This window comes from Podarcis cretensis (genome assembly GCF_951804945.1).
Source record: "Podarcis cretensis genome assembly, chromosome: 1".
Taxonomy (NCBI): Eukaryota; Metazoa; Chordata; class Lepidosauria; order Squamata; family Lacertidae; genus Podarcis; species Podarcis cretensis.
In genome coordinates, this window is record NC_137170.1 from 76603393 (window position 1) to 76675481 (window position 72089).

The following is a 72089-nucleotide window of genomic DNA, read 5'->3' on the forward strand; positions in this document are numbered from 1 at the left end:
TTCCCTGCCCCCTACAGGCCTTGGAAGCCACTTGCCAATGTCACTAAAGCCTAGCTAAACAATGTCCGTTCCAATATTTGAAAGAGTTTTCACCCCTTTAAGAACCATATCTTTCAAATCTGGAATATTCTTGGCCACCAAGGTGTTCGGTAGTAAAATAATACAATAAAGTGAGTCTTTTTAGTCCAACTCTCGATCATCTCCTTTTCCCCACCTCCCCCATTTTTGTTTTAACCCCCTCCAAAAAAAACCCCTCAAAGGCTATCATAGTCTATTGGACTTTGTATTTGTCTGTGTATTTTGGGCCGCAGAGTTGTGTTGTCATTGTGGCTTAAAATCAAAAAGAGCATGACAGAAAAATAGATCACAAACACAGTTGAGACTGAAGGAAAACAGCGTAGCTACCCTCAGGTATTGTTGTGGTGTGTGGCTCTCTGGTGGGAAGCATTACTGGACACTCTTGGGCTCAGGTCACACAAGCAGAAAACTGAAAATGGGTGTCATTGTGAGACTGGGATAGACTTATATCAGACCCTGCAAGCGTCCCTATTTTCCAGGTATGTCCCTGATTTAGAGAAGCCATCCCAGTTTCTGATTTGATCCCACAATGTCCCACTTTTCCTTAGCATGTCTTTATTTTCACTGGGCAAATGTTAGAGGGTATGGAGTTATCCAACCCCTGAGCCGTCTGAAGTCAATCCTGTATAGGGAAGGTTTTTTAACTGTTTAATGTTTTATTATGTTTTTATATACGTTGGTAGCTGCTTGGAGTGGCTGGGGTAACCCAGTAAAATGTGTGGGGTATAAATAGTAAAATTGTCATTATGGAATGGGACATCCCTATTTTCATCAGAGAAATGTTGGAGGGTATGTTATATCATCTTTGAATCTCCCTTATTTCCTTTATGTTGACGGTTGGTCATGTTTCATGTGGAAGAGGAAGCTACACTAGAGCTTTCTCAAGTTCTCCACATCTCCAGGAGAGGTTTGTGTAATGAGCATTCTGGGCAATGTGGTATTGTAATGTGAATGTAAGCCCTTATTCTTTTTATCATTATCATTATTATTACCTGCCCTTTGCCAGACGTTGCCAGGACAGGACATAGCAATGTAAAATACAGCATTAAAAGCAGTTTAAAATAAATTGCAATCACAAGCCCAAGCTTCTGAGGGCAGTGGAACTACCAAGAGGACCCCCTCTGCTGCTCATAATATGCAAGAGGGTCTGTATGGAAAGAGGAGGTTCTCTAGATATTTGGAGCCCAAATCATTTAGGACTTTAAGCACCAGTGTGTGCATCTTGAATTGGGCCTGGAAAGTGTACAAAAGTGTCTCCCTAGACCCACTTCCCTTGTGGTAAGAAACACATTTTTGGAAGTACTGTGCAACAGTGTCAGGTGGACCAACACACAAATGTACCAATGAGCCCTTCTCTAGTGTTTTCACTGCATTCATTCATTCGTTCTTGTTCTATGTTTGTTGAACTCATGGATTTTGCATTAAACATTTTCTTCATCATTGTAATGCAATGGGATGAGGCAGCTCGTCCCATTTTGCCACCTGAACCGAAATGGGATTGTGCCATCTCTTGCCCACCGCCACTGTGCCCCAACTGCCCCACCACTTCTCTTGCCAGTGGAATACCCTGCTCTCACCAAAACTCGGTGAGAGGTGGCATTCTGCAAGGACTTCTTCACCCCAGGGGCAGGGAAGATGAGTGGCAACATGGCGCACCAGAACACATTTCTCTCAACAAAACAGTGGCACTGGCAAAAGCAGTGGGGTGGGCAGAGTACCACCTCTTGCACTTCCACTGCCTGAGGCAGCTGTTTCACCCCACCTAATGGGTGGGCCAGCTGTGCTCATTTATCTTCACTTGGAACCTGTTTTTAAAATACTTCTCACTGGGCACAAAAGTATGCAATACATTGAATATGGAACATAATTAGCTGTCTGAGGAGGGCTGGTTCTCCTCTTTCATGGCTTTATTTCACAATGTTCCAGTAATATAGGAATACAGAAATCAAATTAGGGAAGGTGGGGGGGGGGGAGAAACTGAATCATATTGGAAGAACCACAACCATCTCAGAGACTAGGTCAGATGGTAGAGAGGGCACTGGTTCTGCATTCCTAAATTAGCAAGAAGAACATCAGATGGAGAAACAACAAGCAGCAACCACACCACATAAGAACAGGCCCTGATATATTGCTCATTTAACAGAACTTTCTGAAAGCACAATGAGTTTAAGAGCATTATATTAACTTGCTCATCAGGCAGCACCCAGAAGACAATTAACTTGGGCATCATGCAAATGATGGAACTCAGTAGCTAGGTAAGGAAGACAGTCTCCCCTTGCCCAAACTTGTTCCCTTAACCCACTGTGGGATATTATTCAGCCTCAAGATTGTGCCAGTGATGCCATTTCCAGGGCTGGGAAGAGAAGGTGGAGCATGACATCCTGGCTGTGGGCTCCTAAACTCCACTGGGTATATACAAGCTGACTGAGGCATGCTCTTTAGGACTGGGAGGAGCCAACCACAGGTAGATCACTCTGATCCCTCAGTAGCCTCAGTCAGTACCTGTGGGAGGAGAGTGGGAGAAAGACTCACCCTTGTGGTTGAAGGTGCTCCAGGGAAAAGTGCTGCCTTGGCTGCTGAACGACTCCAACATTCAACCGCAAAGGAGTCACAGCTAATGTTTACAACCTCATGTGAATCTCAGCCAAAGTTTAACCACCAGAAAATCACAAGAAGAGCTGGGTAAAGAGAAAAAGAAGGGGTCCTGCCAGGAAATAAATGAGATGTTTCCTGTTGTAAGCCCCATCTAATATATGTCCACTATCAAAGCCAATCTATTCTCCATTGGTAGAGTCACAACTATACACAAACTCTCCTGAGTAAAAGGTTCTTCAGTCTTAGGTCTTCTGCTTTGACTCTAGTGAAAAGGACCATGAACTTTCCAGTGGTGACAACTGCATACCTGTGGGAAGATGATTTTTTGCAGGTAACAGTGTTGCTTTGGTGTGACAACACAGGGCTGCATCCAGACTGTCAACAGCCAAGTATTCTAGTTTCACACTCTGATGTACTTTTGACATACAGTGGTACCTTGGGTTACAGACACTTCAGGTTACATACTCCGCTAACCCAGAAATAGTACCTTGGGTTAAGAACTTTGCTTCAGGACAGAAATGGTGTGGCGGCGGTGCGGCAGCAGTGGGAGGCCCCATTAGCTAACGTGGTATCTCAGGTTAGGAACAGACCTCCAGAATGAATTAAATTCTTAACCCGAGGTACCACTGTATTGCATAGTAATCAGGGCCTATTGTTAATTGCTGGCATACAATTCCCATCAACCCTGACCACTGGCATTGAGGCTAGGGTTGATGGGAGTTAGGAGTCCAATAGCATCTGGAGGTCCACCCCATTCTCACTGATGTAAGCTGACATTCTTACCTTGGAGTAAGTCGCATTGAGCTCAATGGGGATAGTTTTATGTATTTATATACTCAATTTGTATCTCTCACCAGTATGATTCCAGGGAAGCTAACAGAGTAGCTAAGTAGGGAGAGTGGTATGAAACAACAATCAAAAAGCACAATTTGAAAATTTGTGTTCTCTTGTTTTTAGGTGAAACATTTAGGGAGCATGGAAGCCTCTTTTATGCCTTCCCTCTGTGAATATACTGACTGTGTAGAGCGGGGTGCAGGATAGTGGCAGCTGGCTCAGCACCCCGTCCCCTGTCTTCATTGGAAGATGTGGAAAGGGGCCTCTATATGCAAACCATTGTATGTGCTCTTCTATGCGATTGGTACTTGAAGGAATCAGTGTTGTCTCCAGACTATTCCATATACCTGAGGGTTCCTAATCATATGGAAGATCCTAAGTGCAGGAGAACAATATGAAAAAGCTTCATTCACACAAATATATTAGGTGGCTAAACAGTTTTTGGAACCTGCCATGTCAGATTGGAAGAGGGGACTGCATAGCTAAATGCTTTCCCATGGGAAAAATATCCCTGCACATACTTGGGATGGGGAGCAGGGTGAAATCCACCCTACTTGGATTCCAAAGCAGACATACTTGATCTGATCCAGGGGGATCATGACGCTGATTCGATCAATGGTCCACTTCAGAATCCACAATCCAATGGATTCCATTACAAGGCTTGTGTGTTGCCTCTCTTGCCTTCAACTGCATGCTTAGAGCACATATTGAAAACAACATACAAGGTGGCCTGAGGGCTGTGCCCTGTCTCTTTTGCTCCCTCTAGTTCTTATTGTATTTTGGGCTTGTTGCCGCTGCATGCCTTGAACAAACAGTGAATGAGTCCCCCTAAGAACAGGACTTTCCTTTGCTCCCAGTGGGAATTGTATAGAAGAACACAAGGGCCCCACATGTAAACACAGGAGCAACCCTTGGACCACCTCATATGTTGATTTCAATGGTGTTTTTAAGGAGTAGAGGATTCCAGGTGGATTTTTAAGGATTTCCCCCTAAAAATCTGGTGGGAAACAGGATGAGATAGATTTATTCCCATTCATTCAGGCAACTGGGACAGACTGGACTTCAGTGGATCCATCCGTCCCTATATATACACAAAAAAAAAGCATGGACAAAGGCAAGCCAGGATGCTTCACTCTGAGTTCTACTTTTCTATTGTAAACCACCCTGTGATCTTTGGGTGAAGGGCAGTATTAGAAAACAAACAAAGAACAGTTTTGCAAGGTGTCTTAAATATTGGAAGCCGCCCAGAGTGGCTGGGGAGGCCTGGCCAGATGGGTGATGTATAAGTAATAAATTTTTATTTATTTATTTATTTATTTATTTATTTATTTATTTATTTATTTATTTATTTATTATAAAAGCTTTCAGACATATGCATTTCCTCAATTGCAGGCCCAGAGTGAAACAGTCCAGGAACCATTTTACCACTTCATCTACTGTTGTGTGAACTAGGCTTCAATGAGAGAGAGGAAACAAAAGTTTGGAAGGAACCCCAGAGTGTTCAGAGCAGTGGGAGTAGCGTAGTCTTCTGTAGCTAGTCTTCAGCTAGAGATGCTTAAGACCTGTATTATGGACACCTGTATCTTTGCAGGGAGAAAAGCAGCTGGGTGGGGAGAGAATTTTTGAATTGAGAAGCAGTTATTGGGGGTGGGTATAGTCAAGTAATCTCCCATCATTTCATTCTTCACAGACTCACATTGGTGCAAGGACACTGATGATAATGACGACTACTATTATTATTTGCTTTTGTTACCATTGTATTATTTGTTTAAAATTGCCCTGAAAGCATTTGCTGGGATTGTGGGGTATCTAAAAACACAAAGAGAAAAAGAGAAAAAGTTAAGTGGAAAATACACACAAGACCCTAGGCCCACCCACATTCCCATTGGTCCTGTGATATAAAGTGCTTTTAAGTCACGGGTCTGAGAGGTGTTTTTTTTTGTCCCACCGTTTTCCCTAGGAAAACCTGCTCTTTACTGCTGAATCAGAACCAAAGTCAATCCACAGAAAACCCAACTGAGGTTTGTTCCAATTCAGCAGCAAACAGTGGGTTTTCCAGGGGAAAGCAGCAGGGCCAAAACAGAAAACAAAAATCCATCTCTCAGACCCATGACTTAACATCACAGGGCAAACAGAAGTGTGGATGGGGACCCTGTGTGTTGGGCCTCAGACTACTTTTTACAGGGACAGGCTGATGCTCAGTGCAAACTGAAACCGTTTCCCCGAATATTTTACAATGTTACAGGTGTATCTGGACCATATCTCAGTTCATGGAAAGGCACCCGTCCTGCATCAGTCAGCAAAGTACCTCAGACCCTCCTGACCCTGATTAAACTCCTCTGAGCCCAAAGCAGTTAAGATGTCTGGCACAACACAGCTGAAGAAGAAACAGCTGCACCATATTCTGGTTTCCCCTGAGCTTACTTTCAAATAACTTTCATAACAAATTTCCAAACTGTTTTGCAAATGCCAGTAAGTGCTAAGAAGCAGTTTGAGATTAAGATAGCCGATGTGAAAAAATGTCTCTCAGGAAAAAACGGGCTGTGTGCACAGGGATGTTTCGTAAACGTCCTCCAGAGCAAAAGCCTGTCTTGCCAAAACAGTTATAGGTAAGTTGTAGCATAGTGAACTTTAACCTTTAAGACATGGGTTGGCAAACTAAGGCCCGGGGGCCAAATCTGGCCCAATTGTCTTCTGGATCCGGCCTGCGGATGGTCTGGGAATTGTAACCTTTAAGAGGTTCCCTTCAAGGCTTTCAAGAGTTCCAGTGAGTGTGATGACTTTAAATCTAAACTGATGAACTAAATAAATGTTGTTGTAAAGTAATAAGATTTTGTAAGCAACAACCTTTGATTAAGTGGTGCAGCAATAAAACTTCTAGCAGTTTTTGCAAAAGCTAAAGAAGGGCCAGTATGGTTTCAAATTGGATGGGGGACTGCATATTGAGATCAGGAGATTCGACAAATGTCCCTCAGGGTACCTTACAACTTTCTATGAGTCTGCTATTCTAAGTGCGTTTTCTGTTTGGAATGCTCCTTTTTATTACAAATCAGGCATCTTTCACTTGAAATCATTGCTGCCTTCTTATTAATAATGAAATATCCTTTTGGTGACACTTATGCTAACTTCATTTATTTAGAAAACACTATAGGAAAATTATAGAGTGTTCTATCAGATTACAAGTTGTGAAATACCAATGAATACAAACAGCACATTGTTTAACCATCTCGATCAAGCACTTGATACAAGGAATGTACATCCACTTTGGACGAGGCCTAAATATTGAACGGCAGCAGACCACTCTGGATGTATCAGGACTTCTTCCCAAGAGAACCTGCTCTTCTCAGCACTGGACTGAAGTGAAGCAGACTAGTCCCAAACCTTCAGACCCCCTTTAGAGCTTCACAGAGTATGAGGACAACTGAATGTGTGCTTTCAGCTTGCAAACGAAAAGTAAAAAATTCATTCAAAAATGTTTAGGAGAAATTTGCAACAAATGCCGAAAAAATTCTATGAGAGATTTAAAAAAGAAAACCCCCAAATTGCTGCAGAAATGTAGAGAACCAAAATTATGAGTGGGGAAAAAAAAAGAAAACCCAAGAGAACCAAAATTAGTGGATTTTTCTACCCCCAGTATGGGGACAGCTGTCCAAGGAGGAAAATAAAAGCTGTACCCCTCCCCCAAAATGAAAGGGAAGGGTGAAAGGTGAGCCCCATTGAGGCCCTTATAGTCCCAAATGCTAGGCTTCCTCCAGTTGTGATTGGGATTGCAGCCTCCCCAAACACCCTGCAAGTCAATGGGGAATCTCTATAGATTTGCATGGAGGAAAAGACAGGTGCATGCATCCTCCAGAATGGCTGGTAAGGGAGAAAAGTCCATCCTCTCTCCAAGGACTCTTGGGGCAACAGATTATTTGGGGGGCGGGTAGCCTGGAGCTTGCTCCCTCCTGTTTTCAGCTTGAAACCTTTATTTTCCCTGTTTAACAGCTGTCTCAGTGAATGCCTTCCTGGCTTGCACTGACGGAAGTGCAGAATAGCTTTGTACACAAGAGGTTTGGAGTTAGTGAAACAGTTCTTAGTGGCAGCAAAACTAGTGATAGTTCATTATAAAAAGAAGCCTTTTCCACTCCTATTTCTGTTTTGATTGTTTTGAGTTAGGAATACAACAGACATTGAAAATACCATACAGTGTTACCTCGGGTTACAGACACTTCAGGTTACAGACTCCGCTAACCCAGAAATGGTACCTCGGGTTAAGAACTTTGCTTCAGGATGAGAACAGAAATCGTGCGGCAGTGGCACGGCGGCAGCAGAAGGCCCCATTAGCTAAAGTGGTACCTCAGGTTAAGAACAGTTTCAGGTTAAGAACGGACCTCCAGAACGAATTAAGTTCTTAACCCAAGGTACCACTGTATTTCAACATAAGAAAATTTGAGGGGCATGAACAAGGCATGGCAAATTTATGCAGAGATGGGCAATATTTGCAATATGTTGGAATGAGAAAAATAACAATGGAATTAGATACTTCATACACATCTCATTATTTTTATCATTTTATGAACAATTTGTTCAGTACTTATGTATTATTAATATTGTTGATCAATCTGATTGCCAGACACATTTATCTACTTATCAGATGCCATGAGATTGAACACCTGATTTTATTTATAGCTTGGTGGCCATTTCAAGGGATACCTTTGGAACTGTAACTGGAAGTGGAGAATTTCCTCCATAAGACTTCTTCTTCATATATAAAACATTTATATGAGCATGATTTTTAAAATCAGAAAAAGCCTGAAGTCTCATCAAACTCAAGAGTATCTATGCCACCATAGAGTTCAAATATGTTCGCCAGTCAGAATGATTATGCTTTACCACTGTATGAGTAGAACACTGGACTCAATGGGCCAGCATGTTTCCTCCTAGGTTCTTATGAGTTGAACTGTCATTCTCTGTCTACATCCAAAGGCATTATTTCATCAAGTAACTTGTTGAATGCATCTGTTGGTATTTTAAACATTTTTGTTTCGTTTTTGTCTTTAAATATTTTGTCACAAGTGTCAAGCATTAGTAAAGTATTTATACAATTTCCTCTGCAATCTCCATGTTGTATTTAACAGCAGCCATTGCTCTGGAATCATTTATATTTTCAATCTATTCAGCAATGGCAGAGGTACCAGAAATGTTTAGTAAAGGTAGCGGGGTTCTCTTTGGGATGTGCTTATTATGACCTCATCTATATGACCTCATTATGGCACTGTGCCATCCTGACAAATGTATGCTGTCATCAATAAACCTGGTACCACCAGTATATTGTGGGTTAATCTCAGGAAAATTTGAAGGGAGTTAACTCGGACAAAAATGGATTGGGACCCCATCAGCTGGTAAGTGGGCAGTCCAACCAAGATTGCTTTGGAATTTTTTATGGGTGTCTGTTCTCTGTATTGGCATGAATGCTCAAGAACTGTGGAAGTTTGTGTTGCCCAGGATTTTGCAGCAGAACATGGAGAAGACATTAGTCAATGCTTTCACCCAGATTAGTGCCTCAAACACACAATCTTAAAACAGTTAGTTGCCAAACAGTTTGATGTATCTAGGTACAGGACTCAAACTACATAGTACATATAGGTTTTTCATGTATTTTCATGTGGGTGTGTATAAATCCAAAATCAACCTGGGTGGACTGTGAGTTTCGGTAGAGGAAGGCTGGATGGAGAGAGGCTACTCAAACTTCCCTCCTCTATTTCCATGCTCTAATCCACCTTCCCAAAGTCCCCCCACTCACCACCCATGTTGAGAAAGATATAGGGGTGCATGTGGCTTCTAAAGAAAAGTCACATACAGACACATGAAAAGGAAGAGGGAGAAGATGTGGAGGCTACGATTTGTAGGGAAAGGACCTTGAGAAGATATGATAGCGTGAAAGATACCTTTCCCAAACATTAAACAGAGTGGGTCACCAAAGTTGCTCCTTTCTCAAGGCACTCTGTCGTCTAGGCCCGGACCCCGCTTGACCATGCCTATCAGACAGCTACAACCTATCTGCTTGCCACTGGATTCTTGTGCCTCTAGAGTCTAGCCTAGCATGACTACTGTCCAGCATCTTGACAATGACCAAGATCTGTCCTCATTTTTTCTTGTTTACCAGGAACAACATTTGCCATGTAAATATCTATATCAGGTGTTGTGGCACAAACATTTCTGACATCTGTTGATAAAAGTCAAGACCAACTGAAGGCCCAACAATGATTAACCCATCTTCATTTCCATCTTTTATCAATAAAATACAGGATCTAGCATGTTTCAGAGATGAATATTAAACATAAGTCTCATGACTCAAATATTTACCACATTCTCTGCTGGCTCACCAAGTGCCTTCAATATATGACTCATTTTCACCCTTGTTTTCATCATTTACTGGTAAGTGTTGGTTTCTATCATGACAGATTGGCAACCCCATGCCAAAGAAAATGGTGCAACATGGAGGGTCATACAGTCCCCAGGGCACATGTGTCAGAGTGATTCCTGCAAAGCATTATTTATATAGCACAATATCCCATGCTTGATGCCTGCAGGGTGCAATTGGCTCAAGTTTGAATACTGATGCCTTCTTCAAAAATCAGAGATGAAGAGACGTTTCACAAATTGACACAAAAAATGGAAGATTGGGAGAATGAGAAGCTGTGAGGAAGTGAAATTTGCAGATTCATTCATTCCTAATCATGTTCCCCACCCCACTAGCTCACCTGCTTTCTAAACTAAAAAGCCCAAAACATAGACTTTCCTCATAAAGGAGTTGCTCCATTCCCTTGATTATTTTGGTTGCCCTTTTCTGAATCTTTCCCAGCTTCACAATAACTTTTTGAGATATGGCATGACCAGAACTCTGCACTGTAATCCAAGGGCATTGCATTGTAGAAAGGCATAGACAAGGCGTGAGAAGAATGTAAATTGGCATCTATTGGTGGTCCATGTTGAGTAGATTGAGAAGGATTTCTGACTCTCAATTGTGAAACAGTAACAGCAGTGGGTCTTAGCCTGGAATGACTGTGAGCTCAGCTTGTGCTCAAAACAAACCCATTTGTTCAACAGCTGCTGAGAGGCAGTATACTCTTCCATGCTAAGTATGTGTCTTTTGCATCTGGCTCCAGCTGGAGGATCTTGGGATTTGAGTAAAACACCAAGTAGATTCCATAAGCCCGAAGTCTACCTTCCTCTGGGCTAGAGATCAGGAAGAATTGATGGACTTTCCCCTTTTGCTGTCAGCCACATGAGCAGTGAAATCTCAGCTTGGATCTCAGTCTGTTGACACAAGTCAGGTGTACTTGCATGCAATGCTAGAAACAATGTACATGTTCTGTTCATAGTGGTTTCTTTGCAAGCAATGCAACTTCTTGGCCGGGCAACTGAATGTACAACATCCACAGTTCCCTTATCTGCTATGTAACCATCCTGGTCTGAAGACATCATGTACTTGTCTATCCCTGCTCTGATAAAAATAAAGCATATAAAATACAAATACATACACATACTATCCCAGGCCAAAAATGCTCTCAGGAGAACACACTGTGACTAGATAAGAAGGGGCAGGCTGGCACGTAGCTAGCTACCTTTTTGTATGCTGATGTCAATAGGACTATCAGCAAGAGGGAGGGACCAATTCAGTTTACAGGAGCACCAAAATGTGGATCCGGACTGAGGAATAGAAAAGGGAAAGATTGCTTATAGACAAAACAATGAGGTGACCTCATTGGAAGGTTATAGATTTAATTAGTAGATTAATCAACCCCACCTTTAGTTGGTTAACTGTCTAGAACAGGCATGGCCAAACTTGGCCCTCCAGCTGTTTTGGGACTACAATCAGTTGTGGAGCTTCATGCTCTGGCACCGGGGGGCAGGGGCAGGGCTGATGAGCGTCCTGGGGGCGTGGCACGCCACCTGTGGGGGCGTGGCGCCCAGCGTGGGCGGGGGGCAGCCGTGATGGCCCCCCACTGGGATTGCACTGCCGGGGGTGGTGCGCTTTCCCCGCACTCCTCTTCCTCCACCAGTGACTGCAATTCCCATCATCCTTGACCACTGGTCCTGTTAGCTAGGGATGATGGGAGTTGTAGTCCCCAAACAGCTGGAGGGCCAAGTTTGGCCATGCCTGGTCTAGGAAGTAGCAGCACCTCTGTTTATTGAATGCCATTTCTTTGAGTTGGATCCACACTGATAGTACAACTTTGTGGTACCTGTCTACCTCAAAATAAGTCTCATTGAGTTAAGTGGGCACAGAATGCGAGCCTAAGTTATTTGTAATTGAAATGAAATGAATGTGATAAGGTAAACATGATTTTGATCCCATTGATTTCAACGGGAATCAAGTAGAACTAAGGCTATTGGCTCTGCCTCCATGTAGCGTTGCCCTCCCTGCCTTCCACCCCACTAGCTGCCAACACCAACAACATTAAGGTTGCCATATTCCCAAGACTGAAAATCTGGGTGGAGTTTTTGAGCTTTTTTTCCTTAGATCTTTAAAAATAAAAATAGCCCAACTGGCCATAGGTTTTTCTACAATGTTTGACCATAGGCAGACACGTTTCACTTTCTCTTGCAGTGCTGTGATGCCCCAGAGGGCTGGATATACAGTGGAACCTTAGTTCTCAAACATAATCCATTCCGGAAGTCCATTCCAAAACCAAAGCGTTCCAAAAACAAGACGCTCTTTCCCATAGAAAGTAATGCAAAACGGATTAATCCATTCCAGACTTTAAAAAACAACTCCTAAAACAGCAATTTAACATGAATTTTACTATCTAATGAGACCATTGATCCATAAAATGAAAGCAATAAACAATGTACTCCTCTGGGAGTTCATTAGCTTTGAAAAGGAAAACATAGGAGAAGCAATTCATTTGTAATTATCTGTTGATGACTGATATTTCAATGACTATTGTGTGCTGTTAGATCTGTAAAAAAAGAAGAAGGTATATTTCCACATCAGCAGACAGCAAAACAGAATAAAGGCTTCTGCAAAATAAACCAGTTACAACAGAATAGAAAATACCATATGAAAGTATAAATGAATTTCAGAACAGATTGGTACATATTTGCACATCTCTAATTACACCACTTGAATTTGCTGGAATGTGATTGAATTCCACCTGAAAATAGTGATAGCCTGGAAGCACCAATGGCCTTATCTAACATCCAAGTGGAAATTCTGTTGTGGACAAGAGAATATTTCAGGCAGTAATGTGCCACGGTGTTCATACATATCAAATTCCACTCCTCTGAATAGCTTTCAGGAAGCATTGGGAAAGGGCTGGGGCTGGAGGCAATTATTAACAAAGCTTTATTGCAAACACCAGTCTTTGGGCCACTCTCAGGCACTGTAGCAAACTTCCCATGAGAACGCAGTGTGCCTCTTAGCACACTGCAGGATCCAATTAGAAGAGACAGTGACCGTAATTAGCATGCTGAAGAAAACACATCTAAAGGCAGCTGTGACATATTCCGTTGGGTCAGGCAGGAGCAAGATAGAATTCTCATAATCGCCCTCCCATCCAGTCAGCTTAAAAATGAAAAAAAGTTTTGACCTTAACTGACACAGTGATGAAGCTTGTTCTAACCCTCAATCATCCATCCCATCTTCCTAGGCCATATGGCCTAACACCTCACTCACCAGCTTTTCAACATGGCTCTCTGACTTCAGGGCTCCAATCCTAAGAAGTCATTATAGAGCCATTTCAAAGGATTGCTGGGTTTTAATCTGTACATTGTTTCAGAACGTGAATTGGGTAGATTCACCTTTAAATGCTAACTGAATCAAATTTCTCCTTCATCCCTAATCATGAGTGATAGTTGGGTGGATGGGATGAAATAATCTGGTTTCAGGAGACATCTTGACTGGCAGAGAACAGAAGTCCAGGAATGTAATGTAAATAAATAAATAAAGGTTTCACTTCAATATGTGAACCAAACTTACATGCTGTTTATTTAACCTTTGTTTATCTAATAAGTCCAAGAGTTGAACCATTGAATTAGAGTCAGAAGGGACCCTGGCAATCATCTAGTCCAACCCCCTGCAATATGCAGCTGTCCCATACAGGGATTGAACCTGCAATCTTAGCATTATCAGGACTATGCTCTAACCAACCGAGCTATCCAGGCCTTCAACTTCCCTAATGCCTAAAAACTACCCAAGAGATAACCCAGGTTGTTTTAACAGACTCTAATCCACACAACCATATCAGCACACTATACATCTCAGTGGAGCGGATTTGTGCGGAGTCCGGCACACGCTGAAGCAGTTCATATGTCCAGCTACAACTCCACTCTATCCCTGTTCTCACACAGTCATGGCAATGTAGAGGCAATTCCAGGGAAAAGCAAAACGGCGCTTCTGAGAAAAGTACATATTGGAGAATGTTCATCAATAGGTGGAGATTGTGCCTACTGTCCTGACCCGATACTTTCAAATGAAACAGACATTCCAAAGATATGCTGGGAAGCCTGGGTCAGTCCTCAGCAAAACACTTCTGTGAAACAGCTGCTGAACAGCAGTACCCTGGGCTCGGCTGCATTGGTTCCAGCACATCTGCTGGGAAGTGGGGAAGGCAACTATGTGGGTTCAGCTGCAAAAGGGAGAACAAATTTCTCAGGGAAGTGTTGAAATTGATCTCTGCTCATCTGGGCCCTTTGCTTTAGAGTTACACCAATGCTTGGTACCTGATTGTCATCCAACAATCCAAGATTTGCAGGGCTCTGTGTTACAGCTGCCCATCACCCATTTTTCCAAAGTGCTATTGGTTTATAATTTTGATGAATGGTTTAGCTGCATGGTACAGAAAAAAATGACCACCCATCAGGTGGAAATATAATACACACAAATACAATAAGTCCATTGTAAGTCGAACTTCAAGAGCAAGAAAGAGGATAGTAGTACTAGATATAGTAAAAGGGTACGGTGTGTAATTTCAAGATTTAAAGGCCTGTCCCATACCTTTTGGGTTAATAGCTTATTCTTTATACATAAACCTTCTTCCACCAGTGTGAGAATGCTAACAATTTCATGCCTCATGGTAGTAGCATAAAGAGAAATACAGAGAGATCCAAACACTTGTCCTGTATGGGCTGCAATTTGAAGACTTTCTTGCCAAATTATATATGTAATTTTAAATCACGTAATCTACAAAAAGATTAAAAATTCAAATAAAAGCAATATAATAAAATAGCAAAACAAGCAAATATGGAGCAACAAACTCCACAAATGGCTTTGCTTCCAGAACATGTTGAAAATTATCTGTTGGACAACCAGCTCACAAAACATGTACATTGCTGGACACACTCTCAAGCTTTTCACGTACATTTAATTAAAATGAAAATGGAGGGTACTAAGGCCCAGGTCCAGATCTGTCAGGCTGCCAGTTCTATCTTTATGCCTCCAAATGAAGAGGACACCAGGAAAGGCAATTCTCAGAACTGGATTAGGACAATATTTGCTTTGAATACTTTAAAACTCTTCTTTCCAGTTATTTCCAGGAGCTCACTAAACATATCCCTCAGAAGGAACATTTCCAAACTTTATCTGATCATCTCTTGCTCCTCATGATCGTGCGGCTTGGCCCTGGCTAATGAGCATAAAGCAATGCAGTAGCGAAAAAAACCAATCCATCTCCAAGTCTGAATAACTGAAACCAGCTACTTTTCTCAGAAGAAAAATGAACCAATCTGAAACGGCAAGGAATATCCATGAATTCATTAGTGTGCTCCCATAAATAGTTTGAGCATTCTCTTGCAAAGATGTCCATGCCTGGTGCTTACATACACCTTCTCCAGCCATTTCCATTAATATTGCTCTCCCTATTACAGGGAGAGAGTTGGGTAAAAGGATGCTTCCTTTCTTAGCTGCTTTCACATTCATGACAAATCTTAATCTGAACACCTCAAGAACTGCTATGAAAGTTTAGCCACACTTTTGCTTTTTCCTCATCCTGCTCTAGTGAAAAATACATAATCCCAGGTGCACAAAACCTCCTGGCTGCTTCAGTACTTCATCAATGTTTCTGTCAGGTACACAGACTTAGGATGTGCAGGCAAAAATGGAATCCCTTTGCAAAGTTTCAGCTGACACTTAAACCCCTGTGAAATTTTAAGGTATTTAAGTAAACATTTTGCAAATGAACTTCTTCTTTTTTAGCAAAGCTTTCTGAGCAATTCTTTGACTGGCACATTCTAATTCAGGAGAATTCTCCCAATCAGGCTCAGAATTAGACTAGGAAAGCCAAACTGTTGTCAACCCCTCCTTGAAAAACCTTAGGAAATAACTTGGCTTGATCCAAGCCTGTTTCCCAACCAAACAGGAAGGGTTCTAAATCCTCTTCCCAACCCCTCGTTCCCTCAGCAGCTGTGTGGTCCTTGTTAGTATGTAATTCCTCCCTGTTTTAGGTAAGGACCTTGCTTCTTAAGGGAAGTTTTTTGACAGAATGGATCAAGTTGAAGTTCAGGCCTCCTCCTGCATATGTAGGCGTGTTTATATCTGCAGCTAAGATGTCAGACTGTGTTTTCACTCATTGTAGAGCTGAGAGGAGGTTCTCTGTGTTGGAGTCAAACATATGGCTACTGAGTGAAGTCTAGCTCTGGCCTCTGAGGTTTCAGGTGTTTTGGCAAGCTACTATTACATATGCATTTATACAACTGATTTCATGATAGAATGTTGAAGAAGCTTGCAAACAGTGAACTCATAATGCAAGTTTTATATGCTCACAATACTTCATCTTATTGTGAAGCAAGCAATCTCCCCCTGCCAAAGCAATCCCCCTCTCTTGTCCTGTTTGTAATTCATATTGAAGCGCTATGAGTTGATGTCCCATTTCTGCATCTGTACAGTTGGCATTCATCATACCATGTAAAGAGCTACTGTTAGGGCATGCTCAGCATTTGATTGCTACTAACTCCATACTACGTTTCAGAAAGTGATATTACTTCCTGGCTCAGTTGTTTTGTACCATAATTTACAAAAGAATAGCCTGGCTCCATCATGATCATGGAAGATTGGAAAGGGTGGGTATGTTCCAAGAGCATGTTCTCTTCCATGATCTGTTCTAACCAATGCTAGGCAACATTTTACATGCTTGTCTTCTACTCTGACTTCTCTAACAACCCATAATAGTTGTAGCAAAGTTTTACTGGGCTGGTCAAAGAAAAGGGGAAAGCTCAAGGATCCACCACTACAGGAGGTTTGGATTATCTTTTCAGCTACTGTACTTTTAGTGTTTTTTTTAATGGCCCTATAAATTAATGAATTTTGGGAATCAAAGCTCTTTTTCTAGCCTTGCTACAAACTGGCCTAAGTGTCTTGTTTCAGGAAAAAAGAATGATAGTTTACTTTACAAGGGCTAAAATGGTTAAAACAAACAGCGAAAAGGGCCACCCACCCCTACACTTAATTGTCCTTTGGTAGTCCGCAGGGGGGCAGCCAAATCAAAGCAGTTCTAGGAAATTAATAAAACAACAAAAAAAACCTATTTTCACAAGAATCTGTCCTTGATTAAAGCTGAAAACATGGCAGGCAGGCAGAAAGGGAACCGATTGTTCAGTGTGGTGTGCATAAAGATAAATAAAAAGAGAGAGTTTTATTTGTTCAGGGCACGATTTAGAAATCTGTGAAGTCCAGGGAAACAATGGTAAAACTCTATTACAGTCACCCAGTGGTTTTTAAAGCAGACCTTAGCTTGGCGCTAAAGGTAACCCTCAGTGCCTGGACCTCAGTGTCCGGGTAGAACGATGGGGGTAGAGACGCTCCTTCAGGTATACTGGGCCAAGGCTGTTTAGGGCTTTAAAGGTCAGCACCAACACTTTGAATTGTGCTTGGAAACGTACTGGGAGCCAGTGTAGTTCTTTCAAGACCAGTGTTATGTGGTTTCGGCGGCCGCACCCAGTCACCAGTCTAGCTGCCGCATTCTGGATTAATTGTAGTTTCCGGGTCACCTTCAAAAGTAGCCCTACATAAAGCGCATTGCAGTAGTCCAAGCGAGAGATAACCAGAGCATGCACCACTCTGGTGAGACAGTCTGTGGGCAGATAGGGTCTCAGCCTGCGTACCAGATGGAGCTGGTAAACAGCTGCCCATGACACAAAATTGACCTGCACCTCCATAGACAGCTGTGAGTCCAAAATGACTCCCAGGCTGCGCACCTGGTCCTTCGGGGGCACAGTTACCCCATTCAGGACCAGGGAGTCCTCCACACCCACTTGCCTCCTGTCCTCCCAAAACAGTACTTCTGTCTTGTCAGGATTCAACCTCAATCTATTAGCCGCCATCCATCCTCCAACCGCCTCCAGACAATAACCCAATAACACCCCCCCCCCAAAAAAGAGCTGCATTATAAAAGGGTATAGGATGTCAACCAGGTCAAACAAAGGTCTGGTTTAAAAGGAACATTGATTTGGAGCAAGTGGAAGAAAGATATAGCTGCACCAATTCCTGTGATTGGAGCTGCCAACTGGAACTCTTTGCAGCAGTTGTAAGAATGTGCACGGCCAAGGATTTAGGCTGTTGGCCTGTAGAGAAAAATTACTGTTTTTTACAACATTTCTTCAGTATGTTTAGGCTTAAGGCCTGGATAAGTCCTCAACAGAGATGCATGAAAGCCTGGCCACTGCTACCATGGCTGATATTTCTGTCTCACTGCAATGTGATAACACATGGTTGGAACACTTATCCATGACTACAGATTCATAATTCCCAAAAGGACATTTTCCAAACAGTTACTCTGCAAATTTAAAGTGTGTGTCTTCTTATTCAGCGTACTGATTTTGTTGCTATTGCATGGGGTGTCAGCTGCAGTTTGCAATTGTTCCCCATTTAAATTCTGACCAGTTTATTACATTATATACTGAGCTTTTCTCAAAAGGCTGGACTCTTCTATTATCTTCCCCATTGAGTGCAGTTGGCAGCAACATACAACATCCTACATAACGAGTTCATATTTTTACCCTGAACACTATATGCATGCTTTCCTGGGAGTAGGCTCTGTCAAACTCAATAGGCTTTCTTCTGAAGACATTCACAGGTACATACTGGGGTCTGTGTGTGTGCATGTGTGTATGTGTTTGCAGATTTGACATTGTTTTTGGAATTGTGAATATGTGAATATGTGGTTCTCACTCTGGGAATAAAAAAAATACATGGATTTATTGCATCCTTAATTCTCGGGGCTCTATAGTGGTCCTGGAGAGGCAAGCTACCAGCTAAACTTCTGTAAGTGCTCCAATTGCTTTGATTTGGTGAACAGATGGTATTGTCAAGAGGATGCTCTTAGTCAATTTTAGAGAAAAGGATGGCCATAAAGGGAAAGGGCATCTCTCCTGTGTATTGCACTCAATATCTCTATAGCCTTGTGAATAAGAGATGTGATAGCAACATCAAGGTGTTTTCCCATCCTTCTAATTTCATTGGTAGCTCTGGTGAAAGTGCTAATAAGTAATACACACAATAAAATGAATAATAATCACAATGGTAAAAATACATTTAAGCCAGGATTTAAAAGAGATATTAACCAACAGATCCAACCTAATCTGAAATAAGCAGCTTTTGGAAAGTCAAGAATCAATCTAGCATTGTGAACTTTGTTTGGAAACCAAACCAAGTTTCAGCCCACGAATTTTGCATAGAACAGGAAGCTAGAAAGGAAGATGGAGAACAGGATACCATGAATTACAGACCTATGTGCTGCAGGCAAGTTTACAGGTGCAGAACCTGGCATATATGGAAGAATAGGAGATCTGGTGAATTAAGGCTTATTCAGTTCAAACTGGCATGTTGCAGGTTTTTCTGTGGTATGAAGGTAAAGCAAATGATATGGCCGGGAAAGTGTAAGCGGCCTCCATTATAGATTCCATGTGTGCCCTTTTTCTGAGCATGTGAAGGAGAAACACACTCTCTCTGTGAACAATGCCTGAGATTTCTAAGGTTGCAGAAGAAGACCTGGCATACTGATCAAGAAGAATAACAGATTGGAGGGGGTTGAGGGTCACAATATCAGTTCAGAGGCAGAAAAAGTAACTGGGAAGACTTCTAGGTGTCTGCGACATCTCTCCAGAAGCAGTCAACTTAAGGAAGTTCTTGGACACTGAAAGATTATCTGGCAAGCTTCAGTGGCCTATCCTCAAACTATCCCCTTTCCTTTTTCCTTCTCTCCTTCCTTCCTCCCTTGCTCCATCTTTGAACCCCTAGTTTGCAGCAGAATGTTCTGGATCTAGTTACTTAACATTTGTTTTTTGTTTTTTTGCAATACTTTTTTAAAACACACACAAACACACATCCATTTCTGCATAATTGAATCAATATGACATTTGCTGGTGTGTTCAGGTTTGTGGTATCACCATGCAGAGGATGATGGGGGGTGTTGCTCTATCAGTACATGTTAAATATTCATTGCACTGGTCTGCTAGTGGCAGTTTTAAAGAAAATTTGGAAGCAATTGATGGGCAGTGGGTTTTTAAAAGCTGATTTTGGAGGCATCAAAGTGTTTTCGTTGTTCAACCATAGATTTGCACAAAACCACACAGCGAATGCTATGGAATCATATATTATTGGTTTGTGGCTTGCAATTTAGAAGGGAGTAGAGTGTGGTGACACATTAATTATTTCTACTTCTTAGTGAAAGAATAGGGAATGCAGGACTTTCTCCACTCATTTTTCCACTAGCTGATATATAAAAGAGAGGACAAAAATGTAAGATATACAAAACTATGGGGAAATAATGAGGTTACATGCTTTCAAAATGTGATTTGTAAAGCTCTTTCCAATTTGGGGTTTGTGGGTATGGTGCTACAGGTATAAAAAAATGCTTTCCATCTCAGTAATCTTCATTGGCAGTTATACTGAATAGCTACTATTACGCATCATAGCCAGAAGTAATAGGTGGCAGCAGTACCAATTCATGTATTTGGCTAACAGTGAACTCTTATGCATGTTGACTTAGAAGTAATTAATACTTATTCCCGTATTAGTAGGCAGAGGATTGCAGTTCTAACTTCTTTCCGAATTCAGCATTTATTAATATGGATTGAAATGGGCTTCTTTTAAGGCAAGAATGTGGAGTCTGGAGCCCTTCGGACATTGTTGGACTCTAGCTCCCATCATCCCTAACTTGCCTGAGTCTCATCAACTTCATGAGACTCAGACAAGTCAGGGGTGATGGGAGTTGGAGTGGAACCACCCCTAGGTCACCATAGTTGCCCGAGCCTCTCATCTAAACCCTTCATTTGGCAGAACTGTTTGATCCCTTCCTGTTTTGGAGCCTGGGTGATCTGGCACGACCATCTGAGAAGCTGAAAGGTTGTCCTTGCAATCTTGATGCATCATCTGACATCAAGTACCTACAAAGGCTATAGTACAACTCATATAGTATCTGCTTCTTTGAACTGAATGACTATGGTAGCCGCTTACTGATTTCCTTTCATACTAGTAGGAAATGTATGGGAACCACAGAATTGTAGAGTTGGAAGGGATCCTGAGGATCATCTAATCCAACCCCCTGCAATGGTGGAATCTCAATACAGAGTCCCCCATCCAATCTGAAAGGGAACAAGATAGTCAGAACTGTAGAGATAAATGTTTTGTTTGTTCACATGCTTGATCAAAAATGAAACTGACGTTTTTAAGGCTAACCCCCTGCCCTCTGCACCCCAATTGATTTTTTAAGTACTCTGGCCTATAGGGGCTTCCTTTTCTACGTGCAGCCAGCAGGCAGAGGCAGATGCCAAATGGGTAGGAAAACTACTCTTTTGTATGTTCCTGCAACAGCATCCTGGATAGAACTATAAGCAAGAAAAATTGTGTCCTGCATGGACAGATAGTATCCTCATATCATTACATCATACTTGCTGTTAATATAACACCAAGCACAGAGCATGTAACTCAACCTTCCCGAAATTCATGCCCTCTAGATGTTTTGGATTACAACTCCCATCATCTATGATCATTGGGCATGCTGACCGGGACAGATGGGAGGTGCAGACCAAACCATCAGGAGGACACCAGGTTGGGGAAGGCTAGACTAGCTGAGTGGCATGAGTCTCTTAAGTCACAGCCTCATGCATAAATAAATAAACAAAATAAATAAATAAACAAAATCCCACTCTCTGGTAATAGATGTTTGTCTACACTGTAAACACTGTCTTCACCCAAAGTCATTTCTGTAGTCAGAACCTGTAAAAAATGTTCTTTTAAAACAAAAACTATAACTTTCAAATAGTTCATTGGTTATTCTGGAAGTCAAAGAAGTTCTATTAGCCGTCAGAGTTGTGCAGAAAAGTAGTGCTCTTGTTTGTTATTTGCCTAGTTAATGATTTCTCAGGCACCCAAACACATCAAGAGCAACATATTTTCTGACCCCAGTTAAACATGATTCAGCTCAAAAGGCTAATACTTTTCATGCAATGCTAATAAAGCTAATAAAATGGACACACTAGACTGAGAACCAGGAGATATGAGATAAGGCTAAATTCTTATGCCAATGATGTTCTGTATAACCATGGTCAAGTTATTTCTTAAGAATTGCTGAACCACAGAAATATTTAGGGTTGCCTCAGTGTGATTTTATGACATTGTGGTATTTCTTTGGAGTCTTCAGCTGACTCATGGCATCATAAGTCATGTATCACTAATGACCATTCTTTCCAGTTCTGATATTAACAGTATTATGCAAAGTTATTGCAGAGCAAAATTGCATAGACAGACGAAATGGGAGATGACTCATTTGTACAGCATCCTAAGAAATGTTCAGCTACTGTGGAACCAGTTATGTTGACACAGATCTACATTGCTAAGAGGAAACTTAAGCCAGTACTTCATTTATAATTATATTGCCTATGGTGACTATCAGTGACTCTGCAAAGTTTCAGGTGGGAGTCTTTCCTATCACTACTTGGACATTCTAGAGGCCAAAACAGAATGAATGGCCTTCTACACTAAAAATGTGTGCTGTAGCTAGATAGCTGAATTGGTTAGAGAATGGTGTTGATAATGGCAAGGATGCAGGTTTGATCCCCATATGGGACAACTGCATCTTTCTGCATTGTAGGGAGTTGGACTAGATGATCCTTGGGATCTCTTGTCTGGTTGAACATTCAGTCATAATCCTAAAGGACTTAAAGGTCAAACAGTAAAGAATCTGTCATCTCCCTACCATTAAAGACTAAAGATCAGGAAAATTCAAAAGATTGCCCTGCATGATTTGAGAACAGAACTTCCAAAGAGTTAACACAATCCATTTGTTAGACAGGAAATATCTAACACGAGCTGGGATCTAATGCCAGGACAAGTACCAGCTAATCAATATTGCTCAAAGGTGAAGGCCAGAGAATGGAGCCAAAGAGAGTTGCACAAGTTAAGCAAAGTTTAGTGAACGGGCACACCTGATAAAGCAATGATTTAATTCTCTTCTCTATTGAAAAAAACTCTTTCTTTAACCTGCCACTAGAGCAGAGTCCACAGGCTAAAGGAAAGAGAGATATACAAAAAATAAATTTCACAGGCCACTCCAAGGTTTCCCCTTATTAGTCTTGTGCAGGTATGTGGTGGGTGAACTTCTAGTGACTGGTGTGGATCTGGATCCAAACTGTTCTGGTAAAAGAGGGTTGGTTGTAAGCAGCTTGTTTTCTGCACAATGACTTCATCTCAAAGGATTTTCCCCCTTTCTGAGGCAAGCTTGCCATGTGCAGACCTTCCCTCCTCTCATTCACCAAAGCTGTTTCTGGAAATAATTTGTGGTTTGGAAGTGCCCTCATCAGTTTCAAAGAACTTCAGATTTTTCACAGGAGTCCATCTACCCTGGTGTCTTGTCTCCAGCCATGGCCCACAGCTAATACTTCAGACAAAGACAAAGCACCCAAGTGACAACAATCACAGCACCAGCCTTGACTTAGCACCTGTGACTCAACCTAGCTTCTTTTGACTAGTCTGTCTTCTCTAGACTAGATTCTACTGGACTTTTCTGGAAAGCTCCCAAGGAAAGCAACTGAAAGGCGACTGGGCAGCCCCCCACACACTTCAGAAAGCCACATTCCCTTTGAATGCCGTGTATCAAGAGAAGGACTCGCATTACTCAACACAACTTAGCCGCTTTCAAAATTGGTTTGGCTTCCTTCTTTCCCCTTAGGAAAAAAAAATGTCTGGCAATGAAAACTTTCCTGTAATAGAACAGAAGCAGTAGAGGAGGTCCTGAAATCTGGGCTTAATTCAGGGCTTGGGGAAGGGATGTAGGCACATGCAGAAGGTCTGGCTCAATCCTGTCATATTGAAGTAGACTCCTGCCTGAAGCCTTGAAGAGCCTCTGCTGGTCAATGTAAACAATACTGAGCTAGATGGATCAATTGACAGAGCTGATATAAGGTAACTTCCTATATTCCAGGATATTCCATCATGTGCTGTAGAATGAGACTGAAGCTAAAGTATGTTCATCTCTCCATGAGTCCTCCTATCCATTGTAATAACAATCCATTGTAATACACAGCATGGCCCATTGTGCATCCTGATCTCATATGAGTCATTCCAGTGACACCATCACTTTCCCCCTTTTAAAATTATTTATTTTATAAAAACATAAGAGGAAACATGCACATGAGAGAAGGAAATAGTAGGAAAAAGAGATAAACTGATTCACATTCTATTGGCTTGTTCTGCTTTTGTTTTTGTTTTATTCTGCATTTTGTGTTTTCATTTTCCATTTTTATGTTGTGAACTGTCCTGTGATCTTCAGTTGAAGGGTAGTGTACATATTTAATAAATAAATAAATGAGGAAGAAAGGCAAAAACAACAGAGACAGAGAACTACTACTTCTTCTTCTTCATCATCTTCTTCTTCGGCACATTAAGATGGGTAATATATTGAAGACTGGGCTGAAGATGGGGAGGTAGAGGGAGCAAGGGGGAAATCTGACAGTTAAGTGTGACATTACCTCCTAGTCCAAATCCTCTGACAGGATTACCGGACAGAAGACTCAGTAAAGGGAGAACCTCAAAAGGATCTGTCCTCGGGGAAGCTCTCTGCACAGTTCATTTGCTCACTCCTCCAGCAGAGGTGTCTACAACACAAATATTTAGGGGAAAGCAAGTATACCTAGGGAAATGCTCATAAACTCTAAAGGCACCAGATATCTTACAAAGTAGGTAATGAATCGATATTTGAGCCTCGTCAGCCACTAAAAAAAATACTACCTCAGATTTGCTCACCTAAGTCCTTTAGAGACTTTAGGCTTAAAGAACCAGAGGGAAGTCCTATGGATTCGTTGGGAACCTGCACCTATTTACCTTCCTCCAAACTACTGGAATGAACTGTGCAGTCTGACAACTTCAACAGGAATCACCCATGGATGGGCAGATCTGACAATTTTGGTTTCTCTCAGTCTTTCATTTCTCCAATCTTAAATCCAGTTCTCCACAGTTCCACATCAAATTGTAATTAATTAATTAAAAGTCCTCATGAACACGCATCAGGATTTTAGTGTGAATTTCTCCCAAAAGACAAATTTGTATGCAATTTTTCCTAATATACACATATTTGCAAAGCATTTTCCTCTAACATAATGAATTTTAGGTGCACTTTCCCACAGTATATGCATCTGTGTACACATAATTTCCCTGGAGAACTGCCTTGCAAAATTCAGAGGAGTGCGAATTTTGAAGGATGGCCATGTTTCACTGAATCACAGACTTGCAGACTTGCAAGGGACCACCGGGGTCATCTACTCCAACCCCCTGCAATGCAGGAATCTTTTGCCCAACATGAGACTCAAACCCGTGACCCTGAGATCAGAAGTCTAATGCTTTTCCAACTGAGCTATCCAGCTATCTCCATTTCACTTCTCCCCTTGTGTAAGAAAGTGCCTATTGGGTAGGTTCACCTTGAAATGAGAACGGAATCAAATTTGTTCCCCACCCCTAACAGGACACCAGGTTTGTTTAAGTTGGGGCATCCTCAGAAGTCACACAGGGTAATTTCAATAAGCTGAAATGAGAGCTGTGGCAATCATTTATTTGTCCTTAAAGAAGGACTTTGGGGCTCCTGTGCACCTTATTTTCCACGCATCAATTGAGTGCACAGCTTCATTTAAGCTCTGAACAAACTCCTGTGTCTTACTAACACTGCATCCATAACTAATTTGATTGCGATAAGCATACCAGCAACTGGTAGATTTGACATATAGTTCAGAAAGCCCTATATCTCCCAGCTTGAGTGTAAAATGACCTGGAAACAATTGTTAGAAGCATTTCTGTTCAATGGTGGCTCTGCTTATCCAGTAGTGAGATCTGAAGAGTTTCTTGTTCTAAGAAATAGTGTTTGGCTCTGGACACTGTTTCTCAGATGCTTGAAATCAATCAGTCTCTGCAGTTCTAGGTACTGTAAGTACAGCAAATGATTATAGCAAGTGATTGATCCCAAATAAAGCACAGTAAAGGGATTTGCCATTGCTCTTTAAACATGGCCAATAGCATGGGCGGGATTTGCTGTAAATACTTAATTCTAATGAAGAGTGGGTTTGGGGTTCATCTTTTAGGGTGCAAGGAGCCTGATTTGGTCTCTAGAGATTTTCGTATCATCCTGAAGAAGTGGCTGTTTAGGCCCATTTGAATTGGCTCATGTCTCTGTACATACCTGCTGCAAAACTGAAGAGTAAATATTAGTAACAGATACACTCAAATTTGGATTGTCTGCTACCAGCCTGGGGATATGTAACCTGTATAGGGATATATTGCCATCTAGTGATACCAATGAGTTGGAAACACTGAAGGAAAAGATGGCTGATTAGACGGGAATCCATGCAGCTCTTGAGCAGTTTGTACAGAAAGGTAAAGTAGGTCAGGTAGGGTTTTACTGATAACCAGATGTACTTTATTTTAAACAGCAGCATGCTTTACGTGAACCATGGAATTTGGAGATAAAGAAGCAACGGAGCAATTAGTGAGCCTTTAAGGAGCCTCTGGATTACATAAATGGCACATGGAACTTTTTACCTAGCCAGAACACAGGTCCATCTAGCTCAGAATCACCCACTGGCTGGCACTGCATTCAAAAGGTTCATAGGGGGCTTTCCCCCAGACCTACTAGGAGACACCAGCGAGTGAACTACGGACCTTGTGTATGTAGAGCAAGGACTTTACCACTGATCCACAACATCCTCTTTAACTTTCTTACATTGCAATTCCCCCCCTACTTTCCTGGTGTGAGATAAACCATATTTTGCCTGAATTGGCAAGTGTAGTTCATGCTTGCCCGGCATACCAGATTGGAAATGTTGGGAGGAATTCAACATACCACTAAGATCACTTAGCACAAGTGTTTCTGCTTCTCAGATGGGATTTTCCCCCCTCTTTCCCTCTGCATGCTGCTCCGGGGGTTCTCCCTCCCCACCCACAAGCGGAGCATAGGGGGTGAAGAGGGGTGAAAGCCCTGTTGCACTAACAGAAGTTCTTGTGCAGGCTGTGCATTAGTTGAATCCAGACCTTTGGTGTTACCTTGATTCCAAGCCATAGTTTGACAATGCATCTGAACCAGACAAACATAAAATGATTGAAAATGAAGAGATATCAGAAGGTGCTAATTTTCATATTTTTCTGAGTGATGTATGTCTAGGATGAATTACTCATAGAATTATAGAATTGTAGAGTTGGAAGGGACCTGAGAGGTTCATCTAGTCCAACACCTTGCAATGCAGGAATCTTGACTGAAGCATCCATGGCAGATGACAATCCAACCTTTGCTTAATAATCTCCATCCGTCAAACTTCTGAGGGAGTCCATTCCACTGTTGAACAGCTGTTACTGTCAGAAAGTTCTTCCTGATGTTTAGCTGGAATCTCCTTTCTTGTACCTTGAAATCGTTTGCAGACTCCACATACAATTTTCTGGCTCCTGTCCATGCTGTTTTCAACATGCAGACACTAAAGTTTATCTCCAAGAGGCAGAACAGCACATGGCACAGGGCTGCTGCCCAAAATGGCAGCCTTGTATGGAGTCCTCACATCTCTCCACTGTGACATTCAAGCACTTATTACCTGTGCCACAGTGTCATTCTGATCTGCATTTTGCACTCCCCACAAGCAGCAGGCAATGATATGGAATCATTAGCACAGCATATTACAAAGCAACAGCCCTGGATTTTACCAAGATCAATAAGTAGCCAAAGCTAATCCTGACTCTTTGAGTGTACCAATATGATATGTGAGTTGTCAGACACATTGAGTCGTTACATTATTAGAGGTAGCCTTACATCATCATCATCATCATCATCATCATCATCATCATCATCAAATTTGTATACCACCCTTCATCCAAAGATCACAGGACAGTTCGCAACATAAAAATTCAAAATAAGAACACAAAATGCATAATAAAACAAAAACAAACCAATAACCTCCCTCCCACAAACACATTTAAAAGGACACAGAATGTTAATCAGCCAAAGGCCTGGTTATAAAGAAATGTTTTTGCCTGGCGCCTAAAGATATGTAATGAAGGCATCCGACAGGCTTCCCTGGGGAGAGCATTCCACAAACAGGGAGCCATAGCAGAAAAGGCCTGCCCTTGTGTTGTCACCCTTTGGACATTTCACGGAGGAGATACACACACACAAAATGGGCCACAGATGATGATCACAGGGTCTGGGCCAGTTCATATGGTCAGTTCAATATCTTAATGATACACCTAAAAATTGAGATGCATGCTTGCACTTGGGTCAGGACTTGGATCCACATTGGATCTACTTTAGTTAGGTTGCAGGATCTGCAACTTGTGTTGCCTGCATATGAAAAGGGGCTAACTGTATGGGCAGAAAGTTACAGCAGGATCGTAATTCCAGCGTGAAAGTTCTATTCCAAAGAGGCAGATTTTCACACTCCTACTTACAAAATGGCAGAACCAGGGAAAGCACAAGAGTAGAAAGCATCCATGCACTGTAAATCTCCAGCAGATGAGTCTCTTAAAGGCTGTTATGACATAGCTGGCAAGGTAAAGACAGACTATAGAAAGCCTGAGAAACTTGTGAGCTACCAACTCAAACACAAGCCACAGTGGCCCACCAAGGAGCAAAACACAGCTCTTTGCTTCCAAAGACTGCAAAATAAATGGAGAGGGCCAAGCACCTGTGAGGCCATTATGTGGCCGGTGGGCTCCATTCAGCTTCAAGGGTATCAAGGTCAGGAAAGATTTGCAGTCTAATTCGGGGATAGGCAGAAGGTAGTTAAGATCTACTTGAAGACAACTAGGCAATTTATGGTGGGATAATGCTAGGTTGGTGGGATTCTTACAAAGAAAACAACATTAGGTGGACCTTCATCTGATCCGGCACAACACTGTTAATTAAGAGTTAATATTCAGAAGGATCTCTTAACATAGTTTAATTATGTGCCTTCATGGTTAAGATGTACTGAGTGTGTACTTAGTGCTTTGTAAATTTATATTACATTGAAGCACCATGGGGATTCTAGTAAAAAAGGAAAAAGAGGACCATGTAAGAATGAGGCATGCATCTTATCTAATGGTTAAACCAGTTTTCAGAGCCCTGCCCAGAAAAAATCATGAACTAACTGGCTGGCTACTTACAGGAAAGGTTAGCATATAATAATGATGATGATGATGATGATGATGATGATGATGATGATGATGGGACACTTTCTTTCCACTTCTACTACTCTCTATTAAACAAAACTTACTCATAAAATTCACTGATTTGTAATTTCTCGGCCGCATCTGCCAATTATTCTGTGAATTCATCTTCCCACCCTCTCAAATGATCTGCAGATTTGCACACACACCCCCTTGAAGAAACAGCTGGATGACTTCATTTGCTGACTGGAAGCTGGGCAAGAAAGGCATCATCCTTCTCAAGTAGATTGTGGTTGCTAACGCCTTCTGTTACTGCACTGGGAAAAAGTCCATATATGAAATAATATTATCCCATGGTGGCACTCAGTCCATAACCACACATTAAAGAGGGGGCAGAGGGAGGGGGATAAAGAAACAAAATACTTAATCTTAGCTAGATGAAAGACTACTCCAACTGTGTTTCTGCATTGTCATGAATGCATAAAAAACCTTATGTTGTCAGCTGTTTGACTGATGGATTACAAAAATTAAAGTGAAACAGTATAAGCTGCCTTCAGTGGTCTAATCTGTCCTCATCAAAGTCAGTAGCAGAACTCGGTTAGGAACATAAACCTGTTCAGTGGTCCATGTGTTGTCTGACTGACAGCAATTTTCCAGGGTATCTGGTAGGCCTTTTTAATTCCTACCAGGAGAAATCAAGGATGGAACCTGGGACCTTCTACATGCAAGGCACCTGCTCTTCCACTGAGCTATGACCATTCCTAGCTTTAATATCACAGAGGGCGTATATAAAATGTAAGCTTTTCTGGCTGAATGCTCTGAAGTAGATCCATAGATACCTGAGTGGGTGGTGCCTAATTAGGCATAACGAGAGAGAAAGTGAGGAGCGAACTGGAAGAAATAAGCTTGATATGCTACTCTGAATTAGGGTGAGTTCCTTGTCAGAGAGGCAGTGAATTTGGGTCCAGGAGCAGCAGCCAGTGTTGGTGGGGCAATGCACCCTCCCATCACTAGGCACCCTCTCATCACTGGGAGTGGCACAGCGGGACAGTAAGTTTGGGACATACTGGACGCGCCAGGGAGAGCACCAGGTGGGCTTTGCTGGTGTATTCACACGGTGCTGACCTCCTCCTGCCGTGTCCCACACCCTGTCCTGTAGGTGGCTGCAACATTGGTGTCAGAAGGGTGGCACTGCCCCACCATGCTGGTTGCTACCAATTGGGCAAGGCTGAGAAATGGAGGAATGGGGCTTGAACAAGGGAGGTGAGTCAACTCAATTTTTGCTTTCCCTTTGCCCCTCTGTGCCGAGAAATGTGGGGAGCGCAGCTGACGTTTTAATGCGAATTGCATAATTTTCACTCCCCAAAAGGATGCTCAAATTGAAACACAAATGTGAACACTTCTCTGAATTGTGTGAGGCAATTCTCCAATGGAAAAAAAAGTGTATAAAAATGTGTATATTAAGGGAAAGTGCGCAACATGCATGTGAGTGGAAATAAGATACACACAAATGCATTACATAATTGCTTTCAATAAGTATAAATGAGGCAAAATTTTCATGTGGACTTTAAAGAAATATGCAAACTGATGTAAGAAGCAAAGCAAACTGAATTTGTGATAAGAAAAATGAGAAACTGAGAGAAACTGCAATTGACAGATTAGTCCATCCTAAGCCGAGACTCACTAAGCAGAACCAAATAAATGATATTTGGGCATGTTTTATCATCTGGCCGGTAAATCATGGGCTAGGAGGTGTTTGTCCTTAGCGCTGTGCTGGTTTCGAACTATTCCACTGCTTTTCTTATCCAGAAAACTTTGATGGGCATTTGATTGGGTTCCTTAGCAGCCAAAGGCTCTATATTATGTTACTAGCCCTATGAACTATTCCATCCCAGTGGATTGCTCTTTCCTCTTTTCCAGGGCTCAATTGGAAATTAAATCCATCGTCTACATCTCTATTTTTCTTTAATTCCACTCCCTCCCCTTCCAGTAAAGAATGTTTGTGAAAGCAAGTGATCCCCTGAACTCTGGCTTCCCCTGAGAAGCACTTGTGCTCTCTGTCTCTGACTTAAAGAAGTTTCAGATACATATAGGAAAGGAATTTCATAAGCTGTCAATTGCAAAACATTCCACACATTCCCTCTCATCTAGAAACATCCATGTGTGGTCTCTGAAGAGGTTATATTTGGGGGCGATGCAATGGGGGGAGCCGACAAGGCTTCTAGCACAGTTCACATAGGGGAGGCAGTGAGGCAAGATTAGGGAAAGTCTTTACTCCATTGCTCAGGCTAATATTACAGTAAATATATATAAACAGACAAATTCAAGAGGCCTCAATCACATTCATGTTATTAACCATCTGATCCTCAGGTGCAATACAGCAATTTATTTGCCTCATCTTCCTCTTTCATCTAATCCACTACAACCCCACGGTGACATCACAAACCTTCACAAGAATTTGGGACGTGGGATAACTATTCTGTGTTCCTGTCTTCCTAACCTCATGAAGCCTCTGGCAATAAGAAGATTTCTGTGGCACATTCCACCATATTATGTGCAAATATCAATAGACAATAAGAAAATAACTGGATCAAGTAACCTGTGGAGAGTTTTCAAAACTCTCCAACTCCCTTTGAGATTCCTCAGAGGTTTCACTTTAAGGGGAACCATGAAATTAACTTTATTTTTTAATTGAATTTTTATTCCATTTATTCCATTCAATGATGGCAACATAAGAATTATTATTATTATGTGTACCAACTCCATCTCAAATTAATTTTGCTACTTTTATTGCAATTCTTCATAGCTTTGCTTGAAATTCCTCAGGTGCTTCACCTGAGGAAGAACATCCTCATTTGTTCAAAATTTTCTTTTAGGCAAAAACCCAAAAAACCTGGTGGCCCCTCTTGACTGCATATTTCACTTGGAAACATATTTATCAAGATTTATGAATATATGATGTAGCTAATTTTTAAACTTGTAATCCAGGTATTGTTCTGATATTATGTAAAAAACAAACAAACCCACAAATTCATCCCTCAATGGAGAGGTTATCTCTTGCCCTTCTATCTTCTCTCAACTCTTTGTACATTTGAGCCAACAGTTAGCAATATCCATTAACTTCCTCCCCGAGATTATCTCAGCTTTGGTGACTGGAATGTAGGGCTTGGAAAGAAAACAAATGTTTTCAATTTAGTTTTAATAGTAATGGGTGTCATTTTCAATTGCTGACTTTTAACTGCCATTTTACAAGCCTTTGGAATAACTTGTCTTCAGTTCTGGCAAGAAAGAAAGAAAGAAAGAAAGAAAGAAAGAAAGAAAGAAAGAAAGAAAGAAAGAAAAGGTGGCTGGGAAGTCCTCAGTTCAGTCAGCCTTTTCAGTAGAACTGTTACTGAATTTGACTAAGGCAAAGGACCATTCTGTTCTGTCATAGATGTGAAGGAATTTAGTAAGATTTGCAGAATTTCCTAGAAGGGTTTGGCACAGCACTAGTTTGCCTAATGAGAAATTTAAGGAGAACTGTTCAGATCCTGCTCATGTGAAATATCTGCTGGAATTTTCATGGAATCTTAGAGTTGCAAGAAGCTTCCAGGTCATCTAGTCTAACCCCTTGCCAATACAGGAAATCTACCACAAGAGCATCCCTAATAGGTGGCCACACAGCCTCTGCTTTTAAAAGCCTCTAATGGAGGCTTTAAGGGAGTCTGATTTCAACGTCAAATAGCTTATGTTGTCAGGAGGTTCTTCCTAATATCTAGTCAAAATCCCCTTTTCTTCTGTCTCAACCCATTGGTTCAGGTCCTGTCCTCTGGAGCACGAGAAAAGAAATTTTAATAGTCCATCAGATATTTGAAGATAGCTATCATATCATATCTTAAATCAACTCTTCTCCAGGCTTAACTCTACTTTGAGTATCATCATGAAAAAAAGGTGGGGTACAAATTTATTGTTATCATCATCAAACTATTTCCTTCTATTTTTTCTCACAGAATGTGGTCTCTAGGCCTCTCTCCAGCTTTGCCACCTTCCTCTGTATATGTTCCAGTTTGTCAATATTCGTCTTAAACTGCACACTCTCGGCAAGGTCTGGCAACAGCAGACTAGAGTAATTCCATTGCTTCTTATGATTGGAACCAGGGCTTGCTTTTCAGCCAGAACTCACAGGAACTCAGTTCCGGCACCTCTCAGGTAGGCGCCATTGTCATTATAAGAGAACAAGGGAGGCATTCATGATGCGTTCCGGACCCTCTTTTTCTAGAAAAATAGCACTGATCTGAACACTATTCTTTTGTTGATGTAACCTAGGATTGTATAAGCCTTTTTAGAAGTTGCATTGATCTGATCATTTGTATTTATATTGTGATCTATCAAAACCCCTAGATCCTTTTCAGATGTACTGCTGTCAAATTAGGTGTCACCCGTCCTATGTTTGTGCATCTGATTTCTATTTCTCCTACTTAAATGCAGAACTGCACATATATCTGTGATGTAATTCAATTTCATTAGTTTTGGCCCAGTCCTGTCAAATCTGGTTTACAGAATAAAAACACAGAATACATAATAACAAGTTCTAATAGTGCCTAAGGATGCATTTCATCTGGACCTAAAGACTTGGAATTCATTTAGAGTGGCTAGGTCCTCTCATACTACCTCCAGGTATTTTCATAGATTCATAGGGGGGACCACAGGGCTCATCAAGTCCAACCCCCTTCAATACAGGAATGTTTTGCCCAACAGTGCTTGAACCCATGACCCTGACATTAAGTGTCTCATGCTCTACCACAGCTCCTTCCCATCACTATGTGGTCTATTTTTGCTAGATCAAGTTCACTTGGCTTTATGGGAGAAGGCTGGGGGAGTTGAGCAGGTGTATCATTTATATATCACCTCTGCTCCCGCAAGTTCAAGATCGCAAACATTGTTCTCCCTCCTCATTTTATCCTCATGACAACCCTGTGAAATAGGTTAGACTGAGAGGATATGACTGGCCCATTGTCACACTATGAGATCCATAGCCAAGTGTACCGTATTTTTCGCTCTATAAGACACACTTTTCCCCTCCTAAAAAGTAAGGGGAAATGTGTGTGCATCTTATGGAGTGATTGCAGGTGGGAGGCTCTGCTCAGAGCTCCCTTTAAAGAGCCATGTGGAGTATGTGTGCAGCTCTTGGGGGCTTTTCCTGAGGAGGAGCTCGGCTCTTGCGCTGCTCTTGTGGGAGGTGGGGGAAGGGACAAAGTGTGCGGCTTTGTCCCTTCCCCCCACCTCCTACAAAAGCCCCCAAGAGCCGAGCTCTCTTTAAAGAGCCACGTGGAGTGTGTGCACAGCTCTTGGGGGCTTTTCCCCGAGGAGGGAGAAGGGCAGCCCATCAGTGACGGGCTGCCCTTCTCCCTCCTCGGGGAAAAGCCCCCAAGAGCCGTGCACACTCTCCACGCAGCTCGTGAAAGGGAGCGCTGAGCAGAGCCTGGGATGCATACAGTCTCTGTTCAGTGCTCGCTTTAAAGAATCCCCCCTTGCATTCCCCCTCTAAAAACTAGGTGTGTCTTATGGTCAGGTGCATCTTATGGAGCGAAAAATACGGTAATTCTATTCTTCATGAATAAGAATTGTGAGGCATCTTCTGATTTTCATTTCTATCTGGATCCATGAGTTTGTGCCTCCTATCTTATTTAGCAATCATTTTTGTATGAATGCTTACATTATACCATAACACACACACACACACACACACACACACACACACCCTCCTACATTCCTGCAACAACAGGAGGTCAGGAAAGAATGTGGGTTCCGAGAATGTTTCAATTTCAAGGCATGGATTTTATCATCATTCCTCACAAGGTACTCATGGATTCTTACCAGAATAAACCTCCTTCTCCTTATCTCCTCTTGCACTTCAACTATGCCAGGACTCTATCTAAGCTTCTGCCTGCCTCCGCAACAAAGCAAACAACCTCACGGTCAAAATTTCTATCACTCGGTATCTGCACTATGTCTCTGTTTTTCTCCATTGCTTGCTGCACTTGTTGCAGTGATGGCTTTTCTCTGAACTGAAGCACCTTGATTTCACACACAGAGAGAGGCGGACAGGATGAAGAAGAAATTTGTTATTTTCGCATTTTATCTCATTCGTAGTTCCTGAACCAATCTGTGAACTAAAAACTGCTTTGCTTCAAAATTCACACTTCTCCAAATTTTGTGATGCAAATAAGTTTGCTTGAACTCAGTGGGCTTGTTTCTGAATGTATGGTATTGCACTGCATGCCAGGGGACTAGGAATGGACAAATCTGTCACTTTTGCTTTCTCTACATTTTTTCCTTTTTCCAAACTTAAATTCACCCCATTTCTGTATCAGTTTGTAATTGTTTCTTTTCAAAAGTCTGTTTGCAGATTCATAAGCATTTTTGAGGTCATTTCTCTAAATATACAGATTTTAAACCTGATTAAACCTTCGTAAACAATTATTCCTATTGTAGTGAGTTTTGTGCATTAGTTTCACTAATACATGCATTTTTGTGCTCACTTTCCCCTAATATACCCATTTTTGGATGCTTATTTTATTTTTTTAGAATTCCAGGAATGGGTGTATAGGATTGATTCTATACCAAATCCTATCAAATCCTTATTTTGTTTTGTTACAATTACGCAATTTGATTTATTTATTTACAATAATTCATTTGTTTATTTTATTTTATTTTGTCTGTTGATAGCTTGCTTAATATGTAGTTGGGCAATATTTTACACTTTAGTTAATGGAACTAGACAATGGAAATGTTTATTTAAAGTCCAATTTTGTATATAACTACCCATTTTTCTTCTTCACAGTATGATAGGTCATGATAGGCTACTGTCAAAATCTGGCTTTATCAGCATCTAGTAAATCTACCCTCCCCACACACACATGGCATACCCAGTGCCTGCCAAAGCAATAACATGTCTTAAGGAGGCATGCCACAAAAAGGCAAGGAAGTTCTAGTAAATAAGCCACATTGAAAGACTGATAGTTTTCCTTCTACTTTTATCTCTTAACAGTCTAATTGGACTCTAGTAAGTTTGGGGCTGGCACTCATCACCAGATTTCAACTTCTTTGATGTGGCTTTCCCCTCAGAGCTATATAAATGCAGGGCGAACCAAAACTGATATCTTATACCTCCGCAAGTGTCTTTGGAGAATCCCCCATTTGCTCCAAATGACCAAAGCCACTAATAGGTCCCAGCTAACCAAGATGTTTGGGCAATGAATAAGAAACAGAGAGGTGCTGCTATGATTCAGACTTCAGAATGTGTAGCAGTGCGGTGACAGAGGCACACCTCAAACTGTGATGTGGAAAGGGTTGGGGGAAAGCATTGCAATATGCGGAATCTAGCAAGAGTTTGAAGTGATCTCCCAGAAATGCACGGAAACAGTGCTTCTGGAAAGCAGTGCTGCCTACACTATCTGTGATCTACCAAGCCAAATACGACCCACCGGAAGAGCAATATTTCTGATTTTGCTGCCTTCTGGGAAAACAGGGGCAGCTGTCAGACACCTGTCAGGCTTCAGTACATGCCTGGTTGGCAGCGTTCACCCTGGTAGGTTACAAATTGTGTAGGCCTGCATAATGATAATAAAACAAACAAATTTGCTAATGCAGCCTCTATGGATGAACGTGATGGGCTTATGACTAACCATAAAGAAGAACCTGCTGGATCAGGCCAATGACCCATCTAGTCCAGCATCTTGCTCTCACAGTAGCAAACCAGATGCCTGGGGGAAACCCACAATGGGAAACTGAGCACAAGAGCAGTCTCCTCTCCTGTGGAGAGCCAGTGTGGTGTAGTGGTTAATAGCAGTGGACTCATAATCTGGTGAACCGGGTTCGTGTCTCCGCTCCTCCACATGCAGCTGCTGGGTGACCTTGGGCCAGTCACATTCTCTGAAGTCTCTCAGCCCCACTCACCTCACAGAGTGTTTGTTGTGGGGGAGGAAGGGAAAGGAGAATGTTAGCCGCTTTGAGACTCCTTCGGGTAGTGATAAAGCAGGATATCAAATTCAAACTCTTCTTCTTCCTGTGGTTTCCAGCAACTGGTATTCAGAAGCATCAAGAATGGTGGCCATCACTGCCTCCTGTGGAAACAAGTTCCATCGTTTCACTATGTGCTGTCCTTCTGCTTTATTGTGCAGGGGTTTCAGGGCAGTACCAGAAACATTTATGGGAGGGGAAAGAAGAATTTAAAATGACATCTTTCATTTTACACCATTAAGTCAGACAAGTGGGCACATTTCGAATCCTGAGAAAGTGTGATGGGCATCAGACACAATATGGCTGCCATTGGGTATGTGGTATGACACAAAATGCCTCTCACATCTGAAAGAGCAGAAAAAGAGAGACAAGGCCAAAAAACCATATGGGGAACTCCTACCAATGGGCAAAAAGGCACTTATACCAGCCACCAACATGCTCACTCACAGAAAGAAGCTCTTCTCTTTGTTCAAAATGGGGAGGAGGATGGAAGAGCAAGCAGACTCTTGCATACTGTAGATTTTTGAGGGGATAATAAGATCTTTCATGGGTGCCTTAGGACATAATGGCAGGCATACTAATGCCAGCAGTTACTATGTTGCATTCCTTATTTTACACCCCATATACCTTTTAAACAGAAACAAATCCATATATTTTATGTTATTTATTTATTTATTTATTTCTTATATTTGTTTAGTCCACCCACCATTGTGACTGATCTCAGGAAAGCACACAAGCAGCAAATTTACAGATTAAAAATTATACATAAATCAGGTCCAATTCACAATGCAACAAGGGCAAGTAAGACACTAGATAGGTAAGAATTAAGTTGGTACCAAAACAAGCAAAGGTGTCTTGAGAAATGGCTCTTTAAACCATTCCAGATGGCTCAAGTAATAAGCCAATCCACACAACTCAGGGCAGCAAGGAAAATGGGGATAAAATGGGAAACTGGGACAAGGTCTTCAGCAAAGGTGAAAAGGAAAATGCATGAAATGAGAATGGGGGCTGCAAATGCAATTTCACAGGAAGAAAGTCATTGACACACAAGGTCTCGTCCTTTTGTTAAATTTGGAATAACTAAATACTGTAGTAGTGAGACGCATTTCTCCCTCAGTCCTTCTACATACAAAATTTTGGAGACCCTGAATTGCCCTGGAGAAGACAAGCTACTAGGGCAGTAAGAACAGGGCAAGAATTGGGAATCTTCACTGTCACTGTAATATGGATATATAGTTCCTTGAAAGTAGCTGATACCTGAATGATTTGACCCTTTTCATTGACTGAATGCTTAGTAACTTCTGCCAGAATGTGTGTGCATGCGTGCGTGCGCATGTGTACGTGTGTGAATGCATGTGTGTCTGTGTCTGCATTCATCCAGCTCAAAGACAAAATGTCTTTCTCAAGAACTCTGAAAGATACACATGCAAGAATTCATATATGTATAGGACTGGAACAGTTTGTCTTTTAACCAAACTTCTAGACATGTAAAACACTCTGCACTCTAATCCAAAATTATAGTCTCTTTTCCTATCTTATCTCTGAGAAGCCTACTTATCAGCCATTCATTCCTTCAGACTTTAATCTGAACTTCTGGTCAAAGTGGAACAGATGTACGGGAGAAAAGAAAAACAAAAAAAGCATAATGGGTTCATCTCCTTCTACACTCCCCTTAACCATGTGGCAGAACCTTATGGCTTTGTTTCGTTTGAGCTTGAACTCTCAAATATCTGAAGGGATAGGAGAAATGACTCACTAACCCATCATAAGTGTTTTAACTAGAACTTGATGAAATTGACCAGGTTAGGTCTGCTGGACTTCAGCCAACATGTGGCTTAAAATCTGAAATCCTTTAAGCTCTAAGTTGGCAGAATCGTTTAAAAATGAAAACCACAATGTTCATTAGGAGAGGTGACCGCAATCAAATTACAAACATTAAATAAATTTATTTATGATGTAGCTTTAAGATTGCGTTTGGAATGTAATAAAATCTGCAGCTAGGATATCACTCTCGGGTCACGAAATGGACCGGTTTTAGAAATGAAAATTAAACAAAAGACGACAAAACAAAACAAAACCAGGTACTCTTTGGTGTAAAAGTTAAGGATCCCTTTCTCTCGTCCTTTGTCGGCTGAGTGTTGTCATGCCAAAGGCCTGGGATGTAAGAAGAATATATATCACTTGCCTCAAAAACGAAACGTGAGAAGGCAAATGATAAAATTGCCACTGGAAAGGGGAAGCAGAGCAGGTAGGAAATGCTTTCTGTTCCTGCCTCCCCCTTTATTCTCCCCCTCCCCCTGCTTCTCCCCACACACCTCAGCCCCATACAAATCAGCCAGTTTCCCTCTGGCAAAAATGTGCTTTCTGATGTTGCTGCCAGACCTCAGAAATGTATATTGCTGTTCTGGCTACATTTGGGAAAAGGAGAGTGCAGTGTTCAACAGATTCTCTTCATAGAGGGCCCCCTCATTTCCCACTTTCATCTGAAAGGGGCCATGGAGGAGGGGGAGAAAGAGACAATTCCACTTTAGGCCCAAATCCAATGACTATTGAAGTAAAAAGAAAAGACTCCCATCAATTTCAATGGGCCCTGGGTCAGGGCCTTTAATCTTTATTCCAAGATTAACCACATATGAGGAAGGTCAGCTGTGAAGAAAAAAACAACACCCACCCATTCAGGCTTTCAGCACCCGATCATTTCATAGCCCTACAGAGAGCCCATCAAAATCTCCTTGTCTATGTTGCTTTTGAGTTTGCCTCTTAGTATGCATGGAGGCAGATGGGAAAGGGGCAGAAAGGAGGGTGTGCATCTTCTGCTGAAGGCACAGAAACCTTCACGCTACCATTTGCCACGACACAAGGGGGAGAGAAGTTGCAACTCTCTCTCTCTCTCTCTCTCTCTCTCTCTCTCTCTCTCTCTCTCTCTCTCTCTCCTTCCCCTTAAGCCAGTATTGTGAAGCAGCAAATCTGTGCCAGCTTTCAGCCTATGATCTCCTCCAGCAGGGTTGTGAGGCTTTGCACTGCTGGCTCCAAAGCAGGTGGTGGGAGACTATGGGAAAACATGTTTACACCCTCCTCGCACGGCATGGGAAATGGTATTGTGAAAAGGGCCTGAGTATCTGAAACTATTGCTTGAAAACGGAGGGGCCCGCACAGGCAGATACCTATAACCTGGCTCAGCCTGCAGAAAAAGGCAGAGCGCTTACTCGATGAAAATGATGGTGGGATGAGGAGGAAAGTTTGAAAACAGAGAGCTGATTGTGAGTGTTCTCTAGTCATGAGTTTATATACAGTCTCTCTCTCTCTCTCTCTCTCTCTCTCATACACACACACACACACACACACACACACACACACACGGCACCACATAACACATGCTTACTTCTTTTGGTCAGACCTTGGGCTGGTTTGTATTGAGCATTTGAAATTTTTACCACAAAAGATAGGTTTTTGGTAGGGGAGAATGGTTCTCTAAGCAGTACCAAAGCAACTTTTTATTTTTTTAAAAAAAGATTGTTTTTTGAACTAATTTGTCCATGCCATTTTGCTGCTCTCCTCAGGAGTACTCCCATACTCTCATCAAATAAGATCCCATGGTTTGTAAGCATCCAAGATGGTGGCTCCTATACTCTTCACCTTCAAGCGAGTAATGATACTCCAATGGCTTTCCACACTTCAAGTACCTCCAGGAATGATGGGGTGGTGCAGCTGAGCTGCCTTCCTGAGAGCGTTGTCACTGCTGCTTACTTGGACAGGGCAGGGACAGGGCACTATGGTGGCAAGTTCGGGGCTGTGTGGGCACACTGGTGGAAGTACCGAATTGGTTCTGCTGGTGCACCCTCATTGCCCCAACATTACTGCCCCCCCGGCTCCACCCACACATGATCCAGGTAAGTAGCAGCGCCATTGCTGTCAGGAGGGTGGGTGCACATCACCACCCCACCAATCCAGCTGCTCTGGAGCATCACTGCTGCTGCCGTCAATGATGTGATCAGCTTTTCAATTACTAGAAACATCATGGGCTGGCAGCAGCATGTCAGCAGCTGCTGCAGCCTCCATAGAATTGGGATACCCAAGGGCTTGTTCCAGTTTCTCCACAGAGCACTGTGAGTGCTGCCAGAAAAGTTTTTTTTTTTTTTTGAATGTGCAAACCATCTAGTGCAACCTGTGCTTGAGAGAGGGATTCCAGTGCTAGAGCTTCACCAGCAGGTGCTTTCTAGTCACTGCTTGAAGATCGCCAATGAGTTAGAGCCCTGCCACCACTGCCCCAAGCTAGGTGATTCGTTCCGTTATTGAGCTGCTCTTATTATTAAGAAATGACTTCTAATGTTCAACCAAAACCTCCTGTAACAAAGGCTGGTTCGTTATTGGCATAGCTTCTGAAGCAACAGAGCATTAATTTTTTTCCTTCTTTGTGGAACAGCCATTCAGATATGATGTTGTTGTTGTTGTTTAGTCGTTTAGTCGTGTCCGACTCTTTGTGACCCCATGGACCAGAGCACGCCAGGCACTCCTGTCTTCCACTGCCTCCTGCAGTTTTTAGCTTTGAGAACACTATCCAACCATCTCGTCCTCTGTCGTCCCCTTCTCCTTGTGTCCTCCATCTTTCCCAACATCAGGGTCTTTTCTAGGGAGTCTTTTCTTCTCATGAAGTGGCCAAAGTACTGAAGCCTCAGCTTCACGATCTGTCCTTCCAGTGAGCACTCAGGGCTGATTTCCTTAAGAATGGATACGTTTGATCTTCTTGCAGTCCATGGGACTCTCAAGAGTCTCCTCCAGCACCATAATTCAAAAGCATCAATTCTTCGGCGATCAACCTTCTTTATGGTCCAGCTCTCACTTCCATACATCACTACTGGGAAAACAATGGCTTTAACTATACGGACCTTTGTTGGCAAGGTGATGTCTCTGCTTTTTAGGATGCTGTCTAGGTTTGTCATCGCCTTTCTCCCAAGGAGCAGGCATCTTTTAATTTCGTGACTGCATTCAGATATGGGAAGAGTCCTATTAAGTCCCCACCAGAGCCGGACCAACCATTAGGCAGTGTTGCATGGCATCAGCTTTGGTGCCACTTCTCCACTGCCAGCAGAGGTGGGACAGGTGATGGAGGCGAGGCAGGCACCATCTCTTGGGCTTCTGCCACTTGAGGCAGGCACCTCACCTTGCCTCACTGGTGGGTCAGGTAAAGTGCCCTCCTCAAAATGGGGCACAGTACTGCTGATGAAGTCTGAGTAGTGCAGAACAAAGTAGAATTACTACTGCTTGGGATTTGGAAACTATGGTTCTATTAACAGCCTAAAACTACTTAGCCCTTTGCAGCAGCTACAACAAAAAGCTGGCCCAAGCTCAGATTGATTTTTAGAGGCAAGTTCGTTCAAAATACGGTTGGCAGGTTTGTGTGGGGGTGCCAAAAAGTCCCCCCAAAGAGAGACATTTTTCAGCTAAGTGAAAAAGAAATGGGGGTGGGAGGGAATGAATGAATGAATGAATGAATGAATGAATAAATAAATAAATAAATAAATAGAGTACAATCAACTTGCTCTTCTTCCTAGATCAGCCAGTCTGAGCAAATGCGTGAGACTGAAGCTCCATGATCAGACTCCATGTTTGAAGATACTTTCTGTATTCCGCAACCAAGAATACTTGCCTGTGTTGTTTCTGTTGTAGCACTGAACAATGCATGAGGGAGACCTGTGATTATTGTAAGTAAAGCATTTAAACTTACTCAAGTTTGTAGTCGTCTATTCACTCCGAGAGGGGTAGAGGCAGGGGAGAACTGTAAGCACTTAAAATTGGGACATTTAAAGGTCTAACAACCTATATTTTCCATACGTTGCTAATGCTGCATAGATCTGGTGGTCTAGGAGGGGGTGGAGCAGGAAGACCTTGCTAGTCACCTGAAAAAGCAGAGCTTAAGAAAGGGGTAGAGGATGGGCTACCCCTGACCTTAGGCAAGGTTGGCTAACCCCTAGATAAGTTAATGGTTACATCTCACACTTTGACCCCCCTATACAGATTGGGTTTGGGTTTAAATAGTCAACTATTTTTTGAGTCTTGCCTGTATGGTTGCAACACCTAGCTAGATGAACCAATGATTTGATTCAGTATGAGATAGCTTTCTATGTCTCTATGTTCCTACTTGATGACGACCACCAACTGAGGTCACATCCACACTGTATATTTAAGGCACATGTTTACCACTTTAACAGTCATGACTCCCACCAAGGAATTCTGGGAATTGTAGTTTGTTAAGGGTACTGATCTCACAGACCTGCAACAAACTACATTTCCTTGGATTTCCAATGGCTGTGAAAGTGCTATAAGAGCATTTTAATTGTGCAGTATAGATGTGGCCTGAGCTGTGGCTTTAAAATAGGGTTAGACAAATGCATGGAGAATAAGGCTATGGGACACTGAGCTGGACAGGAATTTAGTCTGATCCAGCCTAGTTCTTTGTATGTTCTTAATACATGATAAGGAAATGCTGTTAGTACAAAAGACATCTAATTGAGGGTAACAAGCTACTTTTGATCCGTACCAATGAAAGGCGTGATCCACCCTAAGTCAAGCACACACTCTTAATTCTCCCATTTCAGAGCAAGAAGTAAAAAAGAGTTTTAAGACTAGTGATGTCCTAAAAGGTATGACTTGCAAATTCAAGCATGGGAGATGTAAGCAGCAGGCCAAATCACAGTTCCAGGGCACAAAATGAATACTGCTTGTTTCTTAAAGTCACTTCTCTAATGTATGACATAAAAGAAATACCAGATTCTTGAAAGTTTTAATCTGATAAAACAAACACCAGCAATGTGAACAGTTACTTAAATGCTGGAAATAGCAAGATTTTTCATACAATCCAACACATATACAGTATTTTTCTTCAACAACATCCTATAGAAGGCAGTGGGATTCATTTTGGGTGGGGTTGATGTTTGACGCCACCTACTGGAGCTTCACGGTGAATCCTTATTGTAGTATCAGATAAAAGATTTCAGTTTCTAGTCTTGGTGTTGGCAAACTGACATGTAAAATGTTTCACCACCCTAAAGTTTAGGTGGCTCTGTAAAGTCTCTCTGAAATTGGTCTTGGATTTGGTATGCATTATTAACATTTACACCCAGCTTCCAAGTTTTTCTTTACCTTCCTGCTGCTAATCAGAGTGAGGCATTTGATCAGTTAATTTTATTTCCAATGTTTATATACCACCAAATAATTAAAGTTCTCTAGACAGTTAATATTTTGCATGCAACAAAATATTTAAAGTAATAAAATATATCTAGAAATAAAATCCAGAATATAACCAGTAGCAGAATATATCCAGATTTAAAACCAGCACAACTCACTTTTCCCAGCTAAGGACTAGAGAGAATTTTGAACCAAATCTATAGGCAAACCTATCTAATTCACACTTCCAAAATATGAACTGAAATGCAGCCATCCTTAAAAATTTTCACATCTCCAGATTTTGCAGCGCAGTTCGCCAGCCAAGTATTGTTTGCAAAAATTTATATAAAGGGGAAGTATATATAAAAATGCATATACTCATGAAAATAACAAACAAAAATGTATTTCAGTTTTTGTAAAATCATGTATATTGGGGGGGGATAGTCAACAACATTTATATACTACTTGATTGTAGAAAAACCTCTAAGTGGTTCGCAATAAATGTTAAAATTTTCAATTAAAAGTAGTTTTATAAACATCTAAAGACACTGTGAATAATTCAACATCATGCTATGGCAATCGTTCAATCAGGGCAAGCATTGTGGCATGCCAGACAGAACAATCACTGTCTCTTCTGAGATGGAGCATTAAAAGGACAACCCTTCCCTTCATGGTAACAAAAATATAATAACAAACTCGGTAGCGGACCCTGGTGACTCAAATTTCAGTAGCGTCCTGTGCAACATCAAAACACTTCTCGCCTTCCATTGGACATAATAGTGGTGCTGCCTGCTGTGGTGCCCCAGAAGCTCCATGCCAGTCATGCTCCCCTAGAGCCGCCTCTGATAAACTATACATCTGACTTATCTGCTCTCTCTTATAGCTCCCTTATAGCTCAGTCAGTAGAGCACAATACTCTTGATCTCAGCATCGTGGGTTTGAGCCCCACACTGAGCAAAAGATGTCTGCATTGCAGGGGGTTGGACTAGATGTCTTCTCGCGGTCCCTTCCAACTCTACACTTCTACGATTCTATGATTCTACCCACCAATTGAAACAGACCACTTCACTCTGCCTTGTGATCTTGCTCTAATAGGAACTGGAGAAGGGTGTAGTACTGTGCTAGATCAACAGGAGGCTGAATCCAGAGCTAGAGTCAAATGCAGTCTGGGAAGAAGGGAGCAAAAAAAAGTCTGTCCAAGGGAGAGGTCAGGGCTGGAATGAGGATGGAGGCGGACAGCAAGCAGATTGAGAAGTTGGTTGACTGGAAGTGGAGCAGACAGAAAGAAAAGGAACAGGAAGGCTGACAGGCAGCAAACCTGGGGCAAGTAACTGTACAGCCGCTGTCTGGCACTTGAACCAGACCTGACCTGGAAGTATTTATCACCAAGCCCAGTCAATAGGAAGCAATGGGTTGCTGAGGAGAACTGCACCACCCCTTCCTTCGTTCTGTAGTTTGATGCTTCCCATCAGAAGGGGTGCCAGTTCACAGACCAGAAGGTTCCTGGTTGCCAATTCCACCGCTTTACCAGTTACCCCTGCTCCCTTATCATCCTTGCTGCAGTTTGTCTCCTGATCGGTTGGTTGCAGCACAAATGTGGTGTTTGTTGAATCTTCATTCCAAAAATGAAGTAACTGGCTATAAATCATGATTTGCATTTGTACAGTGCTTCAGGGAATTCAAAGTGCTTCACATACTTTCTGCCAGTAAGTCTTAAGGCAGAATTGTACACTAGTAATACTATGACTGTGTTGTAAATGGGAGTCTGAGACTGCAAGGTGATGGTTTGCCAAAGGCCTCCTAATAATAAATTAATGGCTGAGACAAAATCAGAACTAGTGGATTCCAAGTTCACAGTTTGTACTCTTAGTCACTACACAACAGCCTGCTGTATAAAGTAAAACCAGATAATTTGTGCAAGAGGTGAACTTCTACCACTAACTGCAGCTCAGTTCCTCTGCATATTAATAACAAAGAAAGATTTCCAGAGTGGGCAAGAATCCAGTTAAAACCTATTAACACAGATAATACATACAATAAGATATATGTGTACTGAAGGAGTGTTTTCCCAAATCAAAAATGCTGTACCTACAGAAGGCAAGTATATCATGGAGAAGGGTTCTTTCCTTCTCCCTGATATGCTAGCTTTCTATGTGCATTGTGCAGGTGGTTCTATGAAGTTGTTGCTGTTGTCACAGGGGAGAGGAGTCAAATTTGCGAACTCAGACGCATACATATACTGCATTGTGAAATGGTATGGTCTAAGATGGGCTGAACCATGTGTGATTTGAGCCTTGTTAGTGATTGTGGCATCTTACTGAAGCTGCACTTACTTAGGGCTCACCGAGTCTTCTGCTTGCCCTGGCACTTGCCCCTGGGAAAACCCACTCTTTACCACTGAATTGGAGCAAACATCAATCAGGTTTTCTGTGGACTGATGTTTGCTCTGATTCAATGGAGAAGACCGGGTTTTCCCAAAGAAAGCAGCAGGGCAAATAGAAAACCACTTAGCCCATACCTAGAAAGCACCTTGAAAAACCTCTCAAGACCACTGCTTTCTCTTATGGGACAAGCAAACTGTGTATGGGTCCCAAGACTACTTCTCAAGTGGGAGCAACAGAAAGAAGATACCTCCCAAATGATGCTACGTATGTGCACTGTGAGCAGACTTCCTAAATCAGATGCTTTAGGCCAGCCTACCCCAACCTGGTGCCTTTCAGACATTTTAGATGACAGCTCCCATCACCCACAACAGGCATAGCCAGTGGCCAGAGATGATGGGAGCTGTGGTCCAAAGCATCTGAAGGACACCAGGTTGAGGAAGGTGCTGCTGTCTATCTAGGACACCTGAATGAAAGAGGGATGCCCAGGGCTATCTTTGAGTAATTACACAAACACACACATCACCACTGCTGCTGAAATAACCCCTACACCTACAGTGGTACCTTGGTTTGCAACCGTTTTAGATTACAACCGTTTTGGATTAAACCACGTCAAACCCGGAAGTGCATGTCCCCTTTTCCCCCTTACAACCCATTTTTTTTTGGAGGCCCCATTGGTGAAAGCGCGTCTTGGGTTACAACCTGTTTTGGTTTACAACCAGATCTCCAGAACGGATTATGGTTGTAAACCAAGGTACCACTGTATTGGTATGCTCTAAGACAGGCATTTTATTCAGGTGTGTGGAAATTGTTCCAAATTTGCTACTCAACACTAGACTTTCATCCTGCCTCATGATTAATTAGCTGGACTTTGACATGTGAACAAATGAACTGCCTCACACAAGTGAGCAGCAACTGGGTATCTTTCAGGAGGAAAAATGGCAACACTAACCACACTCTACTTAATAAATCCAGCTGCTGTTTGCTATGATAACAATGACAGAATCAATTATACAAAATAAGATCATTATACAAATGTACACAGGTCTCAGAGTTCAGCTTTTTTAAAAATCACAGAGTTAGGGCTAGGAATGCAGAATTTGGGTTTTAAAGACACAATGTACACCACAGGGTTTCTTTCTTTCTTTCTTTCTTTCTTTCTTTCTTTCTTTCTTTCTTTCTTTCTTTCCACTTTTTTATCTTTGCACCAAGCAAATTGAAAAAAGCATATCAATTTTAATTAATTCATCTCCACTACCACCACTTTCATCTTTAGCTGGAAGCTCTGTTACATTTTCCATTCTTTCTGCTAAATTCAGTGATGACCAGGATATTCTGAAGCCACATCTCCTCGATCCTCTATCTATCCAGCGAACGCTGTTGTTTCTGAAAAGTTGTTTCTAAGCCATCCTGTTTCCCCCCTCAGTTACATTTGGCCTTCCTATTTCCTGCCCACCTGCATACACATCATTACAGTGATATTATTCATCTGCCAACCATATAGTCAGAGATCCTGCCTCCCCAATTTATTCATTTGCCGTTTGTTAATTTGATAATGTCCAGTAATCCAATTTTTGGGGAGTCATTTTCTCTCAAGGCCACACACATGCATGCTCGCACACAGTGTTCATTGTATAAAGTGCATATGCTAAGCAGTTCCATGACGGACATAGACCAAGGGCAAATCTTACATTATTCACGTGGGAACACGAATGATAGATGACCACGATAGCTGTATCAGCATCAAAGGGCAGCTTGCACTTAAACTGAATGGCCACAGTCCAACACAGAGTGAAATGTGCTTAAGCCCACTGTTTTCACACTTCACTCTGCTTTATATTATGGCCAGTGAGTGAATTCACCTTGTTTGATAATAGTCTAATGGAACATCTGTGGCACTTTGTAGCAACAATCTGCGAGTGCTTGGGTATTTCCCTTCAGGATCCACTTTGGGTCTTGCATGCAAAAATGCAATAGTTGTAAGGCCAGGCAAACACAATCTATGCAGGGCCATGTCTGACTGCAGAACTGCAGGAAATAGGAGATGTTTTGCTCAATAGCAACCATTTTTGTATTATTCTAAGGGCATGCAAAACCTATACAGGTGTCACTTCAGGAACAAGGAACCATGTTAATAAGTGCTTCTAGTATTGTCAGATCCCATGGACCTATTATTCTTCATGTGTAACATCAGGTACTTGCAGCACTGCTTGGTAACATCAGAAGCTCTGGGCCAGATGAGAGAAGTTCATAATGTGATTCCTTCCCAGCAATGTCCCAACAATAAAAGTTGAAAGAATACAAAATTCAAATACCCAACATACATTTCCAGAAAGGGTGATGCTGGTGTCGAAAGGAGCCGCTGTGGACTCCTTCCCTATGTTACCATAACACACCATGAAGAACAGGCTACCAATGAGACAATGCTAGTCTGGATTTTATGAATGAATAAAAAGGAGAACTTAAGTGAGTTGGCATTCTTACACCATCTTGAAAGATGTTACAGCCATAAAAGTTATGGCTCTGTTATCAACAGAGGTATTAAGACATAGACTTCACATCCCCTTTGAAGTATTTCTTCTCCCTCTAAAACACAAGTATATTTATATCTATATTTTGATTTGCATGGAAATGTGTGTTGGAACATGATGCGCATGGGCAGCTCTCAAGATATGGGGCCACAGTAAATGCGCCTTCTCTAGGAAATAGGCACATTTGCTAACAAACCCATGATACTTTTCATGTATCATCAGACATGAAATGCTTTGAAAAGAGCAGAGAGCATTCTACAGTTACAATGTTGCACCTCCTTCCACAATAATAATGGCAGAGGAAGGAAGGGCTGGTAAAAGCAGAGAAACTAGTTAGTCAAAGCAAATTCTCAGGGTCTTATAGCTGATAGTCAAAGTGTTCAAATCTGGATAAAACCGAGAGAGAAGGAGAGAGGGAGGAGAAAAGAAAAGAATGCAGAAGTCTGGGAAACTGCAGGCCAATAAGGGCTGCCACCACACTAATCATTCTCTTTGGAACTGACAACATTCACTCTCTCATTTATTTGTGAGAATTCAGACAACGTCACTCTCAAACCATTACGTTCCCATCATGTTTTCGCCGTTTTGACAAGTGACTTTTGTTTGTTTCAAATGGGGCTGCAGCATACTCATTACATGTGTAGAATGACATAATGCTATTGTTACACCTTCTGTGGAAAGCTGGCAGTGCTGTGGCTGGTGATGGTGTTGTTTTCCACACCTGTCTGCATCTCCGCTAACTGCTCTTCCTTCAGTGCAGGCGCTTCTGTAATTACCTCTTCAGTGACTAGTCTTTGGCAATGTTATTCTGTGAAACATAACAGCATGGCAAAAGTATTTTGATTTATGTTTAATAATGAGTTAAAACTACAACTGCACATAAATGACAACCATTTGTAATATGAAAGGCAGGCAATTGCAAAAGAATGGTTGAACAACTGGAAACCACAATCTACTCTGCCTGGCTGAAATAGTTAGGCATAATCTATGCTCAAATAGATGTTTGGGTGCTGTGATTCTGCCCTGCATATTTCTATGCTTCTAAATATTCTGAAAAGCTAGACTTTACAATAGTGCTTCTGCATATGTCTTTGCACATAAGGAGGGGCTGGATTAGTGGTCACCTGTAATGCATACCTTCTGACATTTATCCAATACAAATAGGGACATCCTAATCCATAATAATAATAATTTTATTATTTATACCCCACCCATCTGACTAGTTGCCCCAGCCACTATGGGCACCTTTCAACATCTATAAAAACATAACAAAACATTAAACACTGAAAAACTTCCTTTACAGGGCTGCCTTCAGATGGCTTGGGCGTTGGGTAACTCCATACCCTCCAATATTTCTCCGATGAAAAAAGGGACAAAGCGGGACATTCCAGGATCAAATCAGAAACTGGGACAGCTTCTCTAAATCAGGGACGTCCCTGCAAAATAGGGACACTTGGAGGGTTTGGTAATGTGCCATATATGCCTACCAGTACTGTTAAACTCATCCATTTGTAGTATGGATGATGGTTGCAGGATATTTGTTCGCTTTGTGGAATCGCATTTGCAATCCCATTGCCAGCTGGTTACAGATTAACACTACCTACAAAACACAGGAGGTCTTTCAGTGTGAGCCTATGCACACAAACTGGGAAGGAAGTCCCACTGAGCACAAAGAAAACTCCCTCTAAAGGTGCATTAGGGCTATACTGTTAGTGTACAACAAGCACCCAAAGAAAGAGGGAGGAAAGGGAATAATGAAGAACAGTGAGCCTAGAAAGTGTAGCTGTGCCTTTAAAGCTGTGGATGGCTTTAAAAGGGGATTAGACAAATTCATGGAGGAAAGGGCTCTCAAAAACTACAAGCCATGATGGCAATGCTCTACCTCCACAGTTGGAGGCAGCAAAGCTTCTGAATACCAGTTGCTGGAAACCAAGGGAAGGGGGAGTTTTCTTGTGCTCATCTTCTGCTCCCTCATTTCCCACAGGCATTTCATTGGCCACTGTGAGAACAGGATGCTGAACTAGATGGGCCACTGGCCTGATCCATTAGGCTATGCTCTTTATTTCATTTGAAGGAAGCCACTTCAGTGCGGTAGGACTGCAGAGCCCATTTGGAAATTCCATGTTTAATTTAGTGGCACCCAAAGAAGCAATTTTGTGATTTAAAGTCAATTCTAGACATTTTTTCCAAATGAGAAAAACTTTCCTTGCTATGTTAACTTTGTTGTTAACAAAGAAAAAGAAAAGAAAAGGTCAAGACCACAATATTCTGTGGTCCACATTGGCCCAATCAACCCCCTGGAAACTGTCTCCAAACCTGTTTAAAATGGGAGAGGCCTATTGCCTTTGTTGTCGTGTTTGTTGATTTCCCAGAGGCCATGTTTTTGTGGTAGGCACTATATTTATCCCCTGCCCCCATTACATTTTGGAATGGAGCTGCTCTGCTGCCATCACTGCTGCCTTGAGCATTGTCAAACTAAAGAACAAGAAGTCATATCCCGCCCCCACTGCTAAAGGAAAGTCCTGCCTCATGGCAACAAGGTTCAGCATGCATACCCCTAAAAAACAACCACAGGGAATTCTGAGAGTCACTTGAGCAATAAGATCCTCATCCCAGGCTTAGCAGGGTCAGTTGTACCAAAAGGCAAAGTGAAGTGGTAGATGCTGGAGTGGAGAGTGGCAGCAAAGTGTTGGAGAACAGTGTTGCCTGTCCCTAAGCTCACATGCTGCCCTCATGGGCAGCAGGGTATGGAGTCCTGTTGCCAGGGCTAAAGTAAGATTCAGTCAGAAGTCTGGTTGGCTTCTATATGTGGAATTGAAGGCGGGGAAGCATCTTTGCCTCTGTCAGCAAAATATCCTGGGCCAGGCCCAAGGCCTAGTAATTATATTTGCATGCTGAATACTCTTGAATACCTTGATGCCACACCACGGAAACATCTCATCATGGTACTGGGAAAAGGGGAAAGTTTCTATAGCTTTGGGGCACTTTTCAGACATTACAAGGTGCTAAAGTACAGTACCTGGTGCTCTTTGAATGGCTTATCCTATAAGGTATTCATAGCTCTCTTTTACCTGGTTTGTTCCCTCTTGTACCCATCCCAAGCAGCCATGCCAGAGCATTGGAAGCACATGCTTTGCAATATCCCCCTCTCCTCCTTGAAAGTCAGATCAAGGCAACAGTGGCACCCAGAACAGGCATATTTTGCAACAGTCTTAGGGTTCATTTGCACTTACCTTTGTCCTGCATTTGTAGGCACAGGTCTGGCCTCCCAGGTCTGTGTCCAAGCGTTGTGTTTGTGTTGGTTTGTTTTGTCCTTTCCCCCAAGAATTAGAGCAAGCAGCAATCTGTGGAAAACCTGAATTGCTGTTTGTTGCAACTCAGCATTAAAAGAGCGGATTTTCTTGGGGAAAGGGGCAAGGTGGGGGAAAAGAGTGCTTTGATGCAGACCTGTGCCTAGAAAGTGCAGGGCAAAAAGTAAGTGTGGGTGAGTCCTTAGAGAAGGGATGATGTAGAGGTTCCTTACCTTCTTTGACTGACAAGAACTGGTGTCCTGCCAGCAGCTTTAGTTTGGCTGCCTCCTTGGAAAAGACAGCCCACAAATTTTATCAGTTGCCTTTTTTATTTTTTAGAGGTGCATTTCATATATTGGCATTCCTGGCAATGTGTGAATCTTCTGCTGTAAGGTTAGGGTGGGTTGCAATATAATTACATGGTTTACAGCCCAACCCATTAGTTTATGCACATGTGTTGCTACTGCAGTAGATAAGTGTGTATTCTACCCTATATGTAAATGTTTTGTATGAAATTATCAGTGGTATAATGTATTCATGATTATGCTTTTAAATGCATTGTAAGTCACTTGGAGGCATTTGGTAACAAACAACTAACAAGTGGTGGAGGAGGAGGAGGAGGAGGAGGAGGAGGAGGAGGAGGAGGAGAAGGAGAATTGAATGAGTGGAAACTACCAACTTCATCAGTAAAAGTATGGGGTTAGCATACAATAATTCCCCAACAATGTATTTTTTAATGCTATTTTTATTTATATATGCACACTATCCACTGACATACACCTTTTTGTATACATTTGGTTGGAAAACTGCATTGCAGAATTTGGAGGTGTGAATTTCAAAGGACAGCTGCATTTTGGCTTTCATATTATTTCAGGAAGTGTGGATTTGGTAGTTTCATATTAAAATGTGAACTGAAATAAATTCATCTCCTGTTCCTATCTGCTGAGCAGGTAGCTTGTGAATCATGACTAAGGTTAGCGAATCAAGTTTTATAGAATGGCAGGGGAGGAATTTCCTTGCATTCAAGCCAGTTCCAACAATAATTTGAAGCTCTATACATCCTTTTTTCCACCCCATTCTCCAGGTTATGACACCAGGAATGTAACTGCTCCACTGTACATAGGTTAATGCTAGTAGGAAGGAGACAAGACCAAAAAAGAATTTCTCATGTCTCCTCTCCAATATCCCCATTACTTCCAACCCATGCCTGTTTTTTAAGGAGGGCAGGAAGGAGGATAACAACTCAAGGATAAGGTCAGGAATGTGACATCTTATCATCATCAGTGATAGGACCACAGTGTGGAGGAGTTGGGCAGCTTCTTCCTCACATCAAAGCAACTTACCAAACTGCTTGGCACTTTCTTAGGACCCCAGTAAAGGTCAAAAGACACATCCATAGGGATTCATCTGGCTTCAGGGAAGTTCCCAAAAGGGAACAGATATCTTGCCTGTAGAGCTTTTCCTTCCTTCTGCCACTGCCTACATTCCACTCCTACTTACAGAGCATTGACAGAAGTCCTGGCTTCAGAGTGCTAAATGGAGGGAGGATACCGCCCAGCTGTTTGCAGAGCTAAGCAGTTGACACTTTACTTCCCAAGTACTGAGGACTGTGAAAAAAGTGTAACCTTCAAAATCTATTAGTCACCTGGGAGCAAAGAGTGAGCTTGAGACAGGGGGCTCAGGAGCTGAGTTCATACATCTGCATAAATTGGCTGTATTTTAAATAAGCTTTTCATGCAAATGAAAAATCTCCCTTGGTTAGGCTGCATATACAGTTTTGTTTTTCTTGTTATGTCTGTTCTGGATTAACACATTTCATAAGTGGCCTCAAAAGGGTGAGAGAGGCTCCAATGCACTTCTTGAAGCACATCTACACCAGACATTAGAACTGTTTTCATAATCATCCCTCTTCTTGGAAACATTAGGAACTGCAGTTCTGTGAGGAAGGGGTAGAGATCTCTAAGAGAGAATGCTCAGCGCCTGCACCAAACTACAATTCTCAGACTTCTTTGGGGGGAAAGTCATATTGATTAAAATGACATGTATTCTGCTCTGGTCAGACCTCACCTGGAGTACTGTGTCCAGTTCTGGGCACCACAGTTCAAGAAGGACACTGACAAACTGGAACGTGTCCAGAGGAGGGCAACCAAAATGGTCAAAGGCCTGGAAACGATGCCTTATGAGGAACGGCTAAGGGAGCTGGGCATGTTTAGCCTGGAGAAGAGGAGGTTAAGGGGTGATATGATAGCCATGTTCAAATATATAAAAGGATGTCACATAGAGGAGGGAGAAAAGTTGTTTTCTGCTGCTCCAGAGAAGCGGACACGGAGCAATGGTTCCAAACTACAAGAAAGAAGATTCCACCTAAACATTAGGAAGAACTTCCTGACAGTAAGAGCTGTTCGACAGTGGAATTTGCTGCCAAGGAGTGTGGTGGTGTCTCCTTCTTTGGAGGTCTTTAAGCAGAGGCTTGACAACCATATGTCAGGAGTGCTCTGATGGTGTTTCCTGCTTGGCAGGGGGTTGGACTCGATCGCCCTTGTGGTCTCTTCCAACTCTATGATTCTATGATTCTATGATTCTATGATTCTATGATTCTATGAATACAATTTAAGCTTGTAGTGTAGCTGTACCCTTGGTATTCTCCATGAAAACAGATTTATAGGCTGTTGGGGGACAAAATTACTAAATTTCTAATCAAGGAATTTCCTGTTTCCATCTCTATCAGCACAGAACCAAAACCACATCAAACCCCAAATGCTACTCTATGCTGCATCAACAGAAGTATAGTGTCCAGATCAAGGGAAGTCATAGAATCACTCTATTCTGTCCTGGTCAGTCCACTCCTGGAGTTCTGTGTCCAGTTGCGGGTACTGCAATTTAAGAAGGATATTGACAAACTGGAAACCAAGCCTTATGAGGAACAGTTAAGGAAGTTGGGTTTGTTTAGGCTGGAAAAGAGGAGACTGACAGGAGATATGATAGCCATCTTTAAATATCTAAAGGGTTGTCACATGGAAGATGGAACAGACCTGTTTTCTCCTGCTCCAGAGGCTAGCACCCAAATCAATAGCTTCAAGTTACAAGAAAAGAGATTCTGATTAAACTTCAGGAAGAACTTTTTGATGGTAAGAGCTATTCAACAGTGGAATGGACTCCCTCAGAAGCTGGTGGACTCTCCTTCATTGGAGACTTTTAAGCAGAGGTTGAATGGCCATCTGTCATGGATGCTTGAGATCCCTGCATTGCAGGGGGTTGGACTAGATGACCCTTGGGATCCCTTCCAACTCTACAATTCTATTATTCTATGCCTTTGGGTCACTTGTAGCTTAGCCCTAAATCAGAATCTCCTATTGTAAAATCAGAGAAGTCTTGCTTTGGAAAAATGTTTTTCTCCAAAATGCATAGAAGGGCAAAACAGCAAAGGAGAGCTACTATTGATTTGTTTCATTTGAGGACTAAATACACAAGGAAGATGAACTTTCTAGGGTAGAAAAGAAAGAGAAAGGAAGAAAGAGAGTAAAAGATCCCATCTCCCTTTCTGGCTGTTCACAAGTACTATATTTGATTCTGAGTAAGATGGTATCTATTCTAATGTGAATAGCTGTGAGTATCATAGAACTCCGCCCCACCAACACACTGTTATTTATCTATTTAGAAAATTTATAACCTGCATTTTAATACAGTGATTCCAAAGACAGGGAACATCAATCAAAACCACACACTACAATCCCAGAATATCAACAAAACTAGAAGAGAAAATGATGAGGAGTGGGGGGAGACACCGAACTAGACAGCAGCCAATAAAACTCAATAAAATCAAATGCACATTAACTACAGAATAAAATCAAAAGACCATTAACTACAGAAGGATAGTCTAGAAAGATAAGCCTTTATAGCCTATTTGAAAGGGCCAAGCTCCTGAATTTCACACACCTCAGCAGGCACCAGGCAGTTGATTCCATCATCTGTGGACCATTAACCAGGGTGCCTTCTTTGCAGCAGCCACCAACCTGATGAATAATGGACTCATCCAAAGATTATTTGGGCTAGTTGTTAAAGTGCAAGAAGGCATATAGGCTCTCTCATTATGTGGACAAATATGAAAGGATCCCACTAATAAAGAAGACTTTCTGAAAGTATTCAGAGAGGCATCCTGTACTTCTCACACCATCCACATCCTGACACCATATTGTGGGCATGGGCTAGAAGCTCCACAGCTTCTCACAATTACTGCTGTTTGCTGAGAAGCCACTTGCCCGGAGAGAGCAGTCCAAATGCAATGTGTTACTATGGAGGCTGCTCTATTAATACCATCACATTTCCCCCACTGCAAAGTTCATCACTCATTGGCGTCTCCATAAATAGGGATGGGGAAAGGCCCAGAAGCATTATGGAAAAGGGAGAACTCAGCCACAAAAATATATAGTAGAATAGCAATATCAACACCAAGATTTGGGGAATCCCTCTTCTTTCGTATAGCCACACTTACAGTTGTTATGGCAACAGAGACAACAAAGATACCATATCAAAGGCAGTGTGCTAAAGAGGAAAATGCTTTGCTCTGCATATATATAATCTTGCCCTTGTGTCACAAAACCAGTGTGATATAAACTACCTTTAAATGTGGCCTGTTTAGGCATCTAAATAGTTTGGGCAATGTTAGGATCACAACAGCATTTCTTAGAAAGAGTAATTGAAAGAGAATGCCTGTGTTTGAAAGCATCAAATCTCATGCCTTCCTCCTTAATCTCAGCAACATAAACAATCACATACATTGGGCAATGCCTGACATTTTTCATTTATCAATTGGGCAGCTCCCACTGGCTTCACTGGGAAGCTACCCAAGTGAAAGCAAAAAACCCAACGGGTATTGATTAAATCTCTGATACCATCGGAAACGTCAAGCCCAGCAGCCAAATGTGGCTCTACAGGAATCTCTATTTGCCCCTTAAGACTCTGATTCCTACTAATATGTCATAAGAACAGAAGAAGACCTGCTGGATCAGGCCAATGGCCCATCCAGTCCAGCATCCTGTTCTTATAGTGGCCATTCAGATGCTTGTGGGAAACCTTCAGGTAGACCTGAGCACCCCACATACCTTTCCTCTGTGGTTTCCAGCAACTGATATTTAGAAGCATTGCTGCCTCTGACAGTGGAGTCAGAGCAGGGCCACCATGGCTAATTGCCATTGATAGTCTTACCCTCCATGGAGGGAATCTCCAGAGGCAACGCTTGCAGTTGCAGAGCTAGTTCCCACTATGACATTTTGCTGTTGGCACTTTCATGTTATGAAACCCTTTATTGACAGATTAAAGAGCTGTGGATATGAAAACAGTCATCTGTGTTCCCAAAGAGTGAGACTCACTGGAACCTCATATATCATTGCTTTCTGAAATTTTCTTGGCCCAAAGCATCTTTTGACAACTAGCCTAGTGTCTCTTGGGAAGGATCTTAAATTGGGGTGTATATTTAAAGCAGGGATGGCCAATTATTGAATCCTCTGGATTAAGGCAGACAGTGGTTCAGGGACTGGAAGTACACGTAGCTACAGAAAGTAATCCCCTTGTACAAATTATTCTAGAAAAAACTTTCCTATTTATACTCTCACCAGTGAAACTGGGGGCATGCTGATTACCATGTGTTACATCACCTCCTGGCAAATAGAAGGGGAAGAAATGGAGGCAGTGAGAGATTTTACTTTCTTGAGTTCCAAGATGGTGACAGCAGTCACGAAATTAAAAGATCCGTATAGTTAAAGCTATGCTTTTCCCAGTAGTGATGTATGGAAGTAAGAGTTGGACCATAAAGAAGGCTGATCGCCTTGGAATTGATGCTTTTGAATTATGGTGCTGGAGGAGACTCTTGAGAGTCCCATGGAATGCTAGAAGATAAAACCTATACATTCTTAAGGAAATCAGCCCTGAGTGCTCACTGGAAGGACAGATCCTGAAGCTGAGGCTCCAATACTTTGGCCACCTCATGAGAAGAGAAGACTCCCTGGAAAAGACCCTGATGCTGGGAAAGTTTGAGGACACAAGGGGAAGAGGACCACAGAGGATGAGATGGTTGGACAGTGTTCTCAAAGCTACCAACATGAGTTTGACCAAACTGCGGGAGGCAGTGGAAGACAGGATTGCCTGGCGTGCTCTGGTCCATGGGGTCACGAAGAGTTGGACACAACTAAATGACTAAACAACAACAACACTTAAAATTTAGAAGGCCTACTAGGGCTCAGATGAGACTGCTTCAGGGATTAGATTTATTCCACAGGCCAGGGGCTGCCAACCCAGTGCTCATGGGCACCATGAGCACCACGGTCCTTGCAAAAGTGCCCCAGAGCTTTCTTTCATTTTTATATTAAAGTAAGTAAGTCTCTAGGCCTCCTGGAAATAAAGTTATGGGGGAAATTTGCAGGTACCTTCTAGTGATTATGTGATGTGACAGTGAGTGTAGTGTAGCTGTCTTGTATTTCTTGGATTCTGCCTGTTGTTATAGGACAAGAAGTGTGTGTGTGTGTGTGTGTGTAAGTAAAATCAATATTGTGTGATCTATACACTCTGGACCAGAAGGCCATAGCTGAGTTTGCATGATAAGCATAAGGTTGTCACAGGGGTGCCTGTCTCTCTAATGTTATGCTATACCACTCTCCCCACAGCAGCCATTCTGTGGTCCAAAAAAGCTTGGCAACCCTGGTCATTGGCCATCTCTGATTGAGAGTAGAGATTTGCACAAAGCTCTTTTCATGGTGGTGCCAATGATGGGTGAAGTGCAATGGATGTGAATTCTATCTGAATAAAGAGCAGTTGATAGGAGGCCGTTCTATCTTTTCAGTAATTAGTGGATAAATAAATGTTCTAGTCAGAAAAAAATAATTATGTTTCAAAGCATATAAATATAGATATGGGGCTGGATCCTTTTAGTTTACACTACACCTTATTTGAAGTACATTCTTTCCCTCTGGGCACTGTAGTTTAACCCCTCAGAGAGTTACAATTCCCAGCAACCATTAATAAACTACAGTACCCAGAATCCTTTGAGGTGGGGAAATATGTTTCAAAGGCATTGTGTGTACACATCCATACTTTGAGCAGACCCACTGAAATCAACCAGATTCACAACTAACATAAATCAAACTTGATTTCAGTTGGTCTACTCTGAGCATGGCTGCATCTGGATACAAGACCCCATACTAGTTACTGTTATTGGTTTGGATGAGAAGCAAGACTGAGGAAACACCAAATAATTCATTTACTTAGGGTGCTAATTAGTAAAATTATTCTGGAGGAAGCTCAATCTGTTTGTCTGTGCAAAGTGGGTTGATCTGAGGTAACAGAACCCTTTAGGATAGGAATATTTTCCTCCCAAAAAGACCTCTTGTGTTTGTGTGTGTGTCTCTCTGTGTGTGTTTTTACAGTGGATATAAACCATTTTATGGTATTTCCAGCAAAAATGTTTCTGAACATATGCACACATGTTCTCCATTAATTAGGAAGAAACCACTGCTAACAACACATTGCACCAGAGTTGCCAAGAACTGTCAGATGAAGGACAATGAAGACCACTGAGTAGAGCTTGCTGCCTCCCTGGAGAAAACAAGAGTCAGCCAGCAGGCAACTCTTGACTATTGGACCAGGCCAGATTCATGCTTAGGGCTGCCACCTTTTGAAAAACACAACTAAATATCCGTGACTGGAACCAGGGGCTTACCAAAAGAGAGGGGGGAAAGCATCTGAAAACAGCAGTTTAGCTTTGGAACTATTTTTGGAATTTTTAAAAACACTCTGAGGGGAGAGGCGCCTCCCACTTTTTGAAATTTGGGTAGAGAAATCTTTATTGTGTATTAAATAAATTAGGGGGAAGATTTGGAGGGAAGGGGAGGGAAGAATCTGGCTCCCTGCTTTGGTTTGATTGAATTTACTTTAGAAGTCAAACAAAAGCAAATCTGTACTAAAGCTCTCCTTCCCCACCCCCTCCTTAGCACACTCCCAGCATGCACTTCAGCTTCTGATAGCCTCAGCCAGGCCAAGGGATTTTAACTCCCCATATGGATACGCTGCACAATCTGGGAAGTCTGCCCTGGGATTCTTTGCAGTGTTGTGGAGGTTGGGAGAGTTCCATTCTTGGGCTGTGTGTGGCAGTGCACAATCTGAGGTTTGCTCCCCTGGCATCCATCCATTATGGCATTGCAAAGGATCTTGGGAGGCTTCTCTTATATCTGCCATGCTTGTAAAAACATGTGATTGTTTATTTGCTTTGTTATTTGTGATTGTTTAAAAACCATTTAAAGACCTCCTATCATTCATATATATAAATGTGTGTGTGTGTGTGTGTGCGCGCGCGCGCGCGTGCGTGTATAGGCAATTTACAGCTTCATCACAGTGACCCTCACTCCCAGCCTGCCTGCCAAGCCAGTTCAGTAAGATACCATGACTGATGGTGTCAGAAGTTGATGAGAGATGCAGCAAGAGCAATAGGGTCACACTCCATCAGGGTGACCAAGGCATATTCTGTCTCATAATGAGTCCAGAGTGAAACGAACCTAGATAATTTGTTTTCTCCAAGGGAGTCTGGAGATTCAAGGTGGGCTTTTTTGTTGTTGTTGTGATCACCCTACCACTTCCTTAAGCAAAACAGGAACCACTCCCTCACACAAAGATATGTTAGTCACATTCTGGAGCCACCCTGACAACCCCTACATCCACATTTTCAAACCAGCTATGGTAGACAATTGAGAGGACATGTGGTAGACATGACAGCTGCAGACACCTTATCCATGCCTCCATTCTCAGTTTCCAAAATATTTAAATTGTTCTATTCATAGTCTTTAAAAAATGTTCTTTTGAAAACATCCTGAACCAATATTTTTTTACTGTCCCTCAGCTTGAGAGCTGCACCCATTATGGATCTGCACTCACCTCTTTTTGAACAGATTTCCTCCTCCCACATTGAACTGAACTCAGGAACAACTAGTTCTTCCTTTCCCCCATCAGAATCTGACTACATAGGGTGCTGATTGGATGGCCCTTATGATAATCGGGAAACTATGCCTCCTAGCCGTAAGTGGCATTTCAATATTTTTTCCTTTTAAAAAAGCGGAGATTGGCTTTTCTTTTCTTTAAAAAAGGCACCAAATAAATGTTTAACCAGATCAATGAGTCAGGTTTAGTATCATCTTCCCATTCCATTTCATTAAACAGTAGTTGGAATCAGTGGCAACTTTCGTTGTTACTATATTTATATACCTTGCAGCAATCAATTGTCATTTGGCAAAATATGCATGCCCATAGTACTAAAAATAGCCCCATAATCCATGCTCCTTTGGCCAGCAGTTCCAAAATAGCCAAAGGTGCTTCCACATGCAAGCTTTCTTCATAGCCCAGCAGTTTACCTAGCTGACCTTTTAGCAGTTTAAAATGTGTCCAAATATATGCTCATATGTGGGAAGCAGTAACACCTCTTTGTCTACTAGGTGGGGGGTGAGGGAGAGAGAGAGGCGGAGAGCAATCCAGTCAGGAGCGCAGCCAAGGGAGAATATTCTGGCAGCCTGTTCTGGAGGTCATAGTGAAGTTATTTATCATCACTGTGCATTTTCCTTCTCATCTGTGTACAACTAGCTCCAATGGCTCAGCTTGCATTTTGGCTCCCAGAGCCAAGCCAGTCCCTTGGCTATGCTCTGCCTTGGCTTTCCATTCACACTTTCTGTCTCATTCAGTTGAGAAGAGAAGGGAGCGATGAATGCAATAACTCGATTGGGAGAACCGGGTCCAAAGGTTTCTTTTTTGGGGGGAGGGGGGTGTCTGTAGCCAAACTAGAGAGAAACAAGATATCAACAACACGTATCTCTGATATGCTGCGAACGTATAGTTGTGTGTCTGTATTCTAATTAGGCACGTTTGTGTGCCACTGTTTATTTCAGCTCATGTTTATTTTAGCACAAAGGAGCTTGTCCACAAACTCCTCTGAATTGTTTTCATCCTCTCAGCCAGCATGTCTGGTGGAGCTAGTGGGCTGCCTGATTAGTGCTATACCAATGGTTTTTTTTCAAAAAAAACAAAAAAACACCCTGGTTTTTTTCCCAAATTGGCAAACACAGTAACATTTCATTTACAGGCACTCTTACCAATCGTAAACTTCTTTTTCAGATAAGCCTGAAGCTATGTTTTTAAAGTAGTACAAAACAATATTTAGAATGGGGGTGGTGGGTGGGGAGACAATACATAGAATATATAAAATGGGAGAATTTTAGAAGTCATGCAATGTACCGCGCACACCATAATTTCCATGCTTTGCTTAGTGAATTTTGTGTCAGTTGCATTAGGGTGATCCAGACGTAAGAATGAATAATGAATAACTGAACACAGAATCACAATCTAGAATTCTGTCAGATATTGAAACTGATCTTTCCTTCTGCTAGGAGACAAAGATTGACTCCTCTGCAACAGAAGGTAAGCTCATATAGACCCCTCCATGTTTTAAAGAATGTACAGAGAGGGGCATGCTGTCAACCCCCAACAACCTCTGCATGGGTTAGACCAGCCTTTCTCAACCTGTGGGTACCTAGATGTTGTTGAATTACAACTCCCATCACCCCTAGCTAGCAAGGCCAGAGCTCAGGGATGATGGGAGTTGTAGTCCAACAACATCTGGGGACCCACAGGTTGAGAACCGCTGGGTTAGACCTTCCTGTAGATACTCCCTCAGCATCTGCTTGTTCAATGCTTGTCAGAATGTACTCAATGCAGATCTACTCCATTTGAGAAGAGTTCCTGGTCAGAAAGGGTACCCCCTCATACGGAAGAGCTCCACTAGTATATATCTGTATACAGTGCTATTTTTCTAGAAAAGGAGGTGCTGGAACTCACCATGAATGCCTCCCTTGTTCTCTTATAATGGTAATGACACCCACCTGAAAGGTGCCGGAACTGAATTCCCTGTCTGTATATGCATAGATCTCATTCTGACAACCACTGAGCAGACAAATTTTGGGGAGGAGTGGTGGTGGCTGAGTATCACCACCTCAGGTTTTTGTGATCATCATCAAATCATAAAGGTTATCACTCATAGTCCACCAAAAAAATCAAAAACAGCTCCTGGAGTCACCTTCTGAGCAGATTCTGCCTTGTTCTTAGAAATGTTTTCAGGATTGCTCAAAGTCTCTCAGAAATAGCCACTGGGAGTACATTTAATAGGCTCATAATAAATAATCTGGAGAACGTAAAACATGTTTGATGGAGCATTTTATGTTACTTTAAATTTGGAATTCTTTGGAGAACATCCGAGGAGTTTCAAAAACACACATAAAACATTTGCACTGTAAGACCTTGACCTTGAATAACTTTTCAACTTGGTAGAGTTGTGAGAGAACCCCTAGTATCTTATAAATCTGAAGACTTTGTTTTCCATATAGGTTTTTCAAGGATAAATTTCAAATCCAATATGGGGGGGGGGGAGAGAGCGAGAGCGAGAGCTGAGAATGCTCTTAAGAGATTAATACAAGGTTCACATTCTAACTCTATTTTCTTGAGTACATTAAATTATGATGGTGATGATGATGCTATTGGTGGTGGTGGTGATTTATTAAATTTGTATACCACCCTCCATCCAAAGATCCCAGGGCAGTTCACAACAGAAAAATACAATATGCAAAAATGGGAATACATGAATACATAATCAAACAAAAACAAACCAATAACCCTCTCCCACAAACACATTTTAAAAGCCATAGAATGTTAATTAGTCAAATACCTGGTTAAAGAGAAACATTTTCACCAGTTGCCCAAAGATATGCAATGAAGGTGCTAAGCCAGCCTCCCTGGGGAAAGCAAACGGGGAGCCAGTTCAGAAAAGGCCTGTTCTCTTGTTGCCACCCTCTGGACGTCTCATGGAGAAGGCACACAAAGAAGGGCTTCAGATTATTATTGCAGGGTCTGGGTTGGTTCATATGGAGAGAGATGGTCTTTGATATACTGTGGTCTTGACCCATTTAGGGCTTTATAGGTCAAAATCAGCACCTTGAATTGGGCTCAGAAACTAATTGGCAGCCAGTGGAGTCAGACCAGGATTAGTTTTAATACGTTCAAAACACCTTGCCCCAGTGAGCCACTTTTGCCAGTGAATTTTGCACCAGCTGAAGTTTCTGAACTGTCTTCAGAGGCAGCCCTACATATAACCTGTTGTAGTAATCTAACTTAGAGGTTACAAGAACATAGACAACAGAAGTTAGGCTATCACTGTCCAAATAGGGCACAGCTAGGCCACCAGCCTAAGCTGATGGAAGACACTGCGTCACAGAGGCTACCTGAATCTCAAGCGACAGCAAAGGATGCAGAAGGGCCCCAAGCTATATATCCATTCATTCAGCAAAAGCATAATCCCATCAAGAACAGGCAATCTCCCAGCCATCTGGTCTAGGGGACCACTGACTAACAGTGCCTCAACCTTACCTGGGTTGAGCTTCAGTTTGTTGGCTTTCATCTAGTCCATTACCAAGGCAAGCCCGTGGTCCAGCACATCCACTCCCACACCAGCAGATGTAAAGGAGAAGTGTGTCATCAGCAAATTGCTGACAGCGTCCTCCAGAACTCTGGATAATCCCACTCAGTGTTTTCATTTAGATGTTAAACAGCACGGGATAAAATTGAACCCTTAGGTTCCTCACATTGAAGGGGCTGAAGAGCATTCCTCAAGCATCACCCTCTGGAAACAACCATCCAAGTAGGACCAGAACTAGTTCCACCCACTCCTAACTCAGACAGCCACTTCAGAAGAATATCATGGTTTATGGTATTGAAAGCTGCTGAGGGGTCGAGGAGAATTAACAGGGACACAATTCCCCTGTCTCTCTCCCAACAAAAGCCATCATATAGGGTGATCAAAGCAGTTTCTGTGTCAAAATGAGGCTTAAATTCTGATTGAAATGGATCTAGAAAATCAGTTTCCTCCAAGATTGCCTGGATCTGGCCCATGACCACCTGCTCAAGAAGCTTAAAAGTGTAATGCTTCATTCACCAGGAGGTGATGTATTTTTGAGGTATTGTTTTGAAAAATGATGCATTGTCATATAGGGGAATCTATTTTGACTGAATCCCCCCAAAAAATGTCTTCCCAAGGTATGAAACTTTCTCCCTTACCCCATAAGATGCCTAGTCCTTTTTAAAATAACAAATATAGAGACTGACTATTAGCACCCTCAACTGACTTATTAGTACTTCACCAAACAAACTATTTAATTCATAGTAGTTTTAGCCATAAGGACATTCTGATGACAATATGAATGGATAAGAGCGTCTTTCTTTTGATGTGTCTCATAAATCTATCAACTTTATACTTAAATATCACAATCTGCTACTAAGTATGCCATCCCCTTCATCTTCAAATTATTACACAAATACCGATAGTAGAAATGTCTATGCACATCACTGAAAAGTTTGGGCCAATAGTTTCTTTTAAAAGGTGATGTATGAATGTGATAGTAGATGTTTGAGATGAAGAAGAAATGCAAAGCAAAAAGGGATGACTGAAATATTAATGTTTCAAACTATGTTTATTAAAGGGACAAACTATGTTTATTAAAGGGACACGGGTGGCGCTGTGGGATCAGCGCCTAGGACTTGCCGATCGTATGGTCAGCGGTTCGAATCCCCGTGGCGGGGTGAGCTCCCGTCTTTCAGTCCCAGCTCCTGCCCACCTAGCAGTTCGAAAGCACTCTTAAGTGCAAGTAGATAAATAGGTACCGCTTTCTAGTGGGAAGGTAAACGGCGTTTCCGTGTGCTGCGCTGGTGCTGGTTTGCCAGAGCAGCTTCGTCACACTGGCCACGTGACCCAGAAGTGTCTGCGGACAGCGCTGGCTCCCGGCCTCTTAAGTGAGATGAGCGCACAACCCTAGAGTCGGACACGACTGGCCCGTACGGGCAGGGGTACCTTTACCTTTACCTATGCTTATTCGTTTAAAGGAATGAGTGTAATACCAACTACTACTTGGTACACCACTTAATTCAGTAATATTATTTGGAAATAAACCCATCATTTATTTCCATGGATACTTTTGTCTATCCAGCAAATACCATCCTATGTTCCCCAAACACCTGTTACTTTTATGAGAGCTTCTGACAAATCAGATGATCAGAGTGCAAAGCAGCTTGGCTACAGCACTTTGACATCAAGACCTCCAAGAGAGCAAAACATACCATAAATATCACCGCATCTTGAAAATGCCCTGAGAGAAGATTTGACCCCAAGGCATGGTGACAAGAATTAGGTTTGCTAAGTAGGAGGTCAGGCCACTAAGCCTGACAACCCTAACGCATATCAAGATGGGGAGGAAAGACCACATTAGCTGACTGATAAGGAGAGATTCCGTCTGCCATCCCTGTTAGAGATCAGGCAAACACACACACACATATACCTTTCAGTTCTGTGAGACCTCCAGGTTACTGTGGCTTTAGTTTTACAACATCCAAGGCTCCAAGCAAGCACTCATCATAAACAGCTGCTTCTGGTTTTATGAAGGGGGAGTTCTTTTTATGGCTCTTGTGGCTACTGAACTTAACGGGGAGCCAACAATGGAAAGCCAGTTGCATGGATTACCCTGCAACTGTTGCTTGAAATCTTTTATTATCATCACAGGCTGAAATCGTTGGCTCCCATTTGCAGACCCATGGTGTGGCTACAGGAAATATTTGCAAGGCATTTCTTCCTTCCTTGAAATGTCTGTGGTAAAGCAATCTTTCCATGGCATGTCCTTTCCTTCCATCCGACCCATTGAGTTCTTTCTGCCATACATTACAGAAAACATTAGTTGGTGACTGGAAGCTATAGCTAATACTTTCCAAAGGGTGGAGCTCGTGAACATGCAAGTAACATCTTCCAGAACCTGCAAGTCGTATCATTCTTTGGGAATGCTTCCACTGATTTCTGCGGATATATTTTCTCCAGCTATGACAAGGCTTCCCAAACAGAGCCAGCCCTATCATTAGGCAGATTGAGACAGCTGTCTCAGGGAGCAGATGCTGAAGGGTGGGAAGCAGAAGTGAGGTGCTGGAGGACAGAGCTGCATGTGCCACATGGCCTGCCCTGCCCTGCCCTGCTTGAGCCAGCCTGTTGCCTTCAAGTGCAATGGAAAATACAAATTTGCATAATTGTTCTATCGCCAGCTATACATCATATTAACATGTCTTTCAGAAGCCACTCATGTTGAAGGAAGATTCAAGTGCTGTTCTGATCAGCTTCTGTATGTGGGATGGCGAGAAGGGCCACACCACATCCTTCACTTCAATCCACCAGGCTCACCCCATACTCAAACTTCCGCTGGATGAGACACACTTTTTGTGTAAATTTGATCATTCATAATGGACAAAGTCACAGGAATACAGGAACTGCAGAAGCCACCTGTAGGCACCAACCAATATTTACGGCCAGGAAATGTTTGGGTAAACAGGTAGGCTTTCAGCATCTGCTGGGAACATAATATCCTTGGTACATGCCTTATTTCTGAGGGGAGGCTGTTCCACATGGAGTATTCCACTAATATAAATTTGACAAGGAAAAGGTAAAAGAAGGTGAAATATAGATAAATGGCACAATGGATGCCAAGACACAATGTCGTACAGCTCCTAGTACCTATTAGGTACTTTACATGGCTATTTGCATGACTAGAGAAAGGGCCTTTTCAACAGTGGTCCCATGGCTGTGGAATGCCCTGCCCAGGGAAGCCCACCAGGCATCTATATGGGAAAAAATTCTGCACCAGAAAATAACCTTTTTGTTTTTTTGAGGTCCTTTTAAATCATCTTATGGTCTTATGCTAGCTGTAGCTCTGTGAATTTTACACCTCTGCCCTCACTTTTCATTTGATTTGTTGCTATTCCTTTGTTCTAAAGTGATTTGTAATTTTAGAATGGTGTTATATTTTGTTATTTTATTGTAATTTTGTTTGCCTTTAATTCCTGTCAGCATTCCAGAAAACTTTGGATATAAAGTAGCCCGTAAATTGTAAAGGTAAAGGTAAAGGTACCCCTGCCCGTACAGGCCAGACTCTAGGGTTGTGCGCTCATCTCACTCTATAGGCCGGGAGCAAGCGCTGTCCGCAGACACTTCCGGGTCACGTGGCCAGTGTGACAAGCTGCATCTGGTGAGCCAGCGCAGCACACGGAACGCCATTTACCTTCCCGCTGGTAAGCGGTCCCTATTTATCTACTTGCACCCGGGGGTGCTTTCAAACTGCTAGGTTGGCAGGTTGCCGTAAATTGTAGAACTGAGTAAATAAATAATGATGATATTTAAACGTGTAGCAGCCTTTCAGGTGGATGGTTCTTTGTTTTGTCTTTTTACAAAATTGTTCCTTAAATCATAGTAACATCTCTTTTAGAAGCCACTTCCATCCATTGAGTTGCCAAGTGCCATCAGAGCAGCTAATGGTTTTTATAATTACCTCAGCTTAATGCAGCTGCAATTTCCACCCTGCTTTTACAAGAAAACATCATGATTTCAAACTAAAATTGTAAGAAGTCAGGAAATGAATAAGATATGGTTCTCATAACAGCACTAACTCCCTTATGATATGTAGTTCCATTATTTTTTCATGGTCATTATCTAACTTCCCATTGAAGACAATTCGAATATTTCCGTTGACTTTTAACAAGAATTAGATCAGGCCCTAAATGTCAACATTAATCAATTAATATTTATTTTGTTGGATGTATGTCATGAAATAGGCAGGATGTGTAGTCTGGCCAACTGCAAACATGACTATGACAATAATAAATCTCTCAGACTTAGTCATTTCTTGACAAAAAAGAAAACCTTAACATTACTAGTAACTTGGGTTACAATAAAATCACTGTAAATGGTTTTAGCTTTCTGGAAAGCCAACAAATCATCTGGTTCAGCTTCTTGGACATAAATTCTCTATCTAGTCATACATATATAAATAAAACCCTATCATTTCCATACTTGCACATTAAGAGTTCAAAATTAAAAGGCTCTTGAATCATAAGAGATACATTATGGATTGTGTTTTATATATATATATATATATATATATATATATATATATATATATATTCATTTGGCTGGCTGCCATAACTTCAAAAGAGCTCTGCAAGACTAAGCTGTTATTGTAATTTCCCCACATACATGACAAGTGCTAGCCATAATAAGATGGTTTGGGTTTTTGCTGTGTGGGTGAAGAGAGCAATTGTGTGTATATGACAGGATAGCTTGGTACAAAGATAGATGGTGTCTTTCTTGGACTTCCATGAAAAGGCTCATTAGTCATTGGCCGAGGTTGTCAAGGTGTGAGGAAGCCTCATGAATGATACACAGACCTTCACTAGGAAAGAGTGAGCAAACTGGTCTGTCTTGTGGATTTTGTGAATGAGACAGAAAAATCGAAGAGGAAAACTTTTGGGAAAATTGAGGAGAGGTTTTGGAACAGAACTAGAGTTGCGTTTAAGGCAGGAAATATGGACTAATGAGACATCTCCAGGAATGGTAACTGATCTGATGCAACCAAGCAGTTCTGCCTGCACTTCTACTAGGAGAGATGAACACTTTACCAACATCAAACCAAATTCATGTCTTTGCATTTAGCCAAGAAGCTCTATTATCCCCAAATATCCCAATTTACATGATAACTTATTTGACTTCTAACAAATCTAACAATGACTTGAATAATTTCCTCACCTGAGGACCTTGAAGTACAACATTGGTGTGTGTGACTTGCTTCCTTTTTTTACATGAGCCCACCTGTCTCCAAGTGCACAGCAAGAGTGAGTTCTGCTAAGCTGGCTTGGCTTGTCACTCACCATGATACACATATATACATCACCATTGAGAGCTCGGTTCAAACTACTTCACATACATCACCAATCAGTGGTTATAGATAAAGAGGTGGAGAGAGAGATTGAGGGATTGTTTCCACTTTTCATAGAAATCCAAGGAAGACACCATCCAACTTTACATCAAGTTGTTTATGTCAGCTGATTGGCAGTAGAGTTGGATCAGCTGTTGGATTGGCTATGTGCGGTGCTTTGAAGTCCCATCTTCAGGACTTCAAAGTGCTCAATCATCTAATGCCATTGTGATAGCAGGTGACTAGCAGGTGGTCTGCCCCACCCACTTGCCAAATTTGGCCTACAGAACCAAAATGGTTCCACACCTCTGCATTATAACAAAGATTGGGAGCTTATAGTCCAAACTGAGTTACTTCTCATGAATCCCCCTAACAGCTCCCACATTTCACAATCTTTGACATTCAATTTCAATAGAATAAGGAACCAGAAAGCTGATGTGTGTCCTAATGCTAACTGGAATGAGGCTGAGTTCACTTTAACAAGCTCACTGAGTGATCATACTTATTATGAAACTTCTACTACAGATGAAACACTCAGCTGGTGTCACATCATTTATCATCAGAGTAGCAAACACAAAACTGTTCAGTGGAATGTGTTCACACATTGAGCTGAGGCCCATTAAGTAAAATTTATTAAGAGTGATAGCATGCTCACTGATATGTACGCAGGTGTGAATCAGTCCCTGCAAAAGTTTCACAGAGAGGAGGACATTTCTGGGCTACGCATAGATTTGCAGGACCTTTTCATCCAGTGTTAACTAAATCTAACTCTCCAGAAAGAAGCAAAGGTAAATGTTCTCAAACATGTATGGGCTCAGCTACAGCTCTTCCTAAACTCCAAAGAGCGTATCATCTTACCATTCCCAAGCCTGCCACATGTTTTTATTTATTACACTTCCATGCTCTTCCTCTGAAGTGATAAAACACTATGTATAGTTTCCAGACAGTGTCCCAACCAGGAAGCTTCTAGGGCCAAATCTGCTTAGGTTTACCACTGTGCTCTAAGAGAATGTGCAACCATTCTCTGCTGTAAGGAACAGCTCTCCCCCAGATGGGACATCTCCTTCTGACTCTTGTTCATCATCTTTGCTTCAGTGGCCATTAACTTTCTAAATCTCAGCCAGATGGGAAGTTATTCCTATTACTCTACTGAAGTCATCTATATTCAGGCTAGTTACTTATGTATTTGCCCTCATGGCTATGATAATATAGGTTAAATAGATGGAATCAGTCAAGTTCAGATTTCCCATGGCAAATGGTACTTACCTCACATTCACATTTAAAAAAGTTGCACTGCTACACAACTGATTTCCTCCAATGTGACTCTTAAGTCTGCCCAAATGTGCTTCTCAATCAGCTCCTCGTTACTATTATTTTATTGTTTTACTCCTCTTCCTTCCATAGGATCCCAGGCCAGTTTACAATATAGTCAAATAAAATGAAACAAAAACCACAGTACATTTAAATATATGTCTTTGGTTGACGTTAGAAAGCTGACAATCAGGGGAACTGTTGCAGCTACAAAGGAAGGGAATTCCACAACCAGGCTGCTACAACTGAGACGGCTCTATCAGATCCTGTGCTGAAGGAGCTAAGCCTATTGATGGGACTAGGTGCACAACCTCCCCTGCAGAGCTCAAGACACACATCAGCAGATAATGGGAGTAGTGTTCCTTTAAGTACTTGGGTTCCAAGCCCTTCAGGGCTAGTTCCAACACATGGTATCGGGCTGGTAACAAACAAGCACACAATGCAGCTCTTTAAGG